Source organism: Euprymna scolopes, chromosome 15 (assembly GCF_053919585.1).
Source record: "Euprymna scolopes isolate OS-2025 chromosome 15, ASM5391958v1, whole genome shotgun sequence".
NCBI classification, from domain to species: Eukaryota; Metazoa; Mollusca; class Cephalopoda; order Sepiida; family Sepiolidae; genus Euprymna; species Euprymna scolopes.
The window spans coordinates 97,009,864-97,081,952 of NC_136496.1; the positions used below are offsets into that span (position 1 = coordinate 97,009,864).

Sequence of the window (72,089 nt, forward strand, 5' to 3'; positions counted from 1 at the left end):
ATTTTAGTCGATTGTTGGAAGTGATTGTGTCATTGTTGCAGGCAAATGCAAATGAATTCCTTCTTTGAGCTTGTTTCAGATAGTCTGACATGAAGTAAACTTGAAGAAATTGAGATGCCTCATTTTCAGTTGGCTGAAGAGATCCAATCAGATGGTACACCTGACCCTGTACTTTGAATGTTGGCATAAACCCCCCTTCATATTGGTAACTGGATCCGAAAGACGTCATTTGAAAGGCGCAATTGTATTGCCTTATTTCTTTCAAGAAGGTTCTTGATTCAGGATTTGAACCTGTGAGCAAGCGTAGTAGCGGTTGTGGAGGTTCTTCAAGAAGTGGGAGTTTCACCTTGCCATTTGAACAGCATATTCCCGCTGGCTCACTTGGCCATCTTTTCGCGAGACAATGGGAGCATTTCTTATACATAGAGCCTATTTTTATGTCAGCGTGTTCAGCATAATTAGAAGAGGGAATATAGTTGAATGCTTTTAAAGACCAGCGTGACTTTGTTGCTCTTGAATGTCCTTCCAAATTGGCTCTATATTCTATATGACCCTTTGTACGTCTGTCTCGTTGCTCTGCATTTTCTGAAGCGCGTGCAGTGGACAAGGCCGAAGCATTTATCCTTAAACGTCTGTCTCGTTGTTCATCGGTTTCAGAAGCACGTACAGCAGCCTGACGTAATGCCTTTCTTTTAAGATGATTTTTTTGTTGCTCTTCAGCCGAGCTTGAAGAATTTCTGTCCAAATAAATTTCTCTTTGGTCTTCATCCATTGAAGCTTGAGAAATAACGTGAATGTTATTCCTTTCATTTAGGTAAATGGGGAGATTGGCGTGCAGTGAACCGTCTAATGTTGCGATTAAGAAAGTACTTGTCGAAGGCCCAGGCAAATTTAAATTATCATCAATTGCCGTCGAAGCTGCAAAGAAGGAAGAAGCACCCCCAGCCGAATGACCCAAACGACCATTTTCAACAAATACGTCCCTAGCATTCCCTGGGTGTTCGGCAATGTCGTAGGGCACATTAACTGTTGATTGTTGCGCCATGCGACGTCTTTTCATTAGTTGATGCCTCGATGCACTTATTGATGACTTTCCCTTTTTTGGCATAATTGATAGTAATGTTCTCCAAATTAACAGCAGTAATATAAGTGTAATGAAAGTAATGCAAAATGGACTGACGAAAGTATTCAAATCAATCGTTTGGTTAAATTCGTTCAAAAATGTTTAAAAATATTAAATACAAGAGAATTTCAAAATCAAGATTAATATTTTTTTAAATCTGTAAATAATGTAAGCAAGCAGTCAGTAATAGAAAGTTGTAAGTAGAAAATATTTTAACATAAAAATTAACAAAAGTATGGTCAGTAATTTTTTTAAAAACTGGTAATACCTTGCTTAATTTGCAAGATTGTGTTGAGTCTGTAAAATGAAAGAAAGAAAGGGAAAATTAATTTTATTTCGGGGGTTTAGGTACAATTCATGTGAACTATAAAATAAGATTTGTCTGTTTTATTATTGCGACAATTGTTAAGGGTTGATAAATTTTTAGTTACAACGTCATACCAAATCGATCCCCCGTTTTGTAACCAATAAACATATTGTGGTTTTTATACAATGTTGTTTTTCTAAAAGGTGAGTTTTTTTTTTTTGTTACTTATTAGACATAACTTTTTTTGGCGAACATATACAAAAGAGGCCCCTGCATGCCAACTGGCGGCTATCATGTAGAATGCGCCCTGCTTATAGGGCCACATGTTGGCTAGAACTGATTTTTTTTGTGTTTTTTTTTTTTTTTGTGGATAAATAATATGACAACAAAACCAAATTAAATTTCGAATTGTTTTTAAATGTTTGGAACTTGTGGGTAATAAACCCCCCCCCCCCCGCCGCAGCCGCTGAAATTTCGGTATTAGTTTACTGTAACGCCCGTATAGAAACGTATAGATACATATATATATTGTTGGTGGTAGATTTACAGTTTCCGTCGCGAAGAAATTGTATTCATGATATGAAGAAATCACTATTTGTAAATGTTATTTGTTTTTGTTGTTATGTTATTTATCCAAAGCAAAAAAAAAAAAAATATATAATAACATCTAAAGTAGTCAACCGAGCAGAACAACGCAAAAAAAAACAACAAACAAACACAAAAAAGCACTTGCATTTGGTGTTGTCATATTGGTGATCCAGAAAAGAAATATATATATATATATAACAACGAAAGCAGCCAACCAAACAGAACAACGCAAAAAAAAAAAAACATAAAAAAAAAGAACACCAGTTGTAGCCAAAATTTGCAGGGCGCATTCTACATGAAATAGTTAATTATTACCCAATCAGTGGTTATCCAGGGAATTAATAGAAATAAGAAACCGTGAAAAAAAGTAAAGGGGAGGGGAATGATGGATGTAATCAGGTGTAAGATAAGAAAAATAAAATAGGTCGTTATTGACTAAACGGTAATTGTAAAGTGTTTGATTAAACGCAGGTTAAACAGAAATAATGAATGAAAGTGTTAACGGAAATAAAAATATTATCAATATGTTATAATAAAAATAATGTGCAGACTATAAGATGTAAGTAAGTGATAGTTAAATTTTTTTTGATAGAAAGGCAGACTATAAGATGTAAATAAGTGCTAGTTAAAAAAATTTTTGATGGAAAGAAAATATTGTGTAGATAATGGTAAAATAAAGTAAATGTGCAGATAATACGTTGTAAGTATGTGATATGTAAAAATAAATTGGCAGAAAGGAAATATTGTAAAAATAAAGGTGAAAATAAATTTTTATAAAGCAGGCAATAATTGATATTTTTTGTAGATTAAAATTGAATGAAATAAGTTGTATGTAGATTAGAACAAAAAACAATGAATAGAAATGGCAGAAAGGAAAATGAAGAAAAATTTTGCAGACGATAATGGGTAGATGAATAATATATAAACATAAGAAAAATTAATTTATCGGAATACCGGTAGGTTTTATAACAGTCGAAAACTATAATTCACAAAAGTATTTGGGAGTCTTGTCATAAAATGTAGTAAAAGAAAGTATACCAAATAATAAAATGAGAAAATGAAGAAAATCACATTTACTGTGTGTGTTTACTGTTTATGTACGTCAGCGGATTTGGTTGCCATAACAACGTGACGGACCGTGCGTGTGTGCTGGCTAGTAGTAGTAGTTGTAGTTTAGTTTCGTATATATATATATATATATATATATATATAGATATATATATATATATATATATATATATATATATATATAGATATATATATATATATATATATATATATATATATATATATATAGAAATAAGTATTTTTAAATTTTATCTTGCGAGCTTTAAAAAAAAGTTTTAAAAGTGTATCAGCCGGCATAATTTATTTTTAAATATTAAAAAATTTCAGGAAAAATAATGTTTGCTAGATTTCCAAAACATGTGTGTCAACAGCTTAAAAAAAATCGTCTCTTCAAACATGAAATCTGGGGACGCAACGGGAATTTTCGGCAAAAAAATGTTGTTACTATGCAGTGCACATCTATGTATTGAAATACAATTTGTGGCAAAATTTCAGGAAAAACTAATGGATGGTTCTCTCGCAATAGTCCGGACAATTCGCTAAATTATCTCGTCAAAACCTTAAATCTCGAATTTTTGTGCATTTTTTTTTGGGGGGGGCTGGGCTAATTTGGCATAATAGTGTCCATTTAATAGTATTATCTTGAAAAAATACAAAAATAAGGAAATTTACAAAACAAAAACAAACAAGAACAACAAAAGTGTGCCGTATTTTTAAAAGTTTTATTGCGTTGTTTTTATTTGCTTTTTTTATTTCATCGGTGAAGAAAAAGGCCAAACAGAAATTTTGAAGGCCAAACTGCTTTAAAAAAAGGCCAAATTCGCGAAATTTGGCCTCGCTTAAAAAAAAAAAAAAAGGGAAATCCCCCTACTTGAACTTTCTGTTTAATTTCGCTTGTAGCGTTGATTTTTTTTCTTTTTTCGCTTAAAAAAAATAACTACCTGATGAAATTACGTGATTTTTTCTGTAGGAAAACTTTATCCCATGACGAGTACGTACAATATATATATTTTTTTAAATATTTCCATTTTTTAATGTCAATGGAAAACTGCACAAGTACCCAAACCCGAAATGTAAGACCACGAGTGGACGCGCGTTTTTTTGTTTTTTTTTTAGTTTAGTTTCATAATGGCGGCCGTGATGTCGGAGGTTCGATTGTTAGATTGTAAGTTAGTTTCGTATTTTTGTAATGTGTAAATCGCAAGTTAGGAAAAAATTAAACCCTTCCAAGATGGACAATAAATAAAGCCATAATATTTTATGGTAAAGTTAAGAGCCTACGAACCATAGTTTTTTAGGAGATGTGATTATTGGATTAACCAATCAGAAATCGTCTGTGGCACACACATCTCTGTTTTTATAGATATACTAGCAATCGGTGCCCGGCGTTGCCCAGGTGTTTTGAAGTGTATGCTGAGAAAAAAAAAACAGTCAATTTTTTTTAAATTTCGACCCCTATTATGACCTCTTAACATTTATTTTTTAGGGATCAAGTAAAGTTAATAAGTTAGATCCATGTCCAAGGAATCTATATATAAAATATCATGTGTTCAGACCTTAAATTGTAGGAGGAGTTTGGTAGAGTTCTCAAAGGTCTAATTGTTGAATATTGACCACTTAATCGCCAAATTTCTGTCGAAAACCTATCACATCGATTTTCCCAAATCTCAGTACCCTGTATATCAAATTTCGAATCTGTAGGCTTAAAATTGACAGAGTTTTAGCGTAGGGAAATGCACACAGACACACACAGACACTATCACCTATGCATATATATAAACATAAACATCATATATATAAGGATAATAGTACGCCATATATATATAACAAAAGACCATTATTTACTGAAGTGAAAGGAAAACCCGGGGGAACTTTACCCAAAAATAAATCTATATTTTTTTGTGTGTATTGATAGTCTGGTACTTATACAGTTTAGTGACGACATTAAAAAATGGAAATATTGAAAAAAAATTTTTATTGTACGTAACTGTTATAGACTGAAGTTCTCCGAAAAAAAAATTCACTTCATTTGATCAAGTAGTTTTTTTTTTACAGCGAAAAACAATTATTTATCACGGCTACGTCAACGTGGCCATTTTGGAAATGTTATTGCAGGCCCAGGAATTCCCAAGGGCAGGTAACTGCCGTACATAGCAGAATACCTCCATTTTAGGCCAATCTAGCCCTTTTTTTACCTCCACCAGAATGAGATTTTTTTTTTTTTTTTTTTTTTTTGCGAAGACAGATGCCATTTTTGGGGTGTTTTTTTTTTTTTTTTTTTTTTTTTAATTTGTAACAGAAGTAAATAAACGAAGTTTCGAAGTTATCCATGCGACCCAATCCCATGCGTGTCCAACTGAGCATGTTTCGAAAATAATCTCGTATAAAAATTCTTCAATTCTTTGCATTCTTCAATTTCTTTGCATATTCAATAGTATTCTTATTTAAAAAAAAAAAAAAACGCAAAAAAATTGCAGATTTAAAAAAAGAAAAGAAAAAAAACGTAAAAAAATTGCAGATGTGTTGTGCGCATCTCAATATGGCGAGAAAAAAAGGCTAGATTGCGAAATTTGGCCTAAAATGGAGGTATTCTGCTAGGTACATTTCCAAAATGGCCACGTTGACGTCGTCGTGATAAATAATTGTTTTTCGCTGTAAGAAAAAAACTACTTGATCAAATGAAGTGAATTTTTTTTTGGGAGAACTTCAGTCTATAACAGTTACGTACAATAATTTTTTTTTTTCAATATTTCCATTTTTTAATGTCGTCACTAAACTGTATAAGTATCGATAGTCTTATCAACACCCCTTTTTTCTATTTATTTAAAAAGAAAATACAACTTTATACAAATTCCCTATTAATTTCTTTTTCGGTTCTTTTATACGATGATCATCTTTATTTAACTATTATGTGTAATTATATTCATACAGATATTCTATATGATTTATATTTGCGTAATATTTGCGTAGAAATGAAGAACATCAAATTTACTGTGTATTTATCGTGTTGCCATAACAACGTGACGTAGCCAAGAACGGTAGTGGGCGTGAGTGTGTGTGCGTGTGTGCGCGTGTTTTCGTGCGGTAATGTTTGTAGTAGTAGTAGTACTAATAATCTCTCCAGCGTTTGCTTTCTTGTTGTGTGAATGGCGGACGTTGAGTCGGAGGTTGGATTGTGAAGTTTCGCATTTTTTTAATTTGTAAATGGCAAGTTAGAAAAAAATTAAACCCTTCCAAGATGGACAATAAATAAGACCAAAATATTTCATGGTAAAGGTAAGAGCGTAAGAACTATACTTTTTTAGGAGATGTGATTATTGGATTAACCAATCAGAAATCGTCTGTGGCACACACATCTCTGTTTTTATAGATATACTAGCAATCGGTGCCCGGCGTTGCCCAGGTGTTTTGAGGTTAATGCTGAGAAAAAAAAACGGTCAATTTTATAAACTTTGACCCCTATTATGACTTCTTAACATTTATTGTTTAGGGATCAAGTAAAGGTAATAAGTTAGATCCATGTCCAAGGAATCTATATCTAAAATATCACGTGTTTAGATCCAAAATTGTAGGAGGAGTTTGGTAGAGTTCTCAAAGGTCAAATCGTTTGATAGCGAGGCCAAATTTCGCGAATTTGGCCTTTTTTTTAAAGCAGTTTGGCCTTCAAAATTTATGTTTGGCCTTTTTCTTCACCGATGAAATCTGGGGACGCAACGGGAATTTTCGGCTAAAAAATGTTGTTACTGTTGCGGGGAGGCCTGAAGGTGGTTAGCCAACTGACCGTGCAACTAAATATATATCAGACACAAGGACAAGGAATGAAACAACAGGACAAAGAAGAAATGACAAACTCTGGTGGTTTAGTTTAAAGACGAAGATTCGCCTTTTATTTAAACAAACGAAAGGGTGGCAAATGCAAATTTGTTCACTGGGCGATGCTGGTCCGGGATCCGTCGCCGGTGTATTCGGTAAGGGGGATGCTTGTCGGTTCGCCGTAAGCTGGAATGACGTCGGAGGAATCGGCGTGGTAACTGATGCGGGTGATTGTTTGACTTGGGTCCGACTGAGATGTTACTGATACGTTAGCCTCAGGCTATGAGAGGAACGGACGGACAATTGGCAACACTGAGTTTTCAGCATCCACTAGGTACGGACGGGCGCTCGGATCGGACTGACACTGAAGGAAGAAGTCAGTGTATGAGAGGTACAGACGAACGAATTAGCAAACACTGAGGGTTCAGTGTTCATCAAGTACGGACGGACGCTCGGATCGGACTGACACTGAAGGAAGAAGTCAGTGTATGAGAGGTACAGACGAACGAATTAGCAACACTGAGGGTTCAGTGTTCATCAAGTACGGACGGACGTTCGGATCGGACTGACACTGAAGGAAGAAGTCAGTGTATGAGAGGTACAGACGAACGAATTAGCAACACTGAGGGTTCAGTGTTCATCAAGTACGGACGGACGCTCGGATCGGACTGACACTGAAGGAAGAAGTCAGTGTATGAGAGGTACAGACGAACGAATTAGCAACACTGAGGGTTCAGTGTTCATCAAGTACGGACGGACGCTCGGATCGGACTGACACTGAAGGAAGAAGTCAGTGTATGAGAGGTACAGACGAACGAATTAGCAACACTGAGGGTTCAGTGTTCATCAAGTACGGACGGACGCTCGGATCGGACTGACACTGAAGGAAGAAGTCAGTGTATGAAAGGTACAGACGACATGGAGGCCAGAGTCGTGGTGATGATGTGGACTTCTACGGCGTGGAGACCGGAGCCACTGTAGTGGTAGTGGACTTCTACGGCGTGGAGACCGGAGCCACTGTAGTGGTAGTGGACTTCTACGGCGTGGAGACCGGAGCCACTGTAGTGGTAGTGGACTTCTACGGCGTGGAGACCGGAGCCACTGTAGTGGTGGTGGACTGGACTGCTACAGTGGTGAGACTGGAGTCACAGTGATTGCGCGAGCGTCGAACGGTTAGGGAACCGTGAGCAAGTGCAGAGCTTTGCCGAAAAAACCAAGCCCACGAGCGGCGAAAATATCGCCGAAAATATTCAGAGGGCTGCTAGATACCGGGGACGGGCAGGAAATTGTTTCTATTTATAAACAACAGTTAATATTAATTCCCGGATGTGTTCTTTACGAGCAGTCGATGCTGAAGGATTTCGTTGTTTGTATTTCAAAGTTTTTTCCAGGAAATTAAAGTTTGTTGTTTTTGTTATTGTTGTAGAAAAGATGTTTTTTTTTAATTTCTTTTCTACAACGGGGCCCTGTAATCACGTGACAGCCGCCGACATTGCTGCTGCTGATGATTTTGGCGAAAGGCCCTCAATTGGTTGTCGTCTGTCGCGCTGTTGTTGTTGTTGTTGTTGTTGTTTACTTGCTACTGCTGATTTCGGTAGAGTCTATTAATTGCTGTTCGTTTGTAATGCTGTCGTTGTTGTTGTTGTTGTTTACTTGCTACTGCTGATTTTGGTAGAGTCTATTAATTGCTGGTCGTTTGTAATGCCGTCGTTGTTGTTGTTGTTGTTTACTTGCTACTGCTGATTTTGGTAGAGTCTATTAATTGCTGGTCGTTTGTAATGCCGTCGTTGTTGTTGTTGTTGTTTACTTGCTACTGCTGATTTTGGTAGAGTCTATTAATTGCTGGTCGTTTGTAATGCCGTCGTTGTTGTTGTTGTTGTTTGTTAGCGGCCAAGCCGCGACATTACTATGCACATGCACATCTATGTATTGAAATACAATCTGTGGCAAAATTTCAGGAAAAACTAATGGATGGTTCTCTCGCAATAGTCCGGACAATTCGCTAAATTATCTCGTCAAAACCTTAAATCTCGAATTTTTGTGCATTTTTTTTCGGGGGGGGGGGGCTAATTTGGCATAATAGTGTCCATTTAATAGTATTTTCTTGGAAAAATAAATAAATAAGGAAAATTACCAAAAAAAACAAACAAGAACAACAAAAGTGTGCCGTATTTTTAAAAGTTTTATTGCGTTGTTTTTATTTGCTTTTTTTTTTATTTCATCGGTGAAGAAAAAGGCCAAACAGAAATTTGAAGGCCAAACTGCTTTAAAAAAAGGCCAAATTCGCGAAATTTGGCCTCGCTATATAAAAAAAAAATGGGGAAATCCCCCTACTTGAACTTTCTGTTTAATTAATAATGACTCGCTTGTAGCGTTGATGTTTTTCTTTTTTCGCTATAAAAAAATAACTACTTGATGAAATTACGTGATTTTTTCTGTAGGAAAACTTTATCCCATGACGAGTACGTACAATATATATATTTTTAAAAATATTTCCATTTTTTAATGTCAATGGAAAACTGCACAAGTACCCAAACCCGAAATGTAAAGACCATGAGTGAACGCGCGTTTTTTTTTTTTTTTGTAGTTTAGTTTCATAATGGCGGCCGTGGATGTCGTAGGTTGGATTGTAAGATTGTGTAAGATTCGTATTTTTTTAATTTGTAAATCGCAAGTTAGAAAAAAATTAAACCCTTCCAAGATGGACAATAAATAAAGCCATAATATTTTATGGTAAAATTAAGAGCCTACGAACCATAGTTTTTTAGGAGATGTGATTATTGGATTAACCAATCAGAAATCGTCTGTGGCACACACATCTCTGTTTTTATAGATATATAGAAGATAGAAGATAGATAGATAGATAGATAGATAGATAGATAGATAGATAGACTAGCAATCGGTGCCCGGCGTTGCCCAGGTGTTTTGAGGTTAATGCTGAGAAAAAAAAACGGTCAATTTTTTTAAACTTTAAGTTAGATCCATGTCCAAGGAATCTATATCTATAATATCACGTGTTTAGACCCAAAATTGTAGGAGGAGTTTGGTAGAGTTCTCAAAGGTCAAATCGTTTGATAGCGAGGCCAAATTTCGCGATTTTGGCCTTTTTTAAAGCAGTTTGGCCTTCAAAATTTCTGTTTGGCCTTTTTCTTCACCGATGAAATCTGGAGACGCGACGGGAATTTTCGGTTAAAAATGTTGTTACTATGCACATCTATGCATTGAAATACAATTTGTGGCAAAATTTCAGGAAAAACTAATGGATGGTTCTCTCGCAATAGTCCGGACAATTCGCTAAATTATCTCGTCAAAACCTTAAATCTCGAATTTTTGTGCATTTTTTTTGGGGGGGGGGGCTGGGCTAATTTGGCATAATAGTGTCCATTTAATAGTATTATCTTGAAAAAATAAAAAAATAAGGAAAATTACCAAAAAAAAACAAACAAGAACAACAAAAGTGTGCCGTATTTTTAAAAGTTTTAATGCGTTGTTTTTATTTGCTTTTTTTATTTCATCGGTGAAGAAAAAGGCCAAACAGAAATATGAAGGCCAAACTGCTTAAAAAAAAAGGCCAAATTCGCGAAATTTGGCCTCGCTATAAAAAAAAAAAAAAGGGGAATCCCCCTACTTGAACTTTCTGTTTAATTAATAATGACTCGCTTGTAGCGTTGATTTTTTTCTTGTTTCGCTATAAAAAAATAAATACTTGATGAAATTACGTGATTTTTTCTGTAGGCAAACTTTATCCCATGACGAGTACGTACAATATATTTTATATTAGATAGAAGCGAAATTAAACAGAAAGTTCAAGTAGGGGGGTTCCCCTTTTTTTTATAGCGAGGCCAAATTTCGCGAATTTGGCCTTTTTTTAAAGCAGTTTGGCCTTCAAAATTTCTGTTTGGCCATTTTCTTCACCGATGAAATAAAAAAAGCAAATAAAAACAACGCAATAAAACTTTTATAAATACGGCACACTTTTTTGTTCTTGTTTGTTTTTTTTTTGGTAATTTTCCTTATTTTTTTATTTTTTCAAGATAATACTAATAAATGGACACTATTATGCCAAATTAGCCCCCCCCCCCCAAAAAGCACATAAAAACGAGTGAACGCGCGTATTTTTTTTTTTAGTTTAGTTTCATAATGGCGGCCATCACGGCGGTTCGATTGTTAGATTGTAAGTTAGTTTCGTATTTTTTTAAGTTGTAAATCGCAAGTTAGAAAAAAATTAAACCCTTCCAAGATGGACAATAAATAAGACCAAAATATTTTATGGTAAAGTTAAGAGCGTAAGAACTATACTTTTTTAGGAGATGTGATTATTGGATTAACCAATCAGAAATCGTCTGTGGCACACACATCTCTGTTTTTATAGATATATAGATAGATAGATATAGATAGATAGAAGATAGATATAGATAGATAGATAGATAGATAGATAGATAGATAGATAGATATAGATAGATAGATATAGACTAGCAATCGGTGCCCGGCGTTGCCCAGGTGTTTTGAGGTTAATGCTGAGAAAAAAAAACGGTCAATTTTTTAAACTTTGACCCCTATTATGACTTCTTAACATTTATTGTTTAGGGATCAAGTAAAGGTAATAAGTTAGATCCATGTCCAAGGAATCTATATCTAAAATATCACGTGTTTAGACCCAAAATTTTAGGAGGAGTTTGGTAGAGTTCTCAAAGGTCAAATCGTTTGATAGCGAGGCCAAATTTCGCGAATTTGGCCTTTTTTTAAAGCAGTTTGGCCTTCAAAATTTCTGTTTGGCCTTTTTCTTCACCGATGAAATCTGGGGACGCAACGGGAATTTTCGGCTAAAAAATGTTGTTACTATGCACACCTATGTATTGAAATACAATTTGTGGCAAAATTTCAGGAAAAACTAATGGATGGTTCTCTCGCAATAGTCCGGACAATTCGCTAAATTATCTCGTCAAAACCTTAAATCTCGAATTTTTGTGCATTTTTTTTTTGGGGGGGGGGGGGCTGGGCTAATTTGGCATAATAGTGTCCATTTAATAGTATTATCTTGAAAAAATAAAAAAATAAGGAAAATTACCAAAAAAAACAAACAAGAACAACAAAGGTGTGCCGTATTTTTAAAAGTTTTATTGCGTTGTTTTTATTTGCTTTTTTTATTTCATCGGTGAAGAAAAAGGCCAAACAGAAATTTGAAGGCCAAACTGCTTTAAAAAAAGGCCAAATTCGCGAAATTTGGCCTCGCTTAAAAAAAAAAAAAGGGGGAAATCCCCCTACTTGAACTTTCTGTTTAATTAATAATGACTCGCTTGTAGCGTTGATTTTTTTCTTTTTTCGCTATAAAAAAATAAATACTTGATGAAATTACGTGATTTTTTCTGTAGGAAAACTTTATCCCATGACGAGTACGTACAATATATATATATATTTTTAAAAATATTTCCATTTTTTAATGTCAATGGAAAACTGCACAAGTACCCAAACCCGAAATGTAAAGACCACGAGTGAAGGAGCTTTTTTTTTTTTTTGGTTTAGTTTCATAATGGCGGCCGACTCTAACTACAATTGTAATTATGACAGATATACTTGTCCACACATTGTTTTAGATTTTTTTAAGGGGCGGGGGGGGGGGTTATTTACAAAATTTTGGATAATAACTTAAAAACACAATTTTATTTACAATAACTTTTTATTATACGCACATTAAAAAAAGTTGGTACTAATGCACTTACTGATCCGGATCCGCTATTTGCACTTACTGAGCGGAGCGGCGCTCAGTCTGAGCGCTATTTTTAAAATCGTATTTCCAAGTTTAATTAAAGGTTTATGATACGTTTTTTAATTCAGTTGTAAGGTAAAAGTACAGAATAGGTACAAAACACCCTCCCCTCCCCATGCTAAGAATGGATTTTTAAATAATAACGTTATTATCTCAGCAGCACGGGTCAATAAGTGCATGGAGTACCAAAACGTTTTTTTACAAAATGTTTTGTTTTGTAAACATTAGAGATTTTAAAAATTAAATGCATACTTTTATTTACAAAATAATCTGAATAAACGAACGAAACAAATATTGTAAAAAAACAAACAAAAAAAAAAAACACCATCCTATTATTAAATAAAATATTGTCGACCCCCCTCCCCCCCCCAAAAAAAAACAGATCTTCACAGTTGTTGGGTTTTAGAGTCCTAAATTCTCGTATGAAAAACTGAGTGATTAAATGTAGTTAAGTCCCTCAGCACAAGCACAATGACGACGATTGCAAAAACACCGTCGCTTCTTACCTTCAAACGGTTTCATGTGATACAGCTTTATTTATTAACGACCCCCATAGCTGCCACTACGCTAATAAATAAAACCATATTACACAAAACCCTATGAAGGTAAAAAGAAACTTTAATGCTGAGAGTTAAACCGTGACCATAATCCAAGTACTCAGCAGACGATAATTCAGTCATACTTAGAGTTATTGCCCCCTTCTCATTAACTGTTTCCATATGTTAATATTGGTGATGATGAGCGATAAAACTAGTCAAAGCAAGAACTCGAAGTTAAGACAGAATGGTACTTGTGTATATTAGTGAGTTCTTAAACCAACGCATTTCAGGTGAAAACATTATTACGTACTTACGCTTTATGTCGAAATTAGTACAAATTTTAAAAAAATATGAAAAATGGTCAAAACAATATTTTTCCAAATATATTTTTACAGAAATAAGTAATACTTGATTATATATATATATATATATATATATATATATATATATATATATATATATATATATATATATATATATTAATAAAGTAATATATTTTTATAATGCTAAAAACAGATTCAAACCAGTGAAAAAAAATCTGTATAGTATTTTCAAGAAAATAAAATACAATTTTTAAAAAAAAATGAAATTAAATAAAGTAAACAGTAAAACAGTAGCATTTTATTATATATATATATATATATATATATATATATATATATATATATATATATATATCCTAGCAGTTCAGCTCCGTTTGCTCAGGCTCTATGTACTGTTCATAACTTGCCCTATGTGTGAATACCCTTTATGCAAAATTTCAAATCTTTAGACCAAAAATTGTCTGAGTAATTTGGAAGAAACCGCAGAGGTAATTTTTTAAAAACTTTGACCCCAATTTTGACCTGTTAACATTCATTGTTTTGGTTTCAAATCAAAATAAAAAGTTTGACCCATGTCCAAGTTACATACATCTAAAATTTCAAGTGTTTAGACCCAAAATTGACGGAGGAGTTTGTTAGAGTCTTCAAAGGTCAACTCTTTCAATTTTGATTTCTTGGCAGCCAAATTTTTGCCCTAAAATTGATTAAAAAGCTTGCTGCATGTCTGAATACCCTTTATGTAAAATTTCAAATGTTTTGACCCAAAAGTGGCTGAGTAGTTTGCTAGTGATTGCAAAGGTCAAATCTTTTGAACTTTGACGCCTTGGCAACCAAATTTTCTGCCAAAAACCGATTAAAAAGCTTGCCACATGTCTGAATACACTTCATGTAAAATTTCAAATGCTGAGACCGAAAATGGGCTGAGTAATTTGGTAGAGAGCGCAAAGGTCAAATTTTTCAACTTTGACCCCAATTTTGATCCCTTAACATTTATTCTTTTGAGCTCAAATCAAATTAAAAAGTTTGATGCATGCCCAAGTAACCTACATCTAAAATTTAAAGTGTTTAGACCGAAAATCGGCGGAGGAGTTTGGTAGAGTTCTCAAAAATCAAATCATTGAACTTTGATAGCCAAATTTCTGGCCGAAAACCGATTAAAAAGATTTCCCAAATCTCAATACCCCTTAAAAATCTCGAATTTGTAAACTGAAAATTGGCAGAGTAGTTTGTTAAAGAAATGCCCACACACACACACAATTTCATTTTTATAGACATCTAGATATAATAATGAAATGTTACTGTTTTACTGTTTATTTACTTTTGTCATTCAAACATGGTAGCGTTTGAATATATGGTTAAGTGGCAGTTTTAGTCATTTAGAACTGCATTAAATCTTCACCGCTCACTCATTTTTCGACCAAATTTCAAACAATTATTACAGTTTATAGATCACCTTCTCAGCTATATTGTGAAAAAATATTTGTCAATTTTCGTTCAGTAAAACGAAAGTTATGATGTTTCAAAATCGTAAAAATATGTAAGGAGGTAAACGACGCTTTTTATAACTGGTTTCTATAACAACCATGTCGTTTCAGCGGCTACTGTTGCTACTGCTGCTTGCAGAAAGAGAAGTAACAAGTGAAACAGAGAGAATGAAAACATGAAAGGGAGATAATTGGGGGATTTTATTGAAAGCAGACGAATACCATACATTGTTATTACATACGTGTTTATGGGGGCAAAAAATAAGACTGAAATCAAACAAAGAACAAGTAAATTTATTGGAAGCCTGGAAAAATCATGGATTACAATAGAAAAATACTAGCATAAAAAGTAGTATGGTTAAGTTTAAACATGGACAAGTAAAGGACTAGTTGTTAAAACTGAAAAAGAAAAGGACAAGATATTTTAGTAAAAAATATAATAAATTTATAGCTTAAAATATTGCAGCAATAAGAATATATTACTATATAATGTTATAAATTGAATTAAAAAAAATTTCAGGTTATTTTAAAACTTAATAAAACGCAAGTATAGTTTTTGAATTGTATGATTTTAAAAATTATAATTGTAATGATTAATAAGCTTGATTATAATAGCCAACAGAATTGAATTATGTATGGTTTTCAATTCAAACCAATTGATTAGTTATGATAACCGAAATGATCAATCGATTTTTTTTTTAGTTTAGTTTAGTTTCGTATATACAAACATGTATAATAGTTTATAATTTATTGATATTATTTTCATAAGTATGTATACACAAATTAGAATTAATAAATTTACTAATTATTACATAGAACTTTTGGTAGAAATTCATAAATTAATTAAAATTGTTAGTACGAATAATTGGGTTTAATGACTTTGTTTGATGAAAATTCAATATGGCGTAATGGAAAAATATAAAGGTATTTGCAGCTTCTCTTCCAATTTTCGGATTTTAATCATGTCAAATCACACTTCATTTCCTTTTGACTGATTAATTGTTGCTATTTCTTCTGATGAGTTAAGGGCATAATAGATTCACTGATTGATATAAAAATTTAGTGATTGATTTTGTGCTACAAAACAGATACTGTCAAGAATTGTATAAGTCAACTGAATTAAAGGAATAAATTATAAGATGGTTAACATCACGAATTTTGGAATATAACTTTTGTCATTTATTCTCTATATTGCTCTGTAATTACATTGCGCTTCTTAAATAAGGATTGATATATATTATAAGAAAATATATTTCTACAGAAATGTGTATATATATATATATATATATATATATATATATATATATATATTACATAGAAAAATGTAAGTATGAAACGTAATATGGTTAAGATTAAACTCAGAAAAGTAAAATGACTAGTTGCTAAAACTGGAAAAGGAAAAACAAGATATTCTAGTAAAAAATATAATAAATTTATAACGTCAAATATTGCAGAATTAAAAAAAAAATCAATTTAACATTATATAACCAATTCTTAATGCTGCAATGTTATACACATATATTTTTTACGAGAATATCTTGTTTTTTTCTTTTCCAGTTTTAACAACTAGTCCTTTTAGTTTTCTAAGTTTATTTGTAACTATATTACTTTTCATGCTGGAATTTTCTATGTGATCCATGATTTTTCAAAACTTTGCTTTGTCAACAATCTTTAAAAAACTTATTACCGGATTCTTAAATTGACTAAATAAAAAAAATTAAATAAAAGACGTAATTAATAAATAAAGCCAAGGTGAAAAGTCGATTAACGATTGAGCACAGCGACGGTGAATTATCAGCAACAGTACAGTTGAGTGGCAGATCAGTACAGTGGTGAATTATTAGCGACAGTAGCAGCTGACTCGACATAATCGTGGCGATATGCAAACAATGTGGGCATGAAACGAATGAAAACATTGCAAGGAGGGCAAAATATAAGAGACAGTATATATATATATATATTTCATTGTTGTCTTTGAGAATTAAGTATCTCCATTTTCCCCTACATTAGCACTTTGCTACAAACCCTGGGGAACTTTCCTTTCTTTTTCTTTTTTTTTATATCTTCTTACGTCATCATCTCCGCCGTTCCCAGCTGATTTGAGGTAGCATAACAGATTTAGTTGCTATGGTAACCAACAGCCAATCAGAAAAAAAACGTCTCTCTATTCCTTACAGATTCTGAGAACTTTTGGACACCAGTAATTTTATTATAATTTTAGTTTTGCTGAACGAAATTGAAAATTTTTTTCCAAATATAGCTGAGAAGGTGACCTATGAACTGTAAAAATTGTTTGAAATCTGGTCGCAAAATGAGTGAGCGCTGAAACTTCAAAGCAGTTTTATATGAGTAAACCTAACACTTAACTATATATTCAAACACTCCCTTGTTTGAATGATAAATATATAATAATAATAATTAAATAAATTCACATATTGATAGTTTTATACAGAAAACAAATATACATGCACACTTGTTCTTTTGTATTTGAATAAATAAAAATCAAAAACAAAAAGCCTGTGAATTTAATATCGTCTGGAACTAAACATTACAACAATGACTACAAATGAAGCGTCTATGTGTTGGACATCTGCAGACCTAACTGAAGCATTCACATTTTTTAAACAGCATTATAACCTTTTTATCTCAGTCAAAAATATTCCGTTAAAAAAACAGGCTGACCACATTCTGTTACTGTCGGTAAAAGAAGGCCTTAAAATCGACAACATATGGGCATTCGAAAATGAAGCCGATAGAAGTAACTCCGAAATCATTTGGCGAAAATTCGAAGAAAGATTGTAACCACAATTGAATTTTCACATTGCTCGTTTTCATCTGCATCAATATAAACAAAGAGAATCAGAGAATTTTGATGACTTTCTAGCCAAATGTAAATTACAGGCATTAAAGTGAAAATTCCGAGATATCCAAGAAGCAGAGGAACGACTTATAGAGCAGGTCATATTTGGAACGAAGCATCCAGAACTTCAAAAACAACTTTTAGCAAAGGGTGAAGATGTGCCTTATTTGGAGTGAAAAAGTAATTAAAAAAGTATATTTTCGTTAGATTAGCAAAATGTTTGACATGTGTTTCCGATTCAAGCTCCTGTCAAGATTGACTTGATTATTATCATTTTGTTAAACCATCTGAAATGCGTATTCTCAGTATAGCTGTTTCATCAGAAAGGTTGAAAATTGTGGCCACCACCATCTTTGTTATGTCTGACGTCATATCCGACTAAATCGACTTCCTTTCTCACAAATTTTTGCTTATACAGGAAAGGTAAAATGCTTAAACCCTTCGTGATCTTACCTCAGAAATGCTTTCTGTTTTCAATTATAATGCTAGATTTATCTAAGCAAATATATTCTAACTAATATTTAAAGTAGGAGACGTACTCATCAATAAGTTACACCAAAAAGCATAAGGCGTCTTTGTCATAATTGAAACCAAGTGCTATTTTCTTTTATTGACGAACTCAAAACTTTGGGTGCCATGAAAATAAATAATAAATAAAAAGAAAATTGAAGATTTTTTTTTTATTGAAAATGCAAATTTACAATGGACTGCAGTGACCTCTCAAATTGTCAACTGCCAGAAAATGGTTTTTATAAAAATAAAAATAAATAATATATGAAAAAATAAAAAAGACAAATTTGTATAAATTATGGGAAAAATGTACACATATGATGTAAATAAATACATAAAATAATTTTAAAAATACAATGCATCACCCCCTCCCCCTCCCCATCAATATCATTTGATAAAATTCATAATCCTTTTTAGTACAAATGAATTTCAGTCTATGTCTGACTTATCCACCAAAATTCAATCAGGAATGGCCAACAGTCTTTGTATCATCGGCATTCAATGATATGCACCAAATGTGTGAAGTGCATTTTGGATCACACTTTCAACTGATGAGACAATCACCAAAGTGTTCCTGCGGCCATTCCAACAAGTTATTTGAAGTGTAGGGAGTTGTAATCTCACCAGAAGATTGTCTGCAAAGGGCACTACATTCCAACAAGTGTACTGCATACAGGGTCACAATATAAAAACATGGGATCATTGGTCTTTATTGGTTTACAGATAAGAATTAATGGAAATGACTTTAAACTACAGCCGGTGATGAGATTCAAATTTGGTAGTTGGGAGAGTATGGAGTCAGCTTTTAGTTGCAATTACTTTCAGGTCTACTCTGACCCAGGGTGTTAGTACCTATTAAGGTCACATCCATGGTTTCAGTCAGTGGTTCCCAATCACTGTGTCGCAGCAAACTAATGTGCCACGGAATAATTACTGATGTGCCACAAAAAGAAGCCATTTAATTTCGTTTTGTTTAATAAAAACATTTAATTTCTTAATCATGATGACACGACTCAATTTCAACTCTAAGTAAAAACAAAAAGCCATCAAAATCTTACTGCAATTCTCAACTTTATACCTATGTGAACTGGGAATATCTTACCTAAACAACATTAAAAATAAAAACGTGAAAGACTTCAAAATATTGAAATAGAGTTAAGAGTGTGTTTCTCTCACATTCGCCCATATATTGCAGCAGTAGTTAAAAAACACCAGGCACAACTGTTCCACTGACATTCACCATTATTATTCTATACCACATATTGAATACAGAATATGTTGATGTATGTGAATAAAAAATCCCCCTTTGTTTTTTTAATTTCTGCAAGAAGGCTTTATGAGTAGAAAATACTAATTTTTTATGACAGTTATGTAGCGAAAATTTAAATAAACTCAATAGTGTGCCGCCATGTAAAAAAGGTGGGAACCACTGATCTAAATAAAATCTATCATGGGTCTGAAATGAAATGGAATCTGGTGATGAAGTACCATTTTAGGAATTCTGTGACATGTAGAAGCACCCCTTAGTTTGTATTACTCCCAGGCTTACTCTGTTAGAGCTCTGTCTATGGATTACATAGAATCTCTCGTTTGCTAACTATTTATTTATAAAATATATGCCAATGAAACAAATTAATCTTTAAATATTTGAAGATGTTAAAAATTTGAAGCATAAAAATGACCGAAAAAGAGTTGATATGCCATAAAACGCCAAACTTGAACTAAATACAGAGATAATAATAAAACGGGTCGCATTAATATTTATGCATTGAGTAATAAATATTTTATCATACGAAACTATGATATTTTTTGTAAATATTTGAACAACTACCAAAATTATTATATTCGGAATTAAATAGCTCAAAATGGGCTGATATGCCATAAAATAAATAAATCCAAACAAACAACTGACATGATAAACAAAAACAGGTATCATTAAGTAATAAATATCATGAAAGTATGATATTTTTGGTAATATTTGAATGACTATTTTTTAGAAAACAGTCTAAAATCAAACTGCTTTCTCTTGATATATTCTCTTGCAAGTGAAGCTGCCATTACCAGATTTGTGCAAATTGAAATCGCACCGAATGAGTAGAAAGACAGCTGATAAGAACCGGATAGGTTGACCAACACACCTGTAAAATAAGAAGAGGAGAAATAATGAGAGAGAGAGAGAGAGAGAGAGAGAGAGAGAGAGAGAGAGAGAGAGAGAATAAAAAACGAAAGAATCAGTGAGTGTAAAGAAGAAACCGTTTTAATTTGGAAAGATTAAAAAAAATTAGGGAAAGAAAAAAAAACCTCATGAATCAGTTTAGAAAACAGAAAGAAAAGAAAACGTTTAATCATAGATTTACTTTCTCACCTCCCTCCTTAAATCCTTGAAATGGATTTGTTCAGCAGGTTTTTACTTACTCCAGTGATTATATATATATATATATATATATATATATATATATATATATATATATATATATATATAAAGCTGAATGTCTGTGTGTGTGCGTGTGTGTGTGTCTGGTCACGAATAGGCTTCTATATGGTTGACTATTTTAAAAAAACTGATTACATATAATGATAGAAGATGTATCGAGACACAGGAATGGGTATGTTTGATCTGGTAGAACGGTGGTTCATTAAAATTATGGAGTCTGCGTTCGCGCCTGGTCCACAAAGTATGGAAATAAAAAATTAAAAAATTAAAAAAAACGTTTACAAGTGTTTTTGATATAGATGTACATAAGAATACTTTGATAAGTATGTTTTAACTTAAATAGGGATGGTATAATAAAATTGTGGAGTCTGCATTCGCGCCTGGCCTCCATAGAAGGGAAATAGGCACAAACTTTAATAAAGACTTTTTATATCTATCTGCATAAGTATACTTTGATAATTATGTTTCAGTTTGAAGAAATATGGTATAATAAAATTATGGGGTGTTCGTTTGCACCTGACCTCCATAGAATGGAAATATGTCACAAAGTTTATCAAGGTTTTTTAATATAGATCTACAGAATATTGTGATAAGTGTTTCAGTGTGAACAGGTATGGTATAATAAATTATGGGGTTTATCTATTTTATTTTTACTTTCATCATATTTTGCTTTCGTTTTGATACCCCCAAATTCGAAGCTATCTCTTTACAACCCTTCTTTTTCATAACCTATCATACTTTCATAAATCAGAGTCCATTTTCTGTAGGCTGTTTTTGAACCCAGTCAATGACGGGTACTTTTGCTAGTATATATATATATATATATATATATATATATATATATATATATATATATATATATATGTATGACTACTTCATTTAATCACATAAATTAATATACGAAGATATAATTTTATGCGTAAATTTTTCATATTTACTTCAACAGTGCTCAATACATAGATAGAGCTAGGTAGTAAGTTATGAAAATATATATGGCAATTAAGCTACACAGAATATTCCACGTTTCATTCTCATAAAAACTCGTCAGGCATAAGCCAAGTTGGTGTTTGCCATCATCCTGAAGCTGCCACCATGGCGCTAGCCAACTTCTTTATGAATTTGAAGCGGGCACCCGAGCCAACTTCTTTGTGAATTTGAAGTGAGTACCCGAGTATACTGGAAAGTTCCACACAAAGTGCGGGTATCTTTGCTAGTATATATATACATATATACACTATTCAACTGATGAGCCCAAAGGAGGGCAAAACCTGAGTTTTGGATTTTCAGTTTGTTGGCTGTCATGGCTCTTGTAAGCTGCAACGTTGTTTGGCTGTGGAAATAATTACATATATATATATATATATATATATATATATATATATATATATATATATATATATATACGATGTTCTTCAAAAAATAAAATCTTTTATTTTTCTTTTTAACTCAAAAAGTTGAAGAGCTATGAAAACTGGAGTGGTATATTAAAACGAGCGACCTTTTGTGTTCCAGAATTTATTTTTCTACATAGTCACAACTATTCTGAATGCACTTTTGGCAGGAATTCAATGACGCATCTCTGCTTTTGATGCACGTCCATGAAAGAAGTTGCTTTCTTAGAGTCTCACACCGTCAATATCTGCCCAGCAATCTCTTTCCCCTAAGCCATTAAAACCAAATGTAATTGCTAAAGCATTATGATTGTAATTGACAATAATTGTATATATAAGGATGTGGTTTATTTTTGTACTGTAACCAAGATACTCTCTAACCTCCCCTAACAAACTTTTATCTTTTTGCAACTTCAAATCTTCAGCCAATCTAATAATAATGAAGTAGATCAACACTTTCTCCTATTAAACTTGCATAGTAATAGCAGTAACAATATTAATAGTGATAGATTTTCCCCGTATAATTCCCAATTCTTACACAGCCCACCCCCTTAGTTCACTTTAATTGAGCTGAGAATTTCAAGCCACATGTCATCATTTCACAATATAAATACAGATACTAAACAGGGAACATCTTTAACAACTCTATTAAAAACCTTCCCATTCTCAATTAAATGGGCAATTATCAGTAAATCTAATTCATATACGCTAGGATCCAAATTCTATCGCCTGTCTTGATCTGAGTCAGTTAGGATAATAACTTCCCCACAAAAGTATTAATTTAGTTAATACTAAAAGCGAACTACTATTTCACTGCAAACACAAAGCAAATACAAATATAATAGCTTTGAAATCACTTAATCTCCATTGAATCTTATTTACTGCCTAATAGCAAGAATAAAACATGGACGTCAGTGATCAAACCTCGAATTTAGGTTATTTCTTCAGTCTTTTTTAAAAGTGAATTAAGACTCCACTTCAGGAAATACAGTTTAAAACAATATAGCGTTATCCAAATTTGAGCAAGGCAGGGAATGTTTTAACATTGTTTTTAAAGAAAGTAATACACTTGAAAACGAAGAAAGGAAGGAATTGAAAAAAAACTATTCATAAATGTACTGATTTCTTTTAAGAGCTATCTTCTCTCTGGTTTCTTAGCAGACAATCATTAACAATCATTATCAAAAAAGAGGTCATCGGCGCTTAGCTTCAGAGGTGGATTTGACTTTCGTTTGTGTCTGTCTCATGCTTTCTTTTAGTCTTTCTTTCTTCTCTCGGTTCACAAAACACTCAGCTTTTATATCTAACCGCTGGGTTGAAAACATGTTGGCTGTCCATCTTATTTTGGACATGCAAGCTTCCCATTGGTTAGATTAATTTTTGATTATTCCTCACCTGATATCAATCCTTGACAAATAATCATGATTCCATTGGTTGTCTCTGAGATTCCCATAGCCGAGCTGTACTTCTGACTTCCGATAAACTCCAGCACAACAAGAGAGTAGAGACCAATGGGGCATCCATAAAGGAGGCCCAACATAACACAGCAGAAGATAAGAGAAGTGAATCCAGTAATGCCCATCATTATAAAGATCATGAGCGCAACACTTATAGAAAGAACTATATAGAAATAAACAAACGGCCAGCCTGTCAGTCTCAAAATTATTCCCATAATTATTCTGAAAAAAAAACAAAAAAAAAACTTAAATAAATAAGTAAAAAAATATATTTCAATTAAAAAGAGTAAACTGTTTCACTTTACACCTTGGAAAAAAATCGTATTGGTTAGCATTGGCTTTTCCAGTTAGTATAAAATCAAATACACACACAAGCGACCCTGTGAAGGTTGCCAACATCCCAAGTAAAAGTCCGTACTTGTATCCAGCTAACTACAATCATCTGTGACGAATATCATAATCTTGGGTGTTCCTATTTACTTGTCTTCCCATGAGGGCAGAGTTGGACACAAGTTTTATTTTTAATGTTGGGAAAATGACCCCCACCCTCGGGGCACTCAAAAATAAAAATTGCCTCATTTCTCCTTCACTGACTGAGGTAAGAACAGAGTAAATATAGTATCTGTTCAGATATTACAATTTGATCATAGTCAAAAGGTGCTATCATGTGCGTATCTGTTTTTAGTCGTTCTACTTTTGTATCGTTCAAAGGATGTGGTTGGTCGTTTATAATTAATGGGGAAAAACTTTGGGATAACCTAATTAGAAACGCGTCTGTGACATAGCAAAGATGTGAAGTTAGATTTAGTTTCGGTAAAAAGTTTGGAAAAGTTACACATAATGTAACACTAGCGGGAGAGGCGCCGCCTGACTTTGCCCAGTCGTAAAATACGCTTAAATATGATATTGTAATTTGTCTGGATTTCATATATATTATTATAGAGCCATGATTTTAAAAAAATATATATATATTTAGGTGCTATCAGCTAGAATCGAAACCGAAACTGTAGCATTCAAAGTTGATGACTTTACTACTGTACCAACGTAACGCATACAAACTGATTAGAAATAAATTAAGATAAATATACAAAATGTATAACGATTTTTTCAATTTTGACCCCTTAAAAACTATTTTAACCGGCTAAAAACCCATAAAAGAATGATGCATAAAAATCCAATCATTAAAGGCCCCTAGCGCCACTTTGTGACTTTTAGTTTCGGAAGTAATAGAGTTTGAAAATATGGATACAGACAGACAGACATACAGACAGACAGATAAACAGATAGATATAGTGAGTTTTATAAATTAGATTATGGTAGATTACACATCAAGATACAATTCGAATGAACGAAAAAACGCAAATGGTTCTAATTGCTTATCCTCTTTTTTTCTCTGGTTTAGTTTGATACTCTCTCTTTGTTATTTCCTAAAGATACCAACTTTTAAAATGAAGCTGTTAAATTAAATCATTTTTAACCAATGCGAATCTTTCATAACCTTCAAAAGTAACACCTATATGTGAATCTAGTAAGCCAATGTAAACTTAAAAATTCTGATAAGACCTACTCAAGAAAACCGGTTTAAGAGACCCTTCAATGAATTAAAGGAACCCAACAATGCATTCTCCATAAACCACTTCATGCACTTTCGGAGAGCCAGGGTGGCAAGGTGGAAGAACCAAGTAATTCACATACCTATTTGAACTCACACACATCTATATATGCACTAACAAGAACAAAGGTAAATGCACACAATGTCAGATTTCCCCGTCATTAAATATACATAAATATTATATTTTAATTCATGTAGATTTTGTATTTATTATTATTGAGCTAATTCTCTATAGATTATTATCCAATATATAGTAATGATTGAAAAGTTATAAAAAAATATGACTTGGGTACCATCTGCAAGAATCTAAACCAGAACGTTTAACATTCTGCCTTAAGACGTAATTTATCTTCCAGCATCGTCACTGTCTGAGCTATTGACAGATGGATATGAAAGGTTAAATATTAAGCGACTTTGAGCTATGAATGTTTAATTTTGCGCATGTGCAAAAGTAACAGCACAAGTAATCTTTTATTCAATTTATTCTGCCAAGATCATCTGTTTTGTTTTCAATTTTGACAACTTAGCAGCAATTTTTGCCAGCTAGAAACCAAATCGAAAGTATGCTATAGGTCTAAATAACCCATATATCAAATTTAAACTCTGTAGACCAAGTATTCATAGAAGAGTTTAGTAAAAACTTTTCACACACACACACAAAGATTTCAGTATGCTAGAAAGTTTCCATCTTAAATTATTTGCAATTATACAGAACGTAAAAACTATGCATAAACAGAATTCAGCGTAATAATGAAATGAAACCAATCATCTAATTAACGCTCGTTTTTCAAAGGAATATTCAAAAAGTTTGTTTTAATAATTTTCGACTGGCTTCCTTGTGTTAAGCCTTCAACGCATATTTTGCATAGCTCTGGAATGCTTAATGCAACCAAACAATCTGAAGACTTTACATTTGATGCCAGATGATATTGATGGAATGCCAGTGAGTTTTCGCAACTCTGAGATAGTTTATGATCAGAAATGAAACACATGATATGATTTTGGAAAGTTTCTAATTTCTGACATAATTTTAAAGAGACATTCAAGTACATTTTTTTTTTTTTTTTTTTTTTTTTTTACTCAAGGATAAGGGTTAAAAGGTATACATTAGTCATTGTGATTTTAGCATAGTAAACAGTGGGAATTTTGAAACTTGGATTACTTAGGGGGACGATTCAATTAGAACTTGTTCACATTGGACTTTTTCTTTTTTTTTTTTTTCATAGGTATCAACTCATTATCAAGGTCAAAGAGGCAACTCAAGGATAAGGGTTAAAGAGTGTACAGTAGAAATTGGACAATATAATAATCATTAGTAATGTAAATTTGTTAAATTTGATAACTTATATGGAACGGCTCATCAAGAACTTATTTACGTTAGACTTGAAGACAACCATATTGTATTAAGCCGGAAAGCAGGAAAACGGAAGACAATTCCACAGGCATGCAGTTCTAATAAAAAAAGCTTTGTTCATGGAATCTACGTTTAGGTTTAGGCACAGATAAAGAGTGGGGGGAATTATTGATAGTGTTTACAGCTAGACGAGTGTTTCTTGTGAAAGTTTTGCGAGGGGGGACCATAGATTGAAGCTCAGTCGAACACTTTCCATGAAAATAATGATACATCAGAGACAAACTCGCAACATCTCTTCTGTGAGATAGAGGTTGCAAGGAAGAGAAAAGGACATCTCCTACGAGGCTATGAAGTCTATTTTGAACTCTATCAAGGCAGGCCAAGTCCTTTCTAGCAGCTCCTGCCCAGATGTGGCAACAGTATTCCATCCTTGGACGTACCTGGCTCTTATATAGATAGAGAATTGCATCAACAGTGAGATATCTACTGGATCGATAGAAAGATCCCACCATTTTTCCAGCGGCCTTGGCAACAGATTTGATGTACGTGTTCCATTTAAGATCAAGAGTAATGGTCAATCCCAGAAGCTTGTCAAAACTTGAGGCCTCCTGAAGACGAGAGCCATTCATTTCAATTGATGCCAGATGTGGATCAGAATGTTGATGATGTAAAGAGAGGAGCTTGGTTTTAGATGCATTAAAAGTAACCAGCCACTCCTTTCCCCATTGTACTACATGCTCAAGATCAGAGGAGAGAGAATTGGAGAGAACTTGGTGGTTTACTGTCTTAGATGTACTACCATAAATGGTAGTGTCGTCAGCATAAATGTCTACAAATGATGTAAGGATGTGATTTGGAAGATCATTAATGTAGATCAGGAAAAGAGTTGGGCCTAGGATGGACCCCTGAGGGACACCGGCATTAATACTGTGGGCTTCTGATTTTTGCCCCTCAACTACTACTCTTATGAACCTATCAGAAAGAAATGATTTAATAATTGAGAAGACATTTCCAGCTATACCATAGCTAGAGATCTTATGAAGTAAACCTTTATGCTATACCCTATCAAAGGCCTTAGATATGTCAAGAGCAATTGCCCTAGAAAGGTTGCCTCCGTCGAGAGATTTCCTAATCCTATGAGATATAACTGTAAGCACATCTGCTGTAGATCTAGCAGAACGGAAACCATATTGAGTGTCACTAAGAAGGTTATTTTTGTTGAGATGGTTGATTACTTCTGTATTTAACACAGATTCCAGCAACTTACTCATGACGCACAGGAGACTTATTGGCCTGTACTGAGAGGGGGATGAGCGATCACCTGAATTCTTAAATACAGGGCATACAGATGATATACGATGAAAAGAAACTGGAATCTTAGGAAGATCTCTACCATTCCAGTAATTATAGGAGCAACTGGACCCATGAAAAAGAATTTTAAAAACTACCTGACAAATATACCCGGTGAACCAAGTGCAAGAGATATTCAAACAATTGCACTTAAAGGGACGATCAGAATATTAAATATATGTCTCAGTTGGAATATCTGAGTTAGCAGGTGAATATTTGGCATCCGATAGGATACTCCATCCTCAGCTTAAACAAACTGATAAGAAAAAAAAAATGGCAACCTTCTGTCTCATGAAGCAATGGATTTCTGATTCTGATGCACTGCAGCATCTACTTTGGCTATACAGATGAAGCTGGAATTGCCTTTCCATATGCGAACCTGGGCGTTTGATAAGGAGACCTAGGTTTGCCATTTACCAGGGTCTTCCTCTTTGTATAGCAGACAGTCTGGCAGAAAAGCAAGCCTATACAGTTCGAGCCAGCACAGCTGCAGGAATTGCCGGAAAGGTGTTGCAGCGTTTCATCATCCACCTATCAGGACTATGTATGTATAAGAATATAGGAAGAACATATGCATCATAGTTTTTTACTTTGATTATCTATGGTATGCATTTAGAAATTTAACCGGTTTTGTTTCTTGTGGAGGTGACCCAACCTAAGCCGATTCTGTAATTTACAGCTGTTTGCCCATCGTTAGATGAAGACAGCTTCTGCTCAACAGTTACAAATGATTAAAAAGATCAGAAAATATATCAGTATGGTAACGTTCAGCTCATTTCTACGATAAAATCATCAGGTTTAAGCCCGCTTTTCGACTTGCATCGTATCATAGCTAGTTATAAAAATGTATAAACATGTATATAGATATAAATCATCATCATCATCATCATCATCATCATCATCATCATCATCATCGGTTTAACGTCTGTTTAATATGCTGACATGTGTTGGACAGCTCCCAGAAATTTATCATGATGACATTTCATTTCATCTCAAGATCCATCATCGGGTAGTGTGCAAAGCATCCCTCACGTCCATACCAGAGCATGCCTTGCTTAGGGCACAATGTGTGAGAATGTGTGCAATAGTCTGCATGTTGGCGCTGCATGGGGCACAGAGCGTTCTGTACATAACCCACTTGTGCAGGTTGTTTTGTGTTTTGGTAACCTTCGCTCAAGCCTGGTTAAGTGTTACCCACTCTTTCAGGGGAGTTTAGAGCCTGATGAAAGGTCTTCTTTTGGTGCCGAAAGAACCTTGTTGTTATTGTCTTTGACTGATTCATTCAATCAACACAGGCGGAAGGACACTGATGTTGTTCGTACAAAGCCTGTAACAGTAGCAAAGCTCTTGCGAGATGGTAGTTGCTGCGGCATCTCTTGATGTCAAAATAGGGAATGGCGATTGTCACTGCTCTGCTTGTCACACTCTGCTTTCGCTATCACCTCTTGATGCATCTGTGGTGGAGCGATTTCGGACATCCTATAGACAGGAATTAGAAATTGATTTCCAATCTAAGTTATCTCTGGCCAGGTTTTTATTTATCCCTCTTTCAATCCATTCAATTCAAATCACCTTTTCCCATGTTTCTCTTGGCTTTCTCCTGTGAACTAAACCTGCTACTTCAATTGAACTCTCATCCATTCTTTCAACATGGCCAGTAGCCATACTATCGAAGTCTCCTGTTCTGCACACATCTCCTTATACCTTCCATATTTAATCTTCCTCTGAGGTCATCAGAACTAAGCTCGTCTTTAAGCCCAACAGTACGCGTCCATCATCTCATAGTTATAGAAATTAAAAAAAAAAATCATAAAGACTTACCTTGGTGGTATTGAAACAATAGACATGATAGAGTAACCCAAAGCTGACATTGACAAATTGAAACCATTGAAAACCAAATACATTGGTAAACTTGCCATGATCAGGTTTATGTAACCAGTTATGCTTGACATCGCAAACAAAAAAACGGTGAAGAGCAGATTCCTGAAGACACTCGTGTCAAATAATCTCTTTGGTGTGTTGATGTTTTCTGGGAGTTGGACCGCATTGTTTGTGGCCGTATTTTGGGCTTTCTTTTGACAGAACCAGAGATACATCCCACAAGGAATAATGTTAAAGTAGACGCCGCTAAAAATCAAAAGGCAGCCACGCCAACCATATTGTTCAATGCAAATATTTATGAGAAAAGGAAAAATGACGGCTCCGGTTGGTCCTGCTGTAGACAGTATCGAAAGAAAGACGGAAGCTCTGTTACCAAAGTAGATGCCAACGAAAACGGAATTTGTAACACTGACAAAACAAGTGCTCATACCTAGAAGAAGAAAGAAAGAAAAATAATTTTACAATCACTAAATATAATGAGGTGTGTATGCTTCGGCATAATTTTATTTATTTGATCACTACCAATCTTTATATAACAGGTGAGATTGAAGGATGAACGAGATTGAAGGGTGAAGTAGTGGGAAGAGGAGATATATTAAATGAAAAATTCCCGTATGCTTTGTTGCAATATTTTTTTTAGATAAATAGAGGGTATGATTAAAGAAACTTGGAGGTTCTACTTAAACTCTGTAGACCAAGTATTCAGAGTAGAGTTTGGTAAAAACTTTTCGCACACACACAAGGTCACTTTTATATACATATATAGATATATATATGAATACTTCAGTATGCTAGAAGGTTTCCATTCTAAATTATTTCCAATTATACTGAATGTAGAAACTATGCATAAATAGAATTCAGCGTAATAATGAAATGAAACCAATCATCTTATTATAAACTACTGGCGATAGAAACTGACTAATCAAATGAAGCCACGTTCTACTAGCGACCAATCAGAAACTGGAATCGCTCTATAGAAATATTGGATCTTTTAGAATTCCCACATATAATTTTTTGTGTCCACACGAGAAAGATCTTTGCTTTTTGTCTGCAAATTTTAAAGTTCAAGACTTATACAGATTAGCTACCCACTGGAAAAATTTTTTGTCACTAGGACATATACAAATTAGCTACTCAGCAAAAACTCTTTTTCATCTCTAGGACTTATACAGATTAGCTATTCATTGGAAACTCTTCTTAAATTAAACATGGCTTTCAGTTCACAACTCTTCTTCTTCTTCTTCTTCTTCTTCTTCTTCTTCTTCTTCTTCTAATCATTTTATGTCACTTTTCTCTCATTTAAGAGCCAGACGTTTTCTAATATTTCATAAGCTCACTCTCCAGTTCTCACAATTTGGTGGGTTAAGTCTCTCTAAATTTCACTTTGTACGCTTTTGTCTAATAACTTACTGTTACGTTTTCCTTGGCCAGCCAATCTTTCTGCAACTTAAGATATCCATGATTTTTCAATGATTTATCCAGGAAGATGAACGCTCCACAAGACCATAACAGTATAACTGATTCGTCCTTAAAATAACATTTCTTAACTGAGATTGTCCAGAACCCTGAGATTCCATAAAAAGGTGCTAAGAGTTATGCAAAAACAAAGATAACAATGCACTTTGGATCTTTTAATTTAATTTCATATACATAATATTACTAAACATTTACAAGATATTCTTTATTATGATGTTAGAATTAGTGTTGGGACGATTAATCAGAATCAGAAATTGAAAAAATGGTAAATTTTGGGAGTCTCGGAATAAAAAAAAAAAATTGTGCCTATTTTCCAACTTCATTTTCATTTGTTTGTACTAATTGATAAAATGATATTTATTGATTTTAAACTACCAGTAAAATTAAAATCTATAGATCACACCCCGCCTCCACACACACGAGTGTATTTTCACATTTAAACATATTAGATGGGGTTTTACAGTAATATGAAAAAAAAAAGATTCTATATTTAAATATCTAGAGGTTTTAAAAGAATCAAAATTGGAATCAGGAATCATATAAAAATCGGGAATTTGTTTTTACAAATTAGTCACCATTTATTAAGACCCGAAGGCCACTCGGGGATAAGGATTAATGGGTGTACAGTAGTCATTGGGACAAGAGCTTAGTAAGCGTTAGTAGTGGAAATTTGGTTAGAACAGAATCAGTAATGGTATCAAAATCGGAGAAAAATATTGGAATCGTCCCATCACTAGTTGCAACATAAATATCATTATGACTAACTAACTATTTTACTAAAAAATATAACAATCATTGGGAATATATTTAGTGATGTCTTGTGGCGCTGGGTTGAAAATTTAACAGAGAAATATGAATTTTTCCTGAAGCAAATTATTAAAAAACTATACTATTCTATGTGCATAATTTCGTTTTTGTGCAGGGGTTCTATAAGACATATAATTTATTTTAAGGATTCCACAAGGGTAAAAATGTTGAGAAACGCTGCTCTAAATGCTGTGAGTTCAATTCCTGTCTTAAATTTTTATTTTTCAATCACTCCCTCAAGTAATTTTCACTTAACAATACCCCCCCCCCCAAAAAAAAAGAAGAAACATGAGCCAAATTTCTTTCCAAGAACTTCCCATTTGTGAAACACAACACCATTGGGCTGCTTCCCATCTGCTTACAACATGATCATTTTCAAGACCAATGTTAACAAATTCTTGTTGAGCCATTCACTTAAATAATTAAATTCTGACTATTCCACCCACTTCTTTAACAGAGTTGTCCATGTCCAACTAACAATATCATGAACGTTTATCCTCGAATGGACTTTTTGGTCTTAATAAACGGGGACAGATTTGCAAAAAAAAAAAAAAAAAATAGTTATGTAAATAGTAAATATTTTTTGTAAGTACATTTTATTGTGATATTAAAATTGCTCCTGTTTTCTTACTGCTTTCTTACTGCTTGATTGATTTGTTTGAAAAATGTAAGTGTTTATAATTGTGACCGAGCTGAATGTGGGAAGAAATATGACAACAATACTCCATGTTATGGTCTTATAGTAGATTTATAGAGATAGAGTGAAAGAAAGTGTTTGAAGCGGTAGAGAGAATCGACTTCATGAAAAGCAAAAAAAAAAAAAAAAAAAAGGCTATAGATCTAACGTATGAAATCCAAGAAATATTTGAAGAGAAAGAAAGACTAAGAAGTTTCAGAGTCGATTTCTCCTCAAGAGCAGAGCCATCCATGAAAATCTTAGGAAGAAAATGGACACACCTACGACTGAAGGCACAAAGTTTTATCAGGATTAAATGAAACAAGTCATTTCATACTTCAATTCACAACTGAATCCAAATCAACTTCTAGATCAGCTGCATATATTCAACTGTTGACAACATCTACAAATGAAAATGTTGCTATGGAACAAACAATATTCGAACTTGGCATGTTCGGCTCGGCAGTCCATTTCATCCTTTTCACTATTGCCCCCCCGCCCCAATTTGGTTTAACATCCATTTTAAATACTGGCATATGTTGGATGGCGTTTAGAAATTGTTTTCCAAAGTAAAATATCTCTTGGAAACATTTTTATTTACCCTCTCTTTCTCTCAAATCCATCCTTATCACTCCATCCCAAGTTTTTGTCCTTTTTCTGTTAACTGACCCTGCTGTCTCGACTGTCTTTCAACATGGTCATACCATCAAAGTCTCAAATGGCCATATCATCCAAGTCTGCTGTTCTGCATACATCCTCTTATACTATCCAGATTAAATCTTCCTCTGAGATTATCAGATCTGAGTCTATCTTTAAGACTCACATTACATATCCAGTGTATCATATCATTTCTAACCATGCAACCTTACCAGCTTATATATATATATATATATATATATATATATATATATATATATATATATATATATATATATATATATATATATTGCTAATGAAGGCAGAGATGCCTTCTGTTGCCGGGTTCGGATCTATCGACTGGTGTTAATTGTGACACCCTGCACTGATGATTCTCGAAAGGATGAAACACTAGTATCTGTAGGTATTTAATTATTATTATAATAAATAATTATGTCAGCCCCTTTAAGAAACTCGTTTTTTATCGTTGAGCACTTTCAGTTGAAATAAAAGTCGATCAATTTAGCTCTTATGCGCAGATACTCATATAATGATTAGATCGCTCTGACAGACGTTAAAAAGAATTTAACAAATAAATGTTTGAATTTCAACAATATTTCTTGTGGTTAACGGTAGCCGAATGGATTGGGTCCTTGCAAATGAAACCAGAGATGGCTTCTGTTGCCGGGTTTGGATCTATTGACTGGTGTTAATCATGACACCCTGCACTGATGATTCCCGAAAGGATGAAACACTAGTGTCTGTAGGTATTTAATAATTATTATAGTAAATAATTATATATATATATATATATATATATATATATATATATAGAGAGAGAGAGAGAGAGAGAGAGAGAGAATAATATATAGAATGTAATTACATTGAACTTCTTAAATAAGGATTGGTATATAAGAAAATATATTTCTACAGAAATATATATATATATATGTATATATATATATATATATATATATATATATATATATATATATATAATTATTTTCACATCCAAATAACATTACAGCTCACAAGAGCCATGATAGCCAACAAAGCAGAAGTTCAAGATTCAAGTTTCGCCCTCATTTGAGCTCATCAGTTAACATATTCGAACTAGGGATTCAAAACCCAAATCTCTTGTATGCAAGGCGAGCACTCTGCCACCCGAGCAAATGCGTCACACACAACTTCTAGTTTTTTGGCTGTCATAACTCTTGTGAGCTGCGACATTGTTTGGCTGTGGAAATAATTATATAATCTCTCACATTCTGAATATAATTCCGATGAGGATGCATCAGACCGTCTGAAACGTGCATAAACGATTTCAATGACTTAAAAACATTATTACAATGATCCAAACATAATTCTCAATGAAAAACCAAGACACGGAATAATAAAATAATGTTAAAAAATACACATTGTTGGTGACTACTCCCTTATTTAAATATATATATATATATATATATATATATATATATATATATATATATATATATATATTAAGCTTGAAATTTATCGTGTAAATAATCTTTTTAATTTAACATCAATTTTACATGCTGGTATGTGTTGAGCGGCCTTTATAATTTGACTTCCAAACTACATTATCTCTGATGAAGTCTTTATTTATCCCACTTCTCTCAAATCTATTCTTATCACGCCCTTTCATGTTTTCCTTGGCCTCCCCTTATGAAGTGAACCTGTTACCTCAACTGTTCTACATCTACTAACTCAGGAAATTTCATCCATTCTTTCAATAAAACAGCAAATTGATGGAGACCTCTGGAGCAACAAGTTAAATGAGCCAGAACAAAAAAAAAGCAGGGAATAGATCAGACAATTCTGAAGAACATATATCATAATAGTATTTATAGGAATTACTGAGACTAGCAACATCACGTCTGGTGACACCACGAGAGAGGTTGCAATGAAGAAGAAAGTGTGGGCCAATCAAATTATAGATACATTCATGTCTGGTATAGAACGTGCTGTCACCAGCAAATGTACTTATCTCAGACAACATTACATTTTGGAGGTCATTTATGAATATCAGGAACAATATAGATCCAAGGATCAACTCCTGGGGTACACCTGCATTAAGGTCATGTTGCTTGCACAGCCATCGAGGACAACCTAGATTTTTCTTTTGTCTAAAAACAATCTAATTGTATTAAATATTTATCTAGTAATAGAGCACGATTTAACTTGTAGACAAATTAAATCGTAAGGTATTCTTTTTAGGAATTGTTCTGGATACTTACCAAGCAAAACTCCGATTGAGAAGAGCAGAAACATGGCATGGTTTCCAAAGACCGACATTAGAATTGCTGAACCTTGAAGAAATCCACCAGCTATGATTACGACAGGACATCCAAATTTATTGATCAGAAAACCAATCAACAAACCTTCAAAGAAATAAAGACAATCGAATTATAAATTGCGTAAATAACATTTGTGCTTGAGTTTTTTTTAGATGAGAATTTACCATTATTTGCATGGTTTATCTTTCTCACTATTTGCATGGTTTATCTTTCTCATATTTGCATGGTTTATCGTTCTCACTATTTTTTATATCTATTATATATATTCTCTTTGATAAAAATCTGATTCTAGGGGTGAGAGAGTGACCATTTCTTCAATCAGGGTTTGGACTGATCATAGTAGAAAAAAAATAAAACAAGAGAAGCAATCAATTTTAACCCAGAGAGGGTCAATAAAACCAGAAGAGATAAAAAAAAAAAATGCCTAGAAGAGGTAAAAGCAAGAGCCCAAGAAAGGCTAGGAAATGAATAGTGTGCTCAAGAAAAGGACAAGTCAAATGGAGACTGTGGTGATCTGAGGTATTGCTGGTGGATAAAGCCCCAACAAATTCATTGAGTCTTAAGTAATGAAAATATTTTAAAATATTTTACAAAAAGAAGAAAAAAAAAAAAAAAAACGAGCCGTAAGAGTTTGTCTGCTTTTCGGAAAAATATGCCTGGAAAAAAAACATGTTTTTAGGAAAAATAACAAATGTATTAAACAGAACATACCATTTCATGTATCAGACGAACTAAACTAATTTTATTTCCATCTTCAGATTTTGTATTTTTCATCTCTTTCGATAAACATTGCAACTCGTTTGACCTTATCACAACCGTGGTTTATCATTGATTTATCTCTGACAACAACCATCAGCGTTTTCTGAAATAAGCCTCTCCAAAGTTTCTGTACCTTCCACATCTTTTCGGTTGAGATCTGATTAATATCCTCCCTTATTGGTCTTTCCATCTTCCTTGACTCTTCATGATCATTTTAAAATATGGAACGCGTCATGAATTTATCATCCTTGCACAAGCACCATATTAATCTTCTCTGTATTGTTCTAGTTTTAGTATGAAGTAGTGTTGTTGTTGTTGTTGTTGTTGTCGTCATTGTTGTTGTTGTTGTTGTTGTTGTTCTTCTTCTTCTTCTTCTTCTTCTTCTTCTTCTTCATCATCTTCTTCTTCACTAGGAGTTCTCACACAGGCTATGATCAGTGATTACTCCCTGGAGCCAGATTTCCAGATTTGCTCTTCACCTTTTTCGATAACCATTGCTAATAATTTTGCATTACCGCAACACCCGCTTACTATTAATTTTTCACTAGCAACGACTATTTGTCTTCTCATGAATTTGGGTAACAATAAACTTCCCTAAGATCACAGTACTCTTTGCAGTGGAAGTCTGGTTAGTCCTCTCCCTCTTCAGTCTTTCCATCTTCTTTGACCCTTCATGACTATTTCATATGGTATAAGCCAAGGCTGGTGTCATCACATTTTTGAAAGATGGGATGCAATTTAGGAAATTAAAAATATGGCTTACTTCACGAATGTGCATGTTATGTAATACAGCTTTTGTATTGTTTTATTTTTAATGTATGTACTGCCAAAACAATTATTATTTTCATTATTATTATTATTGGCTCACATGGAGCTTTCACACAGGTCATCATAGATTTTATTGAGAACCTGTAGTGTTCCCTGGAAGCTGAGTGACAAGTCTCCCCAGACGTCCAACACTCTCCACTTCCTTCGATAGCATTTGCAAATAAATTTGCATTATCGCAACAGCCTATCACCATTGAGTTTTTGCTGGCAGTGGCCATTGGTCTATACTGGAATTTGAGTGGCACTAAGCCTCTCCAAGGTCTCAGTTCTTTCCGCGCTTTGTCCAGCGGAGGTCTGGTCAGTGCTCTCTCCTTGGTCTTTCCATCCTCCTTGACCCTTCTCGGCTATTTGGTTTCACACTTTTTTATGTGGGGGGGGGCGGTGATGAGACAATGGGAGGGGATGCGTGATGGGAATGCGTGATGGGGATGTAGAAATTGTTGATATGCAGCTTTAGTGTTCTTCATTCCCTGTAAAGCTTCTTCATGTTTTGCCTCTGCAGCAGTTTGGCTCACGCATGTGGTTCATGTGTATTATTCTCCACATTCAAGAAGTTTCCTTAATATTTCAGCCGTTTTCATTATCGTTAGTCATTGTATCTTTGCAGCCATTCCTCTGATTCCAATTTCTCCCATTCTTTTTCAAAGTTTTTCGGAATTGTTCCTAGTGCTCCTACTATTATAGGTATTATTTTGATTTTCTTCATCATCCAAATCCCTTTTAACTCTCTGACTAGCTCTGTGTATTTGCTCCATTCTCCTTTTCTTTCATACTCACTCTGTAGTCAGCTGGGACAGCAAAATCTACGATTTGACAGGATATTTCTTTCTTGTTAATTATTATGACATCTGGTCTTCTTGCTTCGATGGGTTTGTCGGTCTGTATGTCCATGTCCCATAGAATTTTGTAGTTCTCGGTTTCGAATACAATTGCAGGCGTATGTTTGTACCATTTGTTTGTATGTTAAATTACAGTTGTTTGCATAATTTCCAGTGTACTGCTCTCCCCACTTGGTCGTGCTTGTTTTTGTATTTATTTTGGACCAGTTTGCTGTATTCACTTATTATATGGTTTATCGTTTCGTCTCTTTATCCACAGAATCTGCATTTGCTGTTTTCTTATGTTTTATCGATCTTTGCTTTGATATGGTTGTTTCTTATCGAGTTATCTTGTGCTGCAGTTATTAGGGATTCAGTTTCTCGGTTTATATGTCCTTTTCGCATCCATGTCCAAGTGTTTTCGTTATTCTCATCTTTTGTCATTCTTATGAATCTTCCATGTAGTTGTTTCTCTTCCCATTTTCTTTTCTTGTTTTGTCATTTGTCTCTCTGTTTTTTGTTTTTTAAAAAGAATTTTTCAGTGTCTCTCGCTGCTATAATTATCCTTTCAGTATTTTGCATTATGTATTTTTCTAGTTCTTTTTTATGTCATTCACACAGTCTTCTATGCCACCGTCTTTCCTTTTCACATAGAGTCTGTCAATATCATCCTTAGAGTGTAGTGCATTGTGCATGATCATGAGTTTCCTGGTCTTCTGATCGAGCTGTCTCAGTTCTTCTTTTGTCCATCCTATAAACAGTCCAGAGTATCTTACTAGTGATACTGCCCATATATTTATACCTTTTATTAGGTTTCTGCTATATAATTTCGTTTCCAGGAGTTTTCTTGTTCTCCTGAGGTATTTCTTTCCAATTCTCTCTTTATTATTATTATTATTATTATTATTATTATTATTATTATTATTATTATTATTATTATTATTATCTATATATTAATAGGATGGCGTGTGTGTTATTTATTTTGTGTGTTATGCTTACATTCAAGTGACGATCGTTTAATTGTTATGGACTTACATTTCTTGTAATAAATAATTTTACCAAGAATTCTTCATAAGTTTTGGTTTTGGTTTCAATTGTAGCTGATGGCAGTTAAGTAATCTATTTAGGAAATAAAAATATGACTTATTTTTTTTTATAAATAATTTTACCAAGAATTCTTCATAAGTTTTGGTTTCAGTTTCGATTATAGCTGAAGAAATTCAAGGTATATATATATATATACATATATTTTTTTCATAAGTTTTGGTTTCGGTTTTGATTCAAGCTGATGCACCCAAGTCATATGGATACATTTTTTTATTTTTGAAATTGCAACTTTATAATATATAAAAATTGATAGAACATTAACTTTATAATAGTATATACAAAATCTGCAAGAATTAAAATATATTGAAGCATACTTTACAACCAGGCTATGCCTGGCGTCCTTGCTAACTTAGATAAATGCTTTTGCAGTTTTAACAAAAGAGCTACAATAATATCAGGGCATCTTCCATTTACGTTGAACATCTACAGAATACCAACATCAATATATTACATATGAATGGGGTGAAGTGTGCTGGAAAATGGTTTGAGGAGGTGCCTGATGAAGTGAGAACAAGTGAGGATGGCAAGGTAGAGGTATGTTGAGACAAAAGTGTCATAACGACCAAGCAACTGGAACATAATCGTCCGGATTTGGTCGTCATTGACAAAGTCTAAAAAAACTGGCAGGTTGTAGATTTTTCAGTACCCTGGGACAGGAATGTGAGAGAGAAGGAGAATGAGAAGTGGAACAATTATGTTCCATTTGCCTTGGAGATAAGGCGTATACACGGGGTTAAAACACAAATAATCCAGGTCATAGTTGGTACACTAGGAGTAGTATCAAGTCGTCTGGAAGGACAATTGAAAAAACTACAAATCCCCGATGTTTTAGGCGGCCTTCAGACTTCTGCAATTGTAGGTACCACCAACATCCTTAGTCCTGGTTTGGAGCCGGGATTGAGGGAAATCAATCCCATCTTTTTCCAGAGAGACGTTGATAAACGAAATCAGAATTATTATTATTATTATTATTATTATTATTATTTCTTACTCACTTGGAGTTCTCACACAAGTCATTACTGGTGACTGCTCACTAGCAAAAACAAGTAACATTCCCTGGATTTAAATAACAGCAACTCTACACAGACTTCCAGTACTCTCTGCATTTTGTCATCTACATCACGTTCTTGCAACACCTGTTCACCACTGAGTTCACATTGATAATAGCTGCTTGTTTTCCATGGCGTTTGAATAACAATAAGCTTTCTCAAGGTTCCAGTAGTCACCTTTCTGTTGCAGTAGAGCTTTAGATGACGCTCTCTCTCTCTCTCTTGCTTTCTCTCTCCCCCCCTCTCTCTCTCTTCAAACTTTCCATCCTAACAGACTCTTCACAACCATTTTCTGTGATGGCAACTGATAGCACTGTATTTCTGTTTCTTTTGGAGGAGGTTGGTTGGTGGATTCATGATTAATCTGTCGCTAAGTTAAAAAAACATTCCAACTCTAACTACGTTTAAAATGAACTGTTCCATGATCAAATCATGTTCACCCATTGACTAAAACAATTTAAAATAAATACATATCAAAAAGTGAAATTCATTTGATTGATTTAGAGAATATTTAGCTGGTAATGACAATTATTTTTTTATAGAAGAAGGAAAAATATGTTTGTTCACATTACATTTAAATTTCTGCATGTTAGTATGGGCGAGGATGTATGGTAACAATACTTCATGGAGAGTTGAATGGTGGCTTTATAAAAATTTAGGTTTGGTTGGGTTGTTTTTCAGCATATCAACCCTTTTCAGGTTATTTAATGGCAAATCCGGTTATTTTGGAAACAGTTTTTATGCTTCAAATTCTTTATATCTTCAAATATTTATTTGTAGAGTTTGGTTTGGTTGTTTTACGGTATGTCAACCCTTTTTGGATTATTTGATACCAAATCCAGTTATTTTGGAAATAGAATTCACGTTGCATAGAGTTATTTTGTAGAAGGATTTTATTCTTCAAACTCTTTGTATCTTCAATCACTATTTTGCAGTGTTTGGTTTGGTTGTTTTATAATGGGTTTTATCGTTTTTGTTCCCTGCCCTGCAGAACATGAATGAGTTTTGTAATGGGAGAGAGAAAAGGGTTACAATATTAATGCTTGATACATTTTAAGTTAGGAGACCAGTCAAGAAGTAGGGGAGCTAGAAAGAGAAAGGGGAAATAGGAAGAAGGAAAAAGGGGAAAAGGTGGTTTGTTGTTTTTGATTTTGGTTTTGCAGAACATTATTAAGTTTTGCAAAAGGAAGTAGGAAAAAAGCATGAATGTTAGGTGCATTTCGTCTCAGGAAACCAATATCTTCAGACAGCCTGATCTGATAGCACCAGTAAAAAAATTAGTAGCCGTGAGAGGTTTTCTAGTCTGGTAGATGGAACCTACTTCAAACTTGACAGTATTTTCTATGTATTTATTCCAGCTCATAGGCCAAAGTGCATACACCTCTTGCATGCAGACTTTTCAATTTCCACCTCCTGACCTTGTGTCACATTTTCTTGCAGTGGAAGGGAAGTAAATACTCACAAAATACTCAAGTCCAATGTAAACAAATTTTTGTTGAGCCGTCTCCATGAATAATTAAATTCTACCCAACTTACACTATTAATGATTACTACACTACCACATTACATTCATTAATCCTTATCCTCGAGTGGCCTTCGGGCTTTGATTAGTGGTGACTTCCAGGGTGGAACAATAAATTTGTCACCCTAAAGAAAACAACACTACAGCTGTATTTTAAAACTTTTATTAAAAATCCATTCAGGTAACTTGATTATGTAGTAAAGCTGACATTTTTTCAATGTTTATTTTTATTTTTAAAGCTGACATTTATTCAGCCTTAATCACTGTCTTGATACAGGTTTGGAGCTTTTTCACAAACGCCGGCAGGAGCTCGGCAAATACTTGGCAGATGGCGGTGATCAGGCTGGCTTTGGTGATGACTCAGGTTGGTGATGTTCTTGACGTATGATCAAACAAATTAATCCAGTAGGTTCAGGTCGGGAGAGGAGGTAGGGCAATGAGAGAAGAATACAAAGTTATACCACTCCTTCTGAAGCCAAGCCTAAGTCCTGCTGCACACACAGGGTCTGCCAGCGGCTACCTGATTGCACCGGGGGATTGCCACACTTTTCAGCACATCCCAGTACACTTTGGTGTTCACTTTCAAACCGACTGTGAAGATGTGAGGTGGTATGATGTGGTCCTCACTTGAAACCACACCAAAAACCATAACCGTGGCCAGAAACTTTGTTGAGCTGTGCCCTCAAGCATAAAACCATCTGGATTTGCAGTTTGAGTGTGCTGGCAATGGTCCTGTTGTCATAACTTGGATCAGAAGAGAGCACGAGTTGTACGGCGGTGCATTTCTAATCTTGCTTGTTAAATATTGTGTCACTTTCAAACATGATAGAAAGCTTCTATCGCTTTTGGGATTTGTACACCACTGCCTAACTAGTAGATGGTCTGCAACAAAAAAGAAAACCGGTTTTCATCAAACAGAAATGGAATCATGTCGTCTTTTCTATGGCGACAATTTTATCGTTCCACTCTGTAAAAATATAAATATATATCAAATTTTTCAAAAAATTACCTGGAGCATAAGCAAGGCCGCATCCAATTGCAGGAATCATTAAAATAATAACCTTTGAATCCGGAAATGATTCGAGTAATTCAACACCAAGAACACCCAAAGTGTTGATGAAACCCAAGCACCAAAATGTGCAGAAATAAGCAGCCAGCATAAACAAATAATCTCGCGTTTCAAGTGGACGTTCACCAATCAGAGATGGACGTGCAGATCGGTCACTGTAAGCCACTTCCGCTCTGTAAATAAAAGGAAAATAAATATTATTCAATGCTTCAAAGTATATTGTTTTAATAACAAATGTACTACTTGTTGTGGTGTGATTACAGTATCATACTGCACTATATCATCGACCACTTTAAATATTTTAGCGATAGGGTAATGTGGGAGACATGAAAGATGAACCAAACTATGTTGTCATATATATATATATATATATAGTAATTTATAAAATATATATGGCGATTAAGCTACACTGAATATTCTGCGTTTCATCCAACTATAGGATTCGTCAGGCTTATGCGCGAATTCTGTCGCATAAGCCTGACGAATCCTATAGTTGGATGAAACGCAGAATATTCAGTGTAGCTTAATCGCCATATATATTTTATAAATTACTAACTAGCTCTACCTACGTATTGAGCACTTTGGAAGTAAATACTTAAAGTTTACGCATAAATCTATACTTTCGTATAGTAAATTTATGTGAATAAATGAAATAGTTATATATATATATATATATATATATATATACAGTGATGATCATATTTATTGGCACGGTAAAATAAAAGTTAAATTTTGTCTAATAAATTCTAAAAAAGGGATTAAATTAAAGAAAATAACAAAGTATATTATGTATTTTTAACTGGCCTTTCCGATGCAGCAATCGGATTTTAGAAAAAATAAATAACAAAGGAACAACAAACATAATTGCAAAAAACCCTCTTAAAAGAGTGCATTTAGGGCGTTACCATTCCTTATATCTCTTCTGTGCTCGTGCTTTTCGTTGTGTTTCACCTATATACGCTTGTTGACAGTTGTTACATGGGATGGAATATATACCGGCATCGGATGTGAGGGTTTTGGGAGAGTGCTTGGTAGTTTTTAATGTCTGTTTTATGGTTGAGGAAGTTGTTTGTATCAGGTGAAAACTAAGTCTATTAAGAGTGTCGTAGATTTTTGTATTTTTGGTGTGGGTGGGAATGAAAAGATGTCTGTTTAATAGTGAGGTATCTGTTTTATTTTTCTGTGTGTTTATGTTATAGTGTATTTTCGTAGCTTTTTTCTTTGCGTAAGAAATGAAATAGGATGGATACTGTAGTTTTCTTAAAACATTCGTAATATATTGAAATTCATCATTAAGATATTGGGGACTGCATATTCTAAAAGCACGTAAGAAAAAACCTATAATCATGCCCGTCTTTATTTTATCATTGTGGTGTGAGTAATAATGAATATAGTCGTTTTTGCGTGTGGTCTTTCTATGTACTTTGAAACTCAGATCGGTTTCTGATCTGATGAGGAATATGTCTAGAAAAGCTAGGGAGTAGTCTTGTTCGGATTCATGTGTAAAATTTATAGATGGTTCCACTGAATTTAATTTATTTCTAATTTGTTCTATTTGTGTGTTTTTAGGGAGAAAAATAAGAATGTCATCTATATATCTAAAATATGTGGAGTTTTTAGGGAGTCTGTGTTTAAAAGAGTTGGTTTCTAAGAATTCTAAGAATAAGCAGGCTAGTACACCACTAAGGGGGTTACCCATAGGGAGTCCAAATTTCTGTCTATAGTAAGAATTATTAAATTGAAAGTAGGTTCTATCAGTGATGAGTTTTATAATTTGTATTAGTGTGTCTGAGGAAAAAGGTAGGTCGGCTTTAATTTTGATTAAGTGCTTGTGGAGTAGATTAAGGCATTTTTTGATTGGAATATTGGTGTACAGGGAAATTATGTCTAAACTATGCATGGTTTTATTTTGCATGTTCATATTTTTTATTCTATTTAGGAGGTCACCAGAGTTTTTGATATGTGAAGTGCTGATGGTGCCCATTAGTGGAGTTAAAATTTGGGCAATAGCTCGTGCTAATTTATGGGTGACGCTTCCAATGTTTGATATTATAGGTCTCATAGGGACGTTCTCTTTATGTATTTTTGGGAGGCCGTATAATATAGGAATAGTGGGGTGGTATTCTATGTTATTTATCCATTTTTTATCATTTCCGATAAGTTTCTTTACGGATTTATTAAAAGTATCGAAATCTTTTTCTATTGATTTTAAATCTATCGGAGTGTATATATCTCCGTCTGCCAATAGTGTGTGCATTTTCTTTAGATATAGGTCTTTATCTATTATAACTATACCACCTCCTTTATCGGCTTGTGAAATAATAATGTCTTTATTTTTTGTTAAAAGTTTTAAGGCATCAATGTATCTTTTTGGTAGTGCTAATTCTTGAGGTTGGGTAGTTGTTAAAGCTATTATCCCTTGTATGAAGCCTTTAGTAAAATCAGAGTCCTCTTGTCTATAATTTTTTAGGGTTGTGTTAGTGGTGATTTTCGAATGCTTGCTGGTAGCGAATTTAAGACCGAAACTGAGAGCTTCAGTCTCAATGTCCGAGAGTGGTTTAGAAGTAAGGTTTAGAATAAGGTCTGGACGTCCCAAAGTTTTCCATTTGCTGTTTTTTATCAATTTCGCAAGTTTGTTATTCAATTTAAAGTTATGGCGTGTGTTAAATTTTTTGATAGATCTGTAAATGTTCTTAATTGATCTGGGTGTTTTCTTGTAATTTTGTTGATAATCAGCAATTAATATCCTGGCTTTCCGAAAAAGATGAGAGCTTTGGTGCTTTAAATATATTATAGATGACAAAAGATATTTCTCAATGTAATCCGGGAAAATATGGTCTGATGTTTTAAAAGATTTAGGTATGCATGCAGGTATGACTTTTTCTTCAATACATTTTTCCAGAAAAATTCTCCTGTTGTTGTGAGAATTTGCTGCGATTAAGATGCTCTTATATGTTCGCAGAGAAGATCGGTTTTCCATTTCGACAGAATGTATAAGGAATGAAAAAATATACCAGCGGTGGTTGACGTTATGTTTAAAGAAAAAATAGAAAAAACCGAATGAAATTATTAAAAAATCAACGTTTCGTCCCTGTTTCAGAGGACATCTTCAGGATAATTGAAATATTTCGACAGAATGTATAAGGAATGAAAAAATATACCAGCGGTGGTTGACGTTATGTTTAAAGAAAAAATAGAAAAAACCGAATGAAATTATTAAAAAATCAACGTTTCGTCCCTGTTTCAGAGGACATCTTCAGGATAATTGAAATAAAAATGTGATAAAAAAAAAATATATATATATATATCATCATCATTCAATCAATCAGTCTTGATGACTAGTCGGGGCCTCAGTGCTGTATCCTTCGGTATTAGCATAGTCCTCTTTCTGTGTGAAACATCCGGTCACAGGCACTACATATGTGGGTGCCAGAGTTGTGTCGTCTATAGTGTCTCAGCTCTAATGCTTCTCCAATCTTTTTCTCTATTTCTTTCTTTTGTGGAGACTGTTCTGCCAACCACTCCTTTCTTTGGCTTGTTCCTACCAACTTTCGACATTGATGTTCATTGCCTTCAGGTGCCACTTTGTTACATCTTTGTAGCGAAGCTTCTGACCTCCTACCTTGTGGGCTCCATTTTCCAATATCATCTTTGGAATTCGGTTGTCTTCCATTCTAGCAATGTGCCAGGTCCATCGTAGTTGCATAGTAGCAAGGGTAGTTTCCACGCTATCTAGGTTTGCTCTCCTGAGAACTTCTGTGTTTGGTATGTGGTCACGCCATTTGATCTTCATGATCCTTCTCAGGTATCTCTGTTGGATGACTTCCAATCTCCTTATGTGTTCTCTATACAGAGTGTAGGTCTGGCAGGACAATGGCTTTGTAGACTCTGCACTTTGTCTCTAGCCAGATACCAGCCCTTGTCCAGAGCCTCTTTTCTAGCTTGCCAAAGGAGGCACATGCGCTTTGGATTTGGCAGCTTATTTCTTTGTCAGCACGGTTATCAGTGCTTAGAGTGCTTCCAAGATATTTGAAGTTTTCAACAACTTTTAGCACCTTGTCATTGATTGTTATTATAGGCTCTTGTGGGTCGTTGTTATCAGCTCCTTCCTTGTCTTGGCCTTCAGTCTTGCAAGGTTGAACAGTTTCCCATTAGAGCATATGTGGATAAAGACACCTTCTTCGATACTTTGATGAAGCAGCATTAGGATGGCTGTCAGAAATAGGATGAACAGTGTTGGGGCCAGTACGCATCCTTGTTTGGTACCGTGTTTTACTTCCAAGAGTTCGCTTTCTAGATTCTCTACTACAACTCTCCCTTTTGTTCCTTCATGAAATTGTTTGATAATTCCCACAAAGTGATCAGGGCATCCAAACACTTTAAAGACCTTCCACAGCATTTTTCGGTCAACCGTATCAAATGCTTTATGGAAGTCTACAAAGACTATGTAGAGCTCTCAGTATTGTTAAATGGCTTTTTTTTTAATCTGCCGTAAGCTGAAGATCATATCTATTGTAGATCTTTCATGCCTAAATCCACACTGTGATTCTGTTAGGACCCTTTCTGCCAGTCTGGCTAGCCGTGCTTGCACCACTTTAGCCATTATTTTCCCGGCAATGGTCAGCAAAGACATACCTCGGTAATTGCTGCAGTCTTTGTGGTCACCTTTGTTTTTATAGATTTGGATGGTCATGACATCTTTGAATTCTTGTGACAGCGTTTCTTGTTACCAGCATTTTGCTATTAGTTGGTGAAGTTTTCTCATGAGTTGTTCTCCACCGAACTTGTATACTTCAGGTAGTATGCTGTCAATTCCTGGAGATTTGTTCAGTTTAGTTTTATCAATTGCTTCTCTTACTTCCACAAGAGTTAGTGTGTCATTCAGGCCCATCTGCCGGGGAAAGACTATTATATGGCTTAAGATCTCCTCATCCGTATTGGATTGTACATTCAGTAGAGTGCCGAAGTACTCTTGCCATCTTTGAATTATCTGTTTTAGTTGGGTCAGTATGGTATTTCTATCTTCTGATAAGAGGGTGTTAGTCATCTGGGCTCTAGGGCCATAAACTTCCTTCAGTGATCTGAAGAAACCTGCAGAATTGTTTTCCTCCACTTGCTTCTGCATATCTTCAGCCTTTTTCAGCCACAAGATATTTTCCATTTCTCTTAGCTTTTTCTGGGCTTCTGCCCTCACTTGTTTCAGCTTCTTCTGGTTTGCTCTAGTCGGGTTGCTTAGCTTTGATCTTAATGCTTGGTTTCTTTCATTTATTGCATCTCTAATTTCTTGGTCATTCTCATTGAACCAGTCCGCATTCCGCTTTTTTGTGTAACCAAGTACCTCTGCCACAGCGGAGAATACAGGCTTGCTTAGCAAGTCCCACATTTGTTCTGGTGAATCAGAATCATCAGTGGTTTGTTCTAATGCTGAGTTGATTGCAAGTTCTAGTCTATCTTGCCATTTTCTGTCTCCGAGCTTTGATGTATCTAGCCTTCTCTTGTGTTTCGTTGTCGCTCTACTGTACACAGGTTTTATGGAGAACTTGAAGGTAGTCTTGATTAGGTAGAGGTCTGTTTGGCAATCTGGTCCTAGAATAGCTCTTGCGTTCTTGGTATCTTTAAGGTCCTTCCTTCTTATGATAACATAGTCCAGGAGATGGCGTCTCTTTGATCTGAGATGTTCCCAGAAGTAGTAATGGTTATCTGAATGTTGGAAGTAAGTGTTTGTAATTACCAGTTCAAACTCCGTGCACAAACAGAGCAGCAGTTCTCCATTTGAATTGGGATTTCCCTTTCCAAATTTTCCGAGAACAGGGCTCTATGTATTGTAGTCATGGCCCACTCTAACATTGAAGTTACCAAGGAGAACTAGCTTGCAGGGACGTTTGCTATGGTGTCTTTCAGCAGAGAGTAAAAAGCCTCCTTTTCTTCATCTGGGTACTGGTCTCCCGCTTTATAGTTTTTTAAATCAGACATTTGCTTCTCCTACAAAGGTTGCCTTCGCCACGGCTTACAGGAGCCCTCTCTACCCCAACACACACATACATACACACAAACACACACGGTGCTAGTTGGCCGTTGACCCCCAAAAAGGGTTCATTCGCATATATATATATATATATGGACATTTGAAGAGGTCACTTGTGAGCAATGACTCATTAGGCTAGTGGTTAAAACTGCCGATTATCAATGCGATAGTTGTAGGTTCAATTCCCAGCTGGGGAAAGGTGCTAGTCTAGTCGCACTGATGAGTTGTCATATAACGAAACAGTACTGTATGTGGATGACTATATATATATATATATATATATATATATATATATATAAATGAGTGTAGTCATCAACAATTGTTATGTTTTTTATACTTTTTTATTATTTGATATTTTCATTTTTCAAATTATTAAAATAATTTTAGGAAATAGTTTTAACGTGTTTCGGATGAGCTTGTGTTTTTGAAAGCGTCCTCTTCAGAAAGTTTGTAAAATATTTACTTTGTAAAATATTTAAAATTTAAAAGGAAAATCTTCTATCATCAGAATGGATAGCGAAAACATTATCTTACATTTGAAATATTTTACAATATCATTTTCAAATTTAATTTTCAATTTATGTGCTTATAAGCAAAATTTTTATTTATATGCTTATAAGCAACATCTATTTTGCTAATAAAATTTCCTCCAATGAGATGAGCCATTCATTGAAAATCCAAGGATTAAGGAAAAAACTTTAAAATTATTTGTATTTCTTTGTCAAACAAATTTTGTTGTAATTGTACATAATTTAATTCAGAGTTTCCATTTATATATATATATATATATATATATACACACACACACACACACAATATATATATATATATATATATATATATATATATATATATATATATATATATAACAGGAACTTCTGGAATAAATTATGGATTAAATCAAAATGAAATTATGAATTAAATCAAGCTAAATAAATAAAATCAAACCAATAAATAAAAACCAAATTACATATAAAAAGCCAACAGAAGAAAGTCTCTTTAACAACAACAAAAAAATTGCTTCTAAAGACGATCAATGATCGAAAGCGCTGACAAAAACTTTACTCGGCAACCTAATACACAACTTACCAACTGAAACAAGAGAAAATGCTCGGCAGATCGAGAAAATCAACAAAAAAACAACGATGAAAGAAAACTCTGTCATATTTAATCAAATGTGCCTTAATAACGATTTGCTGCCTATATATATATATATATATATATATATATATATATATATATATATATATATATATATATATATATATATATATATATTGTTTTTAAATCCCCGAAACAGTGTTTCATGGTAAACAACTGATGATCCCTTGAAAAATAAAAAAATTGGTATTATAGTAAATTTGAGAGAGTTGATGCAGTGATTGCAGGTGATTAAATGACTTACTGACTAGATGTTTTTTTTAACGAATGATAAAAAGTAATTTTTTGTATGGTTTCAAATGTTAAAAACTTCAAAGACTATATATATATATATATATATATATATATATATATATATATATATATGCATATATATATGCATATATATGCATATATATGTGCATATTTATATATACATATGCATATATGTATATACATATGCATATATATACATATGCATATATATATATATATACATATATATATATATATACATATACATATACTTTCCATTTGTCTTTACAAAAGCAGTAATTTGTTGTTATACAGTCATGAGCATATTCTGGTCTTCTAGTATGTAGTAACTAGAGGCCTCATCAGGCAACAACGCTAATATTCAAAAGTGGAATTATTAATGAAAACCGAAAATCAACTTTCTGCTTATAAAAAATTACTGTGTAGCAACAAATTACTGCTTATGTAAAGACAAATTTAAAGTACAACTTGCTCTACTTCCGTATTGAACACTCTTGCATTAACCACGTTATATTTCACTGGTTATTTTACCTTTTAAATATAGCAACCTCAAATTATATATACACACACACACACACACACACACACACACACACACACACACACACACACACACACACACACACATATATATATATTTAAAGGAGATTAGAACAATAGTCTAAAGAGCAGAGTGTATTTTAATGTAATAGTGAAATTACTAGTTTAATTAAAATACAGGAAAGAAAAAGTGCTAGTTGTAATTTAGATATATAATAAGCTCGATAGGTAAATATCCTAGAGCTAATTTAATATTTAGTAATGTGATTGATAATTTAAAAATCAAATTATAATTAAATTAAAAATCCATAAGCTGAAAAGCTATAGCAAGCATCTATATTAGTACTTTAACCATAGTTCCTGATTTCAAAAGGCAAAAAATTAAAAGATACATCTGCCTTACTTTTTAATGCTAGGTTTATTTATGGTGTCTTTTAAATTTAATAAAAACCCTTCACAATTTGCTGATGAGGAAACCTTGTTTATTAAAAAACTATATGTAATAATTGTTGTCCGTAACTTGATGTCTACCACAATAAAAACACTGTTTTCAGAAACGATCGTACAAATAATTGATTTTGTTGATGTTCCTTCTTATGAAACGGATTTTTAATTTAATTATAATTTGATTTTTAAATTATCAATCACATTACTAAATATATATATATATATATATATATATATATATATATATATATATATATTTATATATATATATCCATATATATATAAAACTATATTCCAAAATTTATGATGTTGACTATCTTATTATTTATTCCTTCAATTAAGATGACATTTACAATTCTTGACAGTATCTGTTTCATAGTGCAAAATCAATCACTTAATTATTATATCAATCAGTGAATTTATAATAATTAAGTGATTGATTTTGCGCTACAAAACAGATACTGTCAAGAATTTTAAATGTCAACTGAATTAAAGGAATAAAGTGTAAGATGGTCACCATCATGAACTTTGGAATATAATTTTTTGTCATTTATTCACTATATTACTCTGTAATTACATTGAACTTCTGGTATATATTATAAGAAAATATATTTTTACAGATATATATATATATATATATATATATATATATATATATATATATATATATATATATATATATATATATATATATATATATATATATGCATATAAATATGAGAAAGCCACTTAATAAACAATCAAAACTTTATGGATTTGAAAACCTCAACGAGGATAACAATGGTAATCTTGCAAATTATCTTTTTTCGGAATAAAAGTGTAAGAATGAAAATGTGCTTTAAAAACTTACGTTGTCTCAAAGGTGTCATCTCCTGTTAAGGATGCTGTCTGGGATGTCGTAGTTTGAGTAGGTTCATTATACGCAGGTAGTGGCACATCTATGTAGGTTGAAGGCAGTTCAGGAAGTTTTTCCGGCTCTGATATCTCACCGGATAATCTTGCCTGGACCAGTTCGATAAAAAGTTTGCACGAGTTGTTCAACCCATTGTCTTCAATTGCCATTCTTCTTACGCTGAGACTTTTGGGAATTTTCTTTCCTTCTTTTTGTTTTTTTTTGTTTCGAGTCCAGATCAAAATTTGAAACAAATGTTGAATTTTGATGTCTTACAAGTGATTAATTTTCTTTCTTTCTTTTTTTTTTTTTTTGAATTCTTAATAAAACAAACAAACAAACAAACAAAAAAAAAACAAACTCGTAGATATTAATGCAACTGAACTGAACTTGAAGTCTTAGCTGTTGTCGTTTGGGTTGATTGGAGAATGGACTTTTATATAACTGAGTAAGTACTCACACACAGATGATGACACTTCCAAGGTACATACTCACAATACTATATATCTATATCATGCACACACATACAAACAAATACACACACATACACACATAATATAACATATATATACATACAAGCATGCATATATATGTATACATATAAATTATTTTATTGAAAAAACTATGTTAATAGTACACCTCTTTTTCTCCATATATATATATATATATATATATATATATATATATATATATATATATATATATATATACTATCCAGCTTAAAACAAACACGATCAATCCTACCATAACTAATTCTAGAGAAGATAAACTGATAAGCAAGATATATATATATATATATATATATAAATTACTTACCAGCTTATCTCCTCTAGAATTAGTTATGGTAGGAGTGATCATGTTAGTTTTATATATGAACGTTTTCCTCTGTGTGTGTGTGTGTGTGTGTGTGTGTGTGTGTGTGTGTGTGTGTACAAACGTTTTCCTACTGTATTATGTTTCAAGAATAATTCAAACCAGTCTTAGCCAGATTGAAATCAAAACTACAAATTTGAAATTCAAATTCTTTTATTTAATTATTTTATTATCTTTATCATTTGATTTAATTTATTTACGACAGTAGACTGAAAATTATAATTAATCAGCAAATATACACTCCTTCCAGTCATATATTTTAGCAAAGAGATGATGCCTGGGAGTATGATGGCATGACGATTGAACAGTTACTACACTACTCCTCCTCTTACCAAAAAAGGAGAAGAGGATGGTACAATGAGGAACGAACATATTCTATAATTATCCCTACCCACCCCAAGAAGAGGTAATGCTTGGGAGAAATGTATTAGGAGCTATGAAAATATACTACACCACCCTACAAAGGAGGAAGTAAATCCTGGGATGATTCATCCTTCTCTCACACACAAAAAGAAGAAGTAGTAATACATGGTATCATTAATAACCAACAAACATGAACTGTACTGACTATACTGCATCCTGACGGAGTAGATAATGCCTGATAGAATGGTATTTACTACGTTTATTACACTACCCTACATCCTCCTATAAGAAAAGGAGAGGGTAGTTCCTGGGAAGATGATCTCATAACAACAGAATAGATAGTTCCTTATCTACTCCTCCAAAGAAGTATGTAGTACCTGAGAGGAATTTTCTCACACCCCATTAAAAAGGGGGAGGTAATTCGTTGGAGGACAGTCTTATGACTACTACACTACCTATCTCCATTAAAAGATTATACAGAGATTTTTTTTTTTTATTAATTTAAAGATGTATAGTCATAAAACATTATTTTCATAGTTACCTGGCCTTTTGCCTTTAATCAAAGTAACCCAAATTTTTACAAATGGATCTCCGTTCTGTATCATTTGCTGACAGCAGTAATGCAGGTAAACAGAATGTCATCACAATTTTTCACTATTTTTCGGTCAGTGCTGTCTGCTGTTGCTCCTATTCTATATCCTTGTGTTGGAGCTGCTACTTTGCAAGCTAAGGAGTAGGGAGACAGATTTGATCAAGTCTGTTGCCAAGGTCGCTGGAAAGATGGTGGGATCCTTCTACCGTTCCAGAAGATATCTCACTACTGATGCAATTCTCTATCTATATAAAAGCCAAGTACGTCCAAGGATGGAATACTGCTGCCATATCTGGGCAGGAGCTGCTAAAAACAGCCTATCCTGCCTTGATAGAGTACAAAATAGACTTCGTGGCTTAGTGGGGGATGCCCTTTTCTCTACCCTGCAACCTCTCTCCCACAGAAGAGACGTTGCGAGCCTATCCTTGTTTTATCGTTATTTCCATCGCAGGTGCTCGTCTGAACTCCAATCTCTGGTCTCCTCTCGCCAATCCTTCACAAAAAACACACGTCTAGCTGAATCCACTGTGAAAAATTTCCCCCACTCTTTATCTGTGCCTAAATCAAAACGTGGATTCCATGAACAAAACTTCTTTCTTAGAACTGCACGCCTGTGGAACTCTGTTTCATCTGCCTGCTTCCCACCTGACTACAACCTGGATGTCTTCAAATCCAACATTAACAAATTCCTAATGAACCGCCCCCTTAAGTAAACACTTCATCAAATCTCCACACTAACGTACTGTACTTGCAATAACCCTTATCCCTGAGTGGCATCCGGGCCTTGATAAGTGGTGACCACCGTGTAAAAAAAATAAACAAATGTGGAATCACTTTGCCTGGCATTACGAAACAATCACAGGGGGGAAATTAATCACAACAAGTCAATCAGTCTGCAGTTGGGTGCCTGGAGCAGTGACATCATGTTTCCGGCTCTTTTCTGCTGAACAGATGTGATTTGAACCAGGCCTCCAGCTCAAGAGGAATTGGTTAGAGGTGTATTCAAATTAACACTTTGTTGGAAAAGAAACTCTCCTTAAAAGGTAGAGTTGAGGTGTATGTCACTTACATTTATCCTAACATCCTATACCGACTACCTATACTTTTCCAATGCCTTCTCTCCATACTGTTTTGAGTCAGAGGCAGGCATTTTATTCACAGACAGATCTGTATTCAACGTCCATGTGAGAGAGGCATTGAGATGCCTGACTTGATAAGTTATTGACATGCCGGAATACTGGTTTACCTGAGTCAAACTGCGACAGAGGAATCTGTATAGAACTACACGCCTTTCCTGACCTTATTTTTGACCATTCGGTTGAGGGCCGTCATAGGTCGAGGGGCAGATTGCAGTTTTTCAGAGAGTGCCAAACTCACTCAAAAAGCACCCGGAGTTTCAATAAGCATTATGTTCTATGTTGTGAAATACTTAATTTTGTTCGTTTATATAATGCAATCGCATATTTCTTCCATGTTTCATATTATGACAAATAATATTAAGGTGAAATAAATGATTTACTTGCTTACAGCAGACCTTCTACGTGTCCTGATTGGGACAATAACAATCCTATTGAATTGCAGCACACACTTAAGTATCCCTATGTTTGTTTTACAAGTACTTCTACTTTATGGAGAGGAGTACAAAGTGGACCAATGGTTTACTTTCAGTAGCCTTGTATCTTTCGCTTTTCTTGTTTTTTCCTTTAATTCTCACATTCCGTGAATGACGTTTCTGACAAAGTGGAAAGAATTGCTGTTTTCTGAATCGGAATCTATCCATATAACACTTTTTTTTTAACATTGAAGTAATACTTTTTTTTTTAGCTCTTTACATCAAGTGGTTTTATGCTTTGTCTGGAACGACCCCCCCCCCCACCACCAAATATGCTCTGATGAACTTACTACACTTGCAGCCGTATGAATTTGACAAGCAGAAAAATCCCACCCCTTCGCTTTGAAGGTCTCTAGATGCCAACAAACTTTTTACTCTAATAGCTTCTTTCCTTAGATCACTTGCCTTTGGTATTCCCTCCCTACTTCCTATTTCTGACTGAAACAACATGCAAAAATTTAAATGCAACATGAATAAACATCTTATTACACAAATCCCCACTTAGGATGCCCCTTATAAATCTGGCTCCTATTAACCGTGGTCCCTTACGGCTCAATGTTAATATGCCTTGTTTGAAGTGCAGAAAAGTAAAAAAAAACACACAAAACAAACAATATTAAACTTTGGATTCATATGACATATCACATGAATCCGCAGATTCTGTTGTTGGTATTGGTTTCCCCCGATATTTTTCTAGTCAGAATTCTTTCTAGAAAAACATCAGATACTTAAGGGAAGGACCATGTGAAGGTTGCCAACACCCTAAGGGAAAGTCATCCTTATGGAACAAACTGGATTCGAACTTTGGGCCACCCAGGTCGTCAGTCCGTATCGTTAACAACTTGACCACCGTATTAAAGAAGATAAAAATGCTCACGTGAAGCTTATTTACTTTTTTGTTTTGTCAAATGTTCATTAAATATTCAAAAGAAAACAAGTATATAATATTTCTTTAGTCTTTCAAAGTTTCAAGGATTCTCAAAAGCTACAAGTGATAAGAATTGACGTAACATTGACGTACAAATTAGTTCAGTGAATGTTTTCTTGCTGGCCTTTCAAAATAATTGGTACTATTGAGGTGGTAGGAGAGAAAGAGAGGATTATAATCGTCTGTCCTCCAAATCTCAACGTAAACATTTGTGCATTGGTGACGTACTGACATTGAAACTATGAGTGAAAAACAAGCAACACTAATAACATTATTATATAACAACAATTATTCCACTACTTGGGAAAGGCAAAGGCTAACGGAGTAAACCCTGACAAAAAATCCGCTTTGAAGTCCCAATAGGCAGATGGCGAAGCATTGCAACACCTTTCTAGCAACTCCTGCAGCTGCATTGGCTCTGATCGTATTGGCTTGCCTTTCCATTGGACTTTGTCTACAATGCCGTGAGAGGGATCCTGGTAACTAGGCAAACCTAGAATTCCTTATCACCCGCCCCGGCCTGCATCTGAAGAGGAAACTCTAGCTTCGACTGTATAGCCACAGCAGATGCTGCAGTGCACCAGACTAGCTGCAGAACACTATTGTCTCACAAGACAGAAGATTGCTATCATAACACAAACCAGACGGTCAACCGTGGTACACCCCAGAATGCACCACTACCATTATGCATATAAACTACTATTTCAATTGCTTTCAATGAACTAGATGATGTGAAACTACCTTTAGGACTGCCAGCAACCACTGCAAAAGAGTTAAAGAAAACAAACGATAGCCATATGTTCAATCTGTTAAGTCTAAAGTAGCTCAGAGGCTTGGTTTCCATGTGAGTTTTAGCAAATAACATCAATGAACATGAGGTGTTTTCGTCAGCATCCGACAAAGCCAAACTTTTTACTAAGAACTTTGGGTCTAACTCTACTCTTTGTGATTAGGGTCACCTGCCTTTTTAATTTCCTTCTGGCTGAAAATACTCTGAATAACATCTCTGCATCTGTCTGGGATGTTGCCAAATTTATCAAGAACTTTGATGCCAACCAAGCAACTAGCTCCAATAACATTTCGATCATTATGCTATCTCCCATTCTTATAAATCTATTGAAAAAACATCATATGATGGAGTACTGTTGCCACACCTGGGGAGCTGCTGCTCAGATCACCCTTTCCTGCCTTGACAAGGTACAAAATTGGCTTCGAAACCTAGTGGGCGAGAACCTTTTCTCCTCCTTAGTATCTCTTTCTCATGGCAGAGACATTGTAGGTCTATCTCTGATCTATCATTATTTTCATAGCAGGTGCTCGACTGAGCTTCTATCAATGGTTCCCCTCCCTCACTGTAAAACATTTGCAACAAACACTTGTGCAGCAACAACAACTGTTAACAATTTCCCTTACTCTCTGCCAAAGACTAAACGAAAATTCCATGAACAAAGTTTCATTCCTAGAACTACTCCACTGTGGAACACAATACCATGGGGCTGCTTCCCAGTTGATTACAACATGGTCGTTTTCAAGTCCAATGTAAACAAATTTTTGATGAATCGCCTTCTTAAATAATCAAACTCTGCTTAATCACCACCATCATTACCAATCGTCACATTATTATCACCGTCTACTTGATAATTATTTATCCTTTAAACTCAAGGTACATAGCCTCTGAGACATAAGGGGCTACTGAGAATTAGGGATCATGCCTTACAGAGACACTCTAAATAGGGAGTTGAGCAGCAAGATGTCTGTTCACATTATATTTAAAAAATATTATATATTAGTTTAGTCAGGGTAGCAAGAAACAGGGAGGAAATTCCGAAGTCTAGTAGTTCGAGGGGAGAAACTATCAGAGTAGAAGGCTCTTTGGCATCTGGATATCTCTATAGTGAAGAGGTGCGATTTTGCTACTTGTCCGATTAGTCGGAGGTATTTATGTCAAGGGAGCAGTAGTGTTATGAGTTTGTCAGAAGACATTCCATTAAAGTACTTATAAAACAAGCACAGGAATGCAACATTGTGGCGATGAGACAGAGGTTGGAAGTTGGTTGACAGTGCGGTACCTATTAGATTGAAAACTTTTAATGTAAAAAAATTAAAACACTATGAACAAATACGAAATGTAAAGGACTACAGACTACAACATGGTCATCTTCAAGTGAAATGTCGACAAATACTTGTTATAAATTGTTGATTCCATTTATCACTTTCAATCCTTTCATAATATTCTTCATCATTTAACATACAATCAATTCATCTCGTTAACTATTATCCTCGAATGTCTTTTGACCTTGATAAGTGGTAAATCCTTAGTAAAAAAAAATAAAAATTAATAACAAAATTGAGAAATGTCTGGTGTTGCTGTGTGTTGAAAATTATATGACCTATTTAAAAATAATTTGTTCCAAAATTGAATATAATGTCACAAATAGAATTATACAAGCGTGCATATTGAATATTTTTAACATTAAAAATATGAGGAGTGATCACAATAAATATAGAATCAGAAGCAATCTGTGGAATTTCCATAGTTCACAGCTCTATATAATGCTTCCATTTGTACATAGATCATCATCTTTTACATCCATTAAAAAAAATGAGATCGTCTGATGGTATTTATTTTTCTCACACAATGAGAAAAGTGACACAAGGATCAGTGACACTCTGACTCTGCAAAAGATGCCTGTGCAGCTTTGTTGGCATTCCCTTCAGGTGATTAGCAATAAACTAACACTTTTCTCAAAGAGAGAAGGCAAAGTCTGGAAGGATGGACCTCATAGAATTACACAGGACCAGCATTACACCACAATCAACGAGGAAAAGGTCATCACGAGAATGGTCTAGATAGACTCTGTTGATTTTGCCACCCCAAGAGAAAAAAATCTGGTGAAGAATTGATGATTATCTGGTGTCGCTGTTATCAAAACTTTAGATTTTATCCATTTCAAAATGAATTGTTCAAAAATCGATTAAGACTTCTGAAATAGATTTCTATTGTCATAGTCGTTTGTTGGATATTTGGTAGGTGACCTTGAGAAGAAAGGCATTCAGGGGGTTTCACACACAAATTAATTCCATTTGAGGAATGCAATGTTCAAATTTTGATCAAAATATGTTACCTAATTTTGATTTTAGAAAATGTCTAAGATTAAGGGGTGTTAAGAAGAAACTGAAATTCAAGAAATCTTGCTTAATTGATGTTTAATGACTATGGATCAAATTCAATGCAAATCTGATATATTCGAATTTTCCAATGGAAGGCTGTACCCATATTATGCCTTCTAAAAGCCCTGTAAAATACGACTTAAAAAAAAACTGAAACATGGATAATATTTATTAATTGATGCTGAATTGTTAAAATTTCACAAAAAATAGGTGATATCTGAATTTTCACGAAAGGGCTTCCTCACCCTCCCCTCCCCTTTTACCCTCTTTGCATAAAACTGAATTAAAATAAATATACGCCTAATAACTATGTCTAAAATATTTCTAATGATCGGTTAATTAGTTTAGGAATTAATCCTGTACATATAAATGCATACGCATGTACACATACCTAACTTTATATAAATAGAGATGAAGACACGCGTGGTGGTGAAGACTTTGAATTTCATTATTACTTTAATATATGAAGTGTGAAGTCTTTTAATTCCGCAATTTGTGTGAGTTTTATTGCTAATTACGAGTAATGTAACTAGATGTGACTTATCTCGAGCAGACGTCACGGCTTTTGTAACAATTATCTTGTCACATTATAATCCCTTCCTTCCATTGACTAAATAATGCGATATGTGTGTTTCAAAGTTTACAACAATTGGACTAACACTTGTCACTACTAATGATTTTATTTTGTAAAATGATCCGACATGGCACACTTATGCATTCCAACTGTAGTAATATTTTTTAGTTTAAATCTCTTCCCCCTCCACTGTTCCTAGTTGGTGCAGTCACAAATAAACTTACTCAATCTATTCACCCCTATTCAATGAAGAGAGCTTTACTGTCTACTAAACACTATCCTCGAGTGTCTAACATCTTTCTGTACAGGGGTTTGTCAAGACAACCTGGCACGAGGATACTTTTCCTTACAAATAAACCCTTACTAAATATTTAAAATTACATAGTATTCAGGCCCAAATAAGATCTTCTTGGTATGGCTAATCCACAGTGGCTTTTACGAGGAATGGTGTCTCTTCTTCAGGTGGTGTTACCTCAAGTAATAGTATGCAGATAGTTACTCCACCAGACTAAATAAATTCTTGTCCTGTGTTAAAATATTTTTGACTACTAATGAGGGTATGACTCCAATGATTTCGACGATCGTTTTTATAACCATGGTTATGACAATCAACCAATCAGAAGCTTCAAACGTTACTATAAAAATATCGAAGTTTTGATTCAATTCAGTTCGCTGTCAACCTCTGTCTCGAAATGACTGAATCGTGACTGCATTGACTCTTTGCTGCCATCTTTGTGACTAAGAATTACTCAACACTCTAAATCGTGACTACATTGATTCTTCACCGCCATCTTTGTTACTAAGAATTACTCATAATATACTTAAAATGTTCAAATGGGGAGAGGAAAATTATGTTCTCAACTTTTTTATTAACTCACTGCAAGAAAGGTAAAGCCACACTTTAATGGAATATTCGAATATCTATATGTTTTATGTAGAGATCAAGTGTTACCCACAGGAATGGGGTTAAACCAAACTTATTAGTGGATATTATCTCCTAAGCATCTTGGAGCTCTTCCTGAAGAAGATGACTTCCTTCATTTCTTGCTGGATATGCATATGTTTTTAATGAAATCTATATATCTATAAAAGTGAACGTGTCTGTCTGTCTGTCTGTGTGTCTGTGTGTCTGTCTGTCTGTCTGTGTACATTTCCCTACGCAATAACTCTGTCAATTTTTAGTCTATAGACTCGAAATTTGAAATACCGGGTACTGAGATTTGGGAAAATCGATGTGACGGGTGTCAGCCAGAAATTTGGCTGTTAAGGGGTCAAATTTCAACGATTTGACCTTTAAGAACTCTACCAAACTCCTCCGACAATTTTGGGTCTAGACACTTGAAATTTTAGATATAGGTTCCTTGAACCTGGATCTAACTTAATAAAGTGATTTGAGCCCGAAACAATAAATTTTAAGGGGTCATAATAGGGGTCAAAGTTTTAAAAAATTAACCATTTTTTTTGTTTTTTTGCTTTTTTTGCACAGCATACACCTCCAAACACCCGAGCAACGCCGGGCACCCCTGCTAGTTGTTATATAATCTTATGTAATCATTAGGGGGCCGTAAGGTTTTTTTATGTATGTTTTTTATTGCTTATATGCCTATTTTTTTTGTATCCCCTATCCCCTATGCCCTATGCCATGTTATCTTTATATTTTTACCATTTTCTGCTATTTCTACTTTGACACTTTTCTCCATTTTCTATACTCATTTCCCTTAGCACCTCCATACATTCCTCTTTTAGAATTCACCCCATTTCAGTCACGCCCATCGCTCCATTCCAACTTTAAAATAACCTTCTACTTATATAACGGTCACTACATCTCCCTCCTCTTTGTTTTCCCCCCCTTCATCCTTATGTTTCTATATTTCATCTATCTTCCTTCTAAGTTTTATTTTTCATTTTTATTTTTATGTTTATTACTTTCCAAATGTATCCTAAGCTAGATGTTGCCTTTCCCTATATCTGTAACATAGATCCCTTTTTCTCTTCTAATGAGAAGCATTAGGTTTCGAAAGGCCTAGGTATAAAGAGCGTGTATAGCCCCTCTTTCTATATGGTGTTTTTCGTTATTGAACTGACAAATATTTATTTTATTGTGTCTTTGATTTCATTATGTGTTATGCTCTACCTCCATATGTTGAGGTTCTTATATTTTGATAAGTCTCTATATAAAGAATCTATACATATTCTTTGAACCCATTATATATATATTTGTAGTCATTCACATACAGTACTGCTTCGTTGTATCACAACTCATCAGTGCAACTAGACTAGCACCTTTCCCAAGCCGAGGATTGAACCAAGAATCATCACATTGATAGCCGGTAGTTCTACCTATCGACCCATGGGAAGATACTGTGTCTGGTGTTGACTGTCCCTAACAGTTTCCCATCTGAAAAAAAAAAAGTTGGTTTTCCAACTGCTCATACTTTTCCGTATAAACTCGATTAGATTTGTTTATATTATATAATATATTTTATTTTATATTATATTTATTATATTTATTATTATTATTATTATTATTATTATTATTATTATTATTATTATTATTATTATTATTTTTTTTTTTTTTTTTTTTTTATGTATCTACATAAAATTATGTTTCTAAATAAACTAGATAAAACGTTAGATGCAAAGCCGAAAACCAGTATACCTCCAAAAACATTGCAAAGAGAATATCCAAGAATTATTATAATGTTTGCACAAAAACGTTTTGAAACTGCTACATCAATTGCCTATACATTTAATGAAGAAACAGATAATAAGATCCGAAGGAAAACAGTTGCTCACAGGTCAAAAAATGCAGGCTTGTATGCCGGTATTCCAGCTTCAAAGTTTCTCATTTCAAAGTGAAACCAAGGGGCACATATGGATTTTGTTGGTTGGTTGTTTTTATTTTACGGCATATCAACCTTTCTCAGGTTATTTAATGCCGAATCCAGTGATTTTGAAGAAAATTTTTTTTTTTTAAATAGAATATATTTTTTTTCAAGTCATTTCCTATTTAACCCATAGTTGGGACCTTAACAGGTACTATCACTCTAAACCAGAGTGGACCTGGGAGCAATGGCAATTAAAGGGGCCCCCCCCAGGGTTCCCCCCCCCCAAAAAAAAAACCCCGCAAGCTGGGGCCTCACCATCGGATATAGTTTAAGGTCATATCTAGGACCAGGCACATATGGAGTATGCAACATGTTAGGATACAGCTCATTTGAGTCCAAGTTTAATATATTTGGTTCTGACAGTAAAACTTACATATACCATAGAACAGGTGAAATACTGCCTTCTTAATGTGTTAAGAAGAAAATCGTTAAGTTTGGTGGTGGCAGTGATAGTGTGAAGAATGATTTCTTCTGCAGAAGTTGACCATATCATCCACATACATGGCAATATTAATGCCAAGACAAGATTGTAATCAAATAAAACTGAACTCTTGTCAGCATTTGAACGACATTATAAATTCCAATCCGTTCAGTCCGGTTCTCTCAAACTCGACTGCCGCCATCTTGACTTCAGGTCTTTCATTACGTCATTTTGGTTTGTAGCCTCGTTGTTATACAAATTACTGCATATCAAACTACATTCCTCCTGATTCTTAAAGATCACCTCATAAACTCAAAACCCTGCTAGTCTCTACAATAGCCTCTGAAAACCCTGCTTTTCTTTACACTAGCCACTCTTCCACATGCATGGCAATATTAATGCTAAGATTTACAAAAGACTTCTTCGGTATCACATGGTATCAAGAAAAGAAGTCAATTTCAGAAATTTATGATATTGTTCATAAAACCGATAAAATGTTCAATTCAAAACAAAACAAAAAAAAAACACCAGACCTTCAAAAACATTGCAAAGAGAAGATCGAAGAATTGTTAAAATATCTACAAAAAAATAAATAAATAAATAAATAAATAAATAAATAGAAAAAAGGTTTTAAACTGCTACATCACTTGCTTGCAAATTTCATGAAGATAATAAAATTTCAAGGAAAACAGTTGCTACTGGGTTAAAAACTGCAGGATTGTATGTCCAGCTTTGAAAATGCTTAATATATTTATGCCATTGTTGTTTCTGTTCCTTATATTATGATCGCTACTGTATATATATATATATATATATATATATATATATATATATATATATATATATATATATATATATATATACATATATATATACTCGTGAGCAAAATAAAACGGGCCAAACAAATTTTATACATTTTATTGCACTAAAAGCTATATTGAACAAAGAACAATTGAACAAGGAAACTTAAACGAGACTAATAACACAGAACAAGTCATTTACTTTGATAAATGCTTAGGATGGAATCGCATTCCCTTTTGATTTCTTTAAAATATCAATCCTTTTAGACATGTTCTCAACCAAAGTGGAACACTGTGAAGAGGAGATGCTATTCCATTCGCTTTGCACAGCTTCCTACAGTTTGCCATTGTTTGAAAAAGTTCTTCCATCCAATGTACGAGAGATTATGGACCAAATATTCTTGATTGAGTTTAAATCGGGGCTTTGACCTGGCCAAAATATCACATTAATTGAATTATCAGAAAACCATTGTTTTTGTGACTTTAGCAGTGTATGCAGGGGTATTATCATATTGAAAAATAATGTTCTGAGATATTCCCAGCTTCTGGATACTTAGTAACAGTCCTGTTTCTAATATCGAATATATTCCTTTACATTGATTGACTTCTCACATCTAATAAATTCCCCAACTACTTCTGCAGTAAAAGTTCCCCATACCATTATCTCTCCATTCCCGTGTTTAACTGTCGTTTTTATGCAACTTGGTGAAAATCTTTCTCCAGTTTTCAATTGCCCCATTCGGGTGCATCGGGAGCATCAATAACAAAACAAAATCTTGATTCATCTGACCAGAAAACATTCCTGAACCAGTCTGTATCTTTCTTGACATCATACGAGAAAAATCTCTTTCTATCATTGATATTCTTCTTAGATAAAAATGGCTTCTTTGCATACCTTTTAGAAGAAAATTCCATTTCTTTCATTCGTCTAGATATTGTATATCTAGAAAGAGAATTTCCAGCCACTATTTTGAATTCTTTGCTATGGTCAACATAAGTTTTCTTTCAATCCTTCAAAACAGTTAATTTAAGCTTGTGGTCGTCCTTCAAAGTGAATGCTCTAGGGCGGCCAGATCCAGATTTCCCTTTTACCAAGCATTCGACTTTGAACCTTTGACCAAGTCGCTTCACTACAGAAAGAGATGTTTTCACTTTTTCTTTTCTTAAAATATCAAAAATCTTCTTGTAAGTCATTTTGGACTGCCTTAATCCTGCAATTCGGTTTTTTATATCCTCGCTAAGATGCGGTCCTACCATATTTAGGATTAATTTTTCCACTTATTATTATATGCTATAATAATAATGATCCGCAAAATAGAAATTTTCAGTTAAAATTTACAAAAATTAATGGAAAAATATTGAAAAATCGATTTCTTCCTTGTTTCACTCTTGGCCTATTTTTTTTTTTTTTTTTTTTTTGCTCATGAGTGTATATCTAAGGAGATTCGAAATCAGTTAGCTAACCTTTCCAGTCTTTTTATTTTTTAAATGCGTGTTTAATATATGATGGACCCTCCCATCGATTTCAACATATGAACTCTGTCACAACAGCTAAGTTGTTCAGAAATCCACACAAATCATGAAAGCTTTGTGCAGAACCAACCATACTTTTTGGTACAATTGCTAATCTTAGTGCAATGGCTGTCACAAGACAGAGCCGACAGTAGACCTCAAGTTTTACATCAGAGTTTTCCTTCTCCTAGATGTATGTCAGTGAAGACGGGGTGGGGTGGGGGTGCATCTCTCTCAGTGAATTAAACACGCCCCTAGTTACCAACTTGGAAATTTCTACGTCATGGTGCGGTATATACAGCACGTAGCCTTCACAAATAGTCATCTATCTGGGACTGGCCAGGCTTATCGTTGCTTAACTTTGGTGATCTGGCAAGACCCAGTGAGTCAGCATGATTATCCATATATATGAGAACTAGAAGGAAGGGTTTTAAGAGATAGCTTCGAATTTGGGGTATCAAAACCAAATCAAAATATGATGAAAGTAAAAATAAAATAGATAAACCCCATAATTTATTATACCATATCTGTTCACACTGAAAAACTTATCACAATATTCTGTGGATCTATATTAAAAAAACTTGTTAAACTTTGTGACATATTTCCATTCTATGGAGGTCAGGCGCGAACGAACACCCCATAATTTTATTATACCATATTTCTTCAAACTGAAACATAATTATCAAAGTATACTTATGCAAATAGATATGAAAAGTCTTTATTAAAGTTTGTGCCTATTTCCATTTATGGAGGCCAGGCGCGAACACAGACCCCACAATTTTATCATACCATCCCTATTTAAGTTAAAACATACTTATCAAAGTATTATTATGTACATCTATATCAAAAACACTTGTAACCGTTTTTTTTTTTAATTTTTAAATTTTTTATTTCCATACTTTGTGGATCAGGTGCGTATGCAGACCCCACAATTTTAATGAATCATCATTATGCCAGATCAAACATACCTATTCCTGTGTCTCGATACATCTTCTATCATTATATGTGATCAGTTTTCTATAATAGTCAACCATATAGGAGCCTATTCGTGACCAGACACATACACAGACGTTCAGCTTTATATTATAGATATATCTTCTATACTCCTATAAATTCGGTTTTCTTTTGTGTGTATCCGTATTAATATTAAGAACCCTCTTTTCTATTTGTTTAATGTATTTATTTGCTTCCCCACCAAAGCAAATTAGGCACAAGGCCGTTTTTAATGTGGGGTAAAAACCAGCTCCCCTAAAAGTAGGCAAAAAGGGGGGGCACTCTGGTTACCAAAAATAATAATTGTCCCAGTATAGAGTGTTTCCCCTCCATTGACTGTTACAAATTATCTTAAGTGCAGCATCCCGGCCCAAAGGCCAAGAACAACAGAAAAAAAGGCAAGGTATTTATTTGCTCCCCCACTGAGCAAATTAGGCATAAGGCCGATTTTTAATGTGAGGAGTGAAGGGGAAATGGGGACCAACTCCCCAGGGAGTAGGGGAGCTGGATAGTGACAATTGGTATGAAGAGTTGCCCCTACATTGATGAAGGTCTTATATGTTGGGTTGCCCCCACATATGGTCTTTGCTTGCAGTATCTGCCGGGACAGATACTACACTTTGAGATATTAAATCCTTTATTCATGTTAAAAATACATTGAAAATCAACACTGAACAAAAAACTTAGGCACATGGCCAACTCAAAAGGGGGGGATTGTGGGTGTCATTGGTCATCCTTGTCACTCCAGAACTAAACAAAATCAAAAGTTTCTCCCAGCTAGTATCTTTCACCATAATACCGCATTCACCCTTTCATACTGGGGGACGTTCTACTTAACTCCCAATTTTTAAAACATTTTTTATTGATGTGTAAAAACAAAAAAAGATAACAATAAAAATGGGACAATAATTCATTTGTGTCGAGGGCGGGGGGGGGTGATTAGTAGAACCCTCCCAACCCCGTCTAGTTGATAGACTGCCCGTTCCACTAGGTTTGTAAAAGGAACCTCTCTTCTGCGTGTCAGTCTCTAAGTGGGGATGCCCTCTAGATGGGGATGAATAGAGAAAAGAAAATTTTATGGGTAAGGAATCGGGGTTAGTTTGTATTTCTTTCTCTCCAAGATGGGTGAAATTTAGAGGAGGGGGTGAAAACAAAAATTGCAAGAAGGAGGGGTTGGGGATCTTGGAGGCTTCCTAATCAGGGAGGGATGGAACACACACTCAGCTAGCTGAGAGGCTATTTGTTAAATTTTACTTTACGGAACTGCATGTTCCACACCTAGGCGGGGAACACGTATTCAAATTTGGCTCCTCAGACTTGCTACCTGTATCCATGTTCTGTCAAATGCCGCGCGATGCAGCCTTCTTCTATTACATCTGATCTTCACCCGTGGTTGGTGTTTAAAGAAATGATCAGATCCTGATCAGGAAAAGATAACACCCCCGGCAACCTTGCAGACGCGACGTCCAAATCACCATTCTCGCCACGGCCAGGATCGTAACGTAGGCCATTTGTCTTTCCCGGTCCAACGACGGCCTCACATTGTCCACGACATTGGATACAGTAATTGGGCAAGGATGCTCAGGATCCGTCACCTCGCTGACATACGACCAGTACCGGCGGAGTTCACGGCAATCGAAGAAAGCATGATCAGTCGTTTCTACGGCCATTGTCCCACAACGGGGACAATCAGGCGACTCCAAAAACCCGGAATTGCATTGTATGTTGTTGAGTGGAACTGCATTTCGGGCCAATCGCCAGTTCAGAGAGAACTCTGAATTGTTCAGATGACTCGAACCTGGCGCCCAGCTCCATGCGGAGCGGATCTCACTCTGCTGCTAACCCAAATGCGTACATAGCGGGTCGTCGGCAGCCCCCTTCACTAGATCCCTGTGGAGTTCCCTACAGGTAGCAGTCACAAGGTCGCTGGACCTTGGTAGTCATTTTAGCGCGGATCGGCACTCTTTCATGTAGGCAGATTTTCCCCGCGGCCTGCGACGGCTCTCAATAGAAGGGTCGAGAACGAGGTCAGGGAAGGCGGCAGTAACCACGGGGTGCCACGGTTGGTAACAGAAAAAAAGGTAAGCCTCTTTTCTATTTATTTAAAAAGAAAATACAGTTTTCTTATATCTTGGTTGTGGCATTGCATTCACTAGCAAACGATCCAGCTAATTTGCATATTCTTTTAAACATTCATTTGAATTGATGCCCTATTAGTTGCTTCGGTTTTTTAATGGGATAATCATCTTTAGTTAACTATTACCTGTAATTATATTCATGCGGATATTCTACATGATTTATACTTGCATAATATTTGCGAAAAAAGTTTATAGTAAACAAAAATTGTTTCCATATATATTTATGTATACGTATATATTTTTGTTAAACCAATCTATCTATCTATCTATCTATCTATCTATCTATCTATAAAAGTGAACGTGTCTGTGTGTCTGTGTGTCTGCCTGTCTGTGTGTCTGTCTGTCTGTGTGTCTGTGTACATTTTCCTTCTCAATAATAACTTTTAGTCTACAGACTCGAAATTTGATATACAGGGTACTGAGATTTGCGAAAATCTATGCGATCAGTTTTCGGCCAGAAATCTGGCTGTTAAGGGGTCAAAGTTCAATGATTTGACCTTTGAGAACTCTACCAAACTCCTTCGACAATTTTGGGTCTAAATACTTGAAATTTTAGATATAGGTTCCTTGGGCATGGATCTTACTTAATAACTTGATTTGAGCCCAAAACAATAAATTTTAAGGGGTCATAATAGGAGTCAAAGTTAAAAAAATTAACCCTTTTTTTTTTTTGTTTTTTTTTGCTCAGCATACACCTCCAAACTTCCGGGCAACGCCGGACTGAAATGCTAGCATATATATAAAAGTGAACGTGTCTGTGTGTCTGTGTACATTTCCCTACGCAATAACTCTGTCAATTTTTAGTCTACAGACTCGAAATTTAATATACAGGAAATTTAAGATATAGGTTCCTTGGGCATGGATCTAACTTAATAACTTGATTTGAGCCCAAAACAATAAATTTTAAGGGGTCATAATAGGGGTCATATTAAAAAAAATTGACCCTTTTGTTTTGCTCAGCATGCACCTTACTAACATCCGGGCAACGCCGGGCTGAAATGCTAGTATATCTATAAAAGTGAACGTGTCTGTGTATCTGTCTGTGTGTCTGTCTGTGTGTCTGTCTGTGTACATTTCCCCATGCAATAAGTTTGTCAATTTTGTAGTCTACTGACTCGAAATTTGATATACAGGGTACTGAGATTTGAGAAAATCTATGTGATCGGTTTTCGGCCAGAAATTTCGCTATTAAGGGGTCAAAGTTCAACGATTTGACCTTAAAGAACTCTACCAAACTTCTCCGAGAATTGTGGGTCTAAACACTTGAAATTTTAGATATAGGTTCGTTGGACATGGATTTAACTTAATAACTTGATTTGAGCCTTAAACAATAAATGTTTTTATTTTTTTGCTCAGCATACACTTCACACCTGGGCAACGCCGGGCACCCATGCTAGTATATCTATAAAAGTGAAAATGTCTTTCTGTCTTTTCTCTATGGTAGTTAAGGAAGACTATTATGCAGAAAGGCCTTACTTTACATATTCACACTTTTTAATATATACATATGCACATAACCATATGAACAGTACATAGGGCTTGAGCAAAGCCGGGCGAAACTGCTAGTATATATATAAAAGTGAACGTGTTTGTCTGTGTCTGTATGTCTGTCTGTGTACATTTACCTATGTAATAACTCTGTCAATTTTCAGTCTACAGACTCGAAATTTAATATACAGGGTACTGAGATTTGAGAAAATCTTCATAATCCGTTTTCGGCCAGAAATTTGGCTGTTAAGGGGTCAACCTTAAACGATTTGACCTTTCAGAACGCTACCAAACTCCTCCACCAATTTTTGGTCTAAACACTTGAAATTTTAGATATAGGTTCCTTGGACATAGATCTAACTTAATAACTTGATTTGAGCCTAAAACAATAAATGTTATGGAGTCATAATAGGGGTCAAAGTTTAAAAGAAATTGACCTCTGCGGTATCTACCAAATTACTCAGACAATTTCTGGTCTAAACATTTGAAATTTTACATAAAGGGTATTCAGAGCTAGGGCAAGATTTTTAATCGGTTTGTGTTGAAAATTTGAGCTACCACTATATAAATGTATGTACGTATGTATGTTTGCATGTCTGCCTAAAATTTTCGACAGAGGCGACAGATTTTCACAAGATCAGTATCGTTTTGAAGCTCGACCCTTCAGACGACAAATACCGAAAAATTGGCTAAAAACATTAATTTCTTCACCCTCAACACTTTACAACAGGGAGGGGTCGCTTTTTTCGTCGATATTTTCGAAAGTCATCCCTCTTTTCGATTGTCTAGCCTTAATTTAAACCTACGTCACTTTTGGTTTGGCGGTGGTCGTAACAGCAAAGACGTCACGTTTTTTTCATGTTCTTTTCTTTCTTCGCGGTATGGATTTGTGCCTGCCTTCCTACTACCAACTACTACCTACTATTTTTTTTTTGTTAGCTCAACACACACCTCCACTAATTGGAATCAAAGTTAAAAAAATAGACTTCTGCGATCTCTACTAAATTAATCAGCCAATTTTTGTTTTAAACATTTGAAATTTTACATAAAGTGTATTTAGACATAGGACAAGCTTTTTAATGGGTTTTGGCCAAAAAAATTGTCTGCCAAGCGTCAAAGTTCCAAAAGATTTTACCTTTGTGATCTCTAACAAACTATTAAGCCAGTTTTGGGTCTAAACATTTGAAATTTTACATAAAGGGTATTTAGACATTCAGCAAACTTTTTAATCAGTTTTTGGGCGAAAATTTCGCTGCCAAGAGGTCAGAGTTGAAAGAGTTGACCTTTGCAGACTCTACCAAATTTCTCCACCAAGTTCGAGTGTAAATACTTGAAATTTCAGATGGAGGTTACTTGGACATGAGTCAAACATTTTAATTTAATTTGACCCCAACTTTTCTCTATCGTAGTTAAGGAAGCCTATTATATAGAAAGGCATTACGGTACATATGCGGACTTTTTAATATATACATATGCATATAAAGTTATGA

General features: G+C 34.3%; 3 protein-coding genes and 1 pseudogene across 3 annotated transcripts in view; all 4 read right to left on the reverse strand.

Moving 5' to 3' along the window:
• Positions 1 to 1,108, reverse strand: part of LOC145294202 (uncharacterized) — a 4,863-nt gene extending 3,755 nt beyond the window's left edge. The window contains exon 1 of the mRNA XM_080141312.1: positions 1 to 1,108. This exon is cut by the window's left edge and continues 453 nt beyond it. Coding sequence (XP_079997438.1) covers positions 1 to 1,108 — 1,108 coding nt within the window.
• A 17,429-nt stretch (positions 1,109 to 18,537) lies between these two features.
• LOC145294013 (monocarboxylate transporter 12-B-like) lies at positions 18,538 to 35,837 on the reverse strand. The gene is made up of 4 exons (XM_080140974.1): positions 35,715 to 35,837; positions 29,802 to 30,291; positions 23,603 to 23,886; positions 18,538 to 20,520 (listed from the first exon to the last, which is right to left on the reverse strand). Exons 1-4 carry the CDS (start codon positions 35,770 to 35,772, stop codon positions 20,369 to 20,371), a joined length of 984 nt encoding a protein of 327 aa, XP_079997100.1. The 5' UTR covers positions 35,773 to 35,837; the 3' UTR covers positions 18,538 to 20,368.
• A 911-nt stretch (positions 35,838 to 36,748) lies between these two features.
• On the reverse strand, positions 36,749 to 36,847 carry LOC145294457 (U6 spliceosomal RNA; annotated as a pseudogene).
• Positions 36,848 to 40,771: 3,924 nt separating this feature from the next.
• Positions 40,772 to 52,589, reverse strand: LOC145294203 (uncharacterized). The gene is made up of 3 exons (XM_080141313.1): positions 52,205 to 52,589; positions 42,867 to 43,099; positions 40,772 to 40,782 (listed from the first exon to the last, which is right to left on the reverse strand). The coding sequence occupies exons 1-3, from the start codon at positions 52,414 to 52,416 to the stop codon at positions 40,772 to 40,774; spliced, it is 456 nt and encodes a 151-aa protein (XP_079997439.1). The 5' UTR covers positions 52,417 to 52,589.
• Between the last annotated feature and the right edge of the window lie 19,500 nt (positions 52,590 to 72,089).

Coding starts and splice junctions, on each gene's coding strand:
- LOC145294203 (XM_080141313.1), bottom strand. CDS start 52,416: ATGGCAATTGAAGACAATGGGTTGAACAACTCGTGCAAACTTTTTATC. Junction 43,100..52,204: donor GATGACACCTTTGAGACAAC/GTAAGTTTTTAA, acceptor TTTTATTTACAG/AGCGGAAGTGGCTTACAGTG.
- LOC145294013 (XM_080140974.1), bottom strand. CDS start 35,772: ATGTCGGTCTTTGGAAACCATGCCATGTTTCTGCTCTTCTCAATCGGA. Junction 30,292..35,714: donor CTCAATCGGAGTTTTGCTTG/GTAAGTATCCAG, acceptor TTCTTCTTCTAG/GTATGAGCACTTGTTTTGTC. Junction 23,887..29,801: donor ATTGTTTCAATACCACCAAG/GTAAGTCTTTAT, acceptor TTTTTTTTTCAG/AATAATTATGGGAATAATTT.